Source organism: Neolamprologus brichardi, chromosome 7 (assembly GCF_056152115.1).
Source record: "Neolamprologus brichardi isolate AB-2024 chromosome 7, ASM5615211v1, whole genome shotgun sequence".
Classification (NCBI taxonomy): Eukaryota; Metazoa; Chordata; class Actinopteri; order Cichliformes; family Cichlidae; genus Neolamprologus; species Neolamprologus brichardi.
Genome location: NC_142110.1, coordinates 21,866,855 through 21,927,802, shown reverse-complemented (window position 1 = coordinate 21,927,802; position 60,948 = coordinate 21,866,855). Strand labels below are relative to the sequence as shown.

Sequence of the window (60,948 nt, the reverse complement as noted above, 5' to 3'; positions counted from 1 at the left end):
AACCAATGATTAAATGTATAGTGGTGTATAAACACATAGAGAGTGAAAAAGGTAAGTGAAGAAGAAACACTCTATTGCAGCTTAACTAAGAGAGAGTTAGGGATCACGTGATTCAGCTCTAACTTTAAGCTTTATCATCACAAAATAAATTTTTATACCTAATGTTAAAGCCCCAACAGACACACTTTCTATGTCTCAAAAGAGTAGAAACTTTAATCTGTTCTGTACACATACAACATAAAGTCTATTTTTTACATGAGAACACTGTCACTGACTTCATTTGTACAGTGATTTAACATAATCACTTTTGAAAATAAATAATGACATAGACACAGGATTTTTCTACAGGTGCCCAAATTTAGTCAGAATGGAGGTCTTGTTGTAGCTTATGTTGCACTGAAGTTGTGAAAATATCTAAACAAACTTAAAGGTCAACACATTACCAAAACAAAGTGACACGTCAGCTTTTAATCATTTAATGGAAACTAATGATTTATCATCATTGTCCAGCAGTCACATCTACTGTTGCTGTAACGGGGACAGCGTTTGACTTCCAGAATGAAAATTGCCCAATTTTAATTATATTTGCAAAGTCACACTTCAACACACTAACTCCCAGGAGTTATGGCTTTTTCCACAACAGATATGTGGCATAAAGACAAAAAAAGCAGAACTGCACATCAGCATGGCGATGAGTCTGTTTGACCTTTCCTCTGACATCTGAGCCAAGGCTCTACCTATATTATGTCTGTGAATAATAGCTCAAGTTATTATTTACATTTTTCTTTACTATGCAACTTATGTGTGTACTCTGCAAGTGAATTTGTACACTGAGAAAGTCAAATCTTTCTTTTTCATACCACATCCAATAGTTTTCAAAGCAACTTTTAGGGTTAGGGTTAGGGTTAGGGTTAGGGACTGAGTTATACATACACACTTCCATGTCAGGTGGTACAACCAATGAAAAATGTAGGACACCCTTAACTTTTCATAAAATTCGTTACTTCTTTTAAAAGTTGTATGTATTATATAGTTGTCCAAGTAAAAGCATGTTTGAATTGAAAATAGTTTCCAAAGGCCAGAGGTGCAACTGAAAGAAATTCAACTGAATAAAATAAAATCTTTTAATTTAAAGCCGTAGTATTGTACATTAAATTTAGGGACTTTTAATTCTTCACAGGAATGCGGTTTCTTTTATCGTGTACTTCGGGTGGAATTCAAGATGACTGGACATGAGGTTGAAGGTACAATATAATTAGGCAGGATTTAGTTTCTCACCTAATCAATGTGGGTTCTTTGAACTAATTAAAATATTGTCACATCTTTGTGTTAATTGCAGGAAATGCACTGACTAAACAAAATTATTTTTTGTAAGTAAAATGCACTATTAAATGCGCAGATATGTGTGAGGACAACAGCTCCCTTCTTGTGCTTTCATTTTTCTGAACTAACAAAAATGCTCATCGCAGTCTAACTGTGTTCTTCCATGTTGTCTCTCACATTAGTTTGAATCTCCTGGATAGCTGGGATTGAGTTTGCATGTTCCCTGTGTGCCTGTGTGGCTTTCCTCTACGTACTCTGGCCTGCTCTCAGAGTCCACAGTCATGCACATTAGGTTAATTGATACTAAACTGGCTTTGGACCTGGCATACAGTAGGTTCTGTACCTCGGGAAGTGCTGTACCAATGAGTGCTTACAAGTGGCTTGTAGTGTAGAGTGCTTTGAGTCAGAATGGGGCCCTTTCAAGACTGTAATGAAAAGTTTGGTGGCCTGAATAAATCTGCCACATGACTGAACTATGATTTCAAAAACCAGTGGATACTCTCAGATGCCCCTTTTTGCAGTGGATCAATGACCTCACCACACCCTGGGGTAATGGACTGTGAGCGCACAAGATCTTTGACCCATATTTTGCAACTTCCGAGTGTAGTCATTACTCTAAAACTACACCCTATGGACAAAAGTACTGAGCAACCTCCACAATACACCTACAGGTGTTTCTCGGCCATGGGAGCCCTAAACCACCCATGAAGCACTTGGCTCACACGCTTTGTTCTGATGTTAATGCCATCAACACAAATAGTGAGTAGTGATAGCACTGGAGCTCTGCAGTTATTGGGTCAGCAAAGCTATTGCTGACCTTTACACACTATGTGAATCAGCACTTGTCAAACCCACTCTGTGACTTTCCTTGCCCTGGTGCTCTGTGGATGAGTTGCTGTGGTTCCTCAACACACAGTTCCTCAACACTTTCAGTATGCCAGATGACCAGTCCAGCTATGGTCGTGCCATAAGTTAACCCTTCGCGTGCCAACTGTGGCACGCGTGCCTAGGGTTGCCGACCCCTGGGTTAGGGTCTTCGCCGGGTCGATTCTGTCCCCAGGCCTTGCGTTTAACACCCTTGCTTTAACTAGTTCGGGGGCACGGGAGACTGAAGCCTTTCCCAAACCTGTCATAGAGAAAGAGGCAGGGTACATCCTGGACAGGTCGCTGTGTTGACATTAAAAAGCCATGATTTGCCCATTCCTGATTGGAGACGATGAGGTCTTATTTGCCTCCTTCTGATTGGATAATCGAGGCAGAGTGACTGTGTAAATGAACCAATGGGAGGCTGCCACACTGTGGTTATGAGAGTTTTCGCAGCCTGTGTGAAGGGCTACACCGCCTCCATTCCTTTCTCTTTCTCTATCGACCAGTCTGCACTTGGCCCTGTCTGAGGAGCTCGCATCCTTGGCTTTCATCTTGCAGCACAGCTGAAGAGGGGCGCTTCTACGGACCCCATCTGCATCCTAAACCCGTTCTGTGTAACTAAAGGACTCAGTAAGCGCCGTGTGCGATGTTGAGACTCATCTTTTTGGCCGCTCTCGCCGGGTTCTCTCGAGCCAGTGATGTGCTTGAGTACACGGATGACGATTTCGAAAGCAGGATCGGAGACCATGAGCTCATTCTCGTGGAGTTCTTTGCCCCTTGGTGAGTCTTGTCACATGTTTTCTCCGAAGTATCAGAGAAATTTGCATAAGTGAAAAACGCGAATCCTAGCTTACTCGCTTTGCGGTTAACAGTTGAGTGGTACCCACTTGCAGAACTCGCAGTATCGTGGATGTCAGTGGGGGTTTTCGTTTTGTCCGAAACGTGCAATTAATTGTGCAAATTGCATCGCTGTTTGTTGCTAACTTTAATTGAGGCAGAACTGTCAAATTCGCTCGCTTCTTGGCGTAGGACCAGGCATTAGCATGTTAGCTATTAGTCGAAAGGCACAGGCTAATTCGCTATGTGTTTGGCGTTTTATGTTAACTCGTATTTTAAGAGGTGCTGCAGTTTAGTGGCACACTGAAAATGCTACCTTAAACAGTGACTAACTAGTCGTGTTTTAACTCCGCTTAGTTTCCGTTTTTGTTTTTTTTTTTTAAAAAGAAAGAAAAAGATTATGTGCGAATGAGGCTATGAGGAAGTTGGGGGTGTGTCCATTCATTGTTGTAACCTTCTGATTGGCCAGGAAAGTTTTGGTGTCCACCTGGGATTGGCCCAGAGGAAATGTGACGTGTACCCTTGTGCTAAACTTGAATAAAATAAAAATGTACAGTATTCCTTATAATAAAGCACTAACGAGTACATTTTGTGCTGTCTGGTACCTAAACTCTGTAATGGTTTGAAAAAGGCAAATATTCACAAATTTTTATGAAGATTTAATATTTAGTCTTGGTTTCATTTTCTTAATATAATCTAAACCTTCGGGTTTTCGACCTACAGAAAACGCAAGCAATATTATAATAATGGTCTGTCTTATATTAAGGACAACTTTTATATAGGTATCTGAGAAAACATGAAGCACAGCTATAACAATATGTGGCTAATTAAATCTTCAGTACATTTTTCATGTTTTTGCTTGTACTTACACCTGTTTCCATTTATTCAAACATAGTTAGGTTGTATCGTCAGATTCCACTAGGTCTACCTTGGGGTCTTCATCTGGCTAGGCCCTAAAGTTTTGTTTTTGTTTTTTTGCTTGTTTGACTAATCCATATTATTTGACTTTAGGTGTGGCCATTGTAAACGTTTGGCACCTGAGTATGAGGCAGCAGCCACACGTTTGAAAGGCATCGTCTCACTGGCCAAGGTACTGCACAACACAGATCACTTAACTTTGTCCACTTCAGTGTGGCTTCTCTGCACTCTGAACTGCAGTGCTCTGTGTGTCTCATCGAAAAGTGAGAATAATTTGCTTTTCTACCTAGGTTGACTGCACTGCCAACAGCAACATATGCAGCAAATATGGCGTCAGTGGCTACCCAACCCTCAAGATCTTCAGGGATGGCGATGAATCTGGTCCCTATGATGGTCCCAGAACTGCAGGTATTGCCCTCATGTCTTTTAGCACTGGAAGATCTGAGAGTTAGGTGTTTAACTTGGCGTTCAATCTGCCTCTTAGAGGAATTCTTTATATGTGAAAATGATATACTTAGTGGGATGAGGGCTATGTGGAGAGGTAACTAAAGGATACAGAGTTATCTACAACACCAGCCTTAAAGGTAAAGGAACAAGAGATGGCTAACAGTGACTGAATTTTCAACATAAAATTCATACAAATGGAACCTCGTATACAAAAGAGCATAACGTTTGTACTCTGTTAAGCTGAACTTTCAAGATAAAACCAGCAAGTTTGCTACCACAAGAGATCTGAATTGATCTCTTTGCCACATCACCCACTCATTCAGTTTGTTTGCATCTTAAATCAGTGTACAAATGGCAGAAATGAGCAGGCGAATGGTCCTGTGGCTCTTTGCTGTCTTTTTGCATCCTTCTCACCTCACTACTTCTCTTTGCAGATGGGATTGTCGGCTTCCTGAAGAAGCAGGCTGGTCCAGCTTCTGTGGTGCTCAAGGATAACGCAGACCTAGAAAAGTTTCTTGCAGATCAAGATGCAAGTGTTGTCGGTAAGCATCTAGTTAAAGAAACCTGTCTAAAGGTCTTTTTAAAGCTCTTCACTAGTAACATTCTTCATAATTTAAAGTTTAGGGTATTTTATGTTACTCACTTTTTGTTCAGACACTATTGCCGCTTTTTGCTGCTGATATTGAATCCTGGTCTGACTGACCATTCCTTCCCAGGATTCTTTGCTGATGACAAGAGCCAAGAACAGGCTGAGTTCCTGAGGGCAGCGAGTGCCTTGAGGGACAACTACCGCTTCGCCCACACAAACTCTGAGGCTCTCCTCAAAACCCATGACATTGAGGGAGAGTGAGTAGATCTCTTTAGAAGTCTCTCACCAAACCATTTAAAAATAACACTATTGCACATTTGGTCTCACCTTTGTATCTGCTGTTAGTGAAATATTTCTTTCTCGGCTTACAGGGGAGTCGTTTTGTTCCGTCCACCCCAACTCAACAACAAGTTTGAAGACAGCTCGGTCAAATTCAGTGAGGATAAATACACCAGCAACAAAATCAAGAGGTTCATCCAGGACAACATGTGAGTCCTGCTGTTTAGAAGAGACACTTTGTAGAGGCATCAAAATAATCAGTCTATAAATAGTTGATCTGTTTAGTTTTCATTCAAAGGTACATATTTACAAGTTTAGTGCCAACAGGATCTTATTTGGTAGGCAGTTGTCCTCTTGGGACACAGTTCAGTTCTGGCAGTAGCAAAGAGTTTGGCACTGACTAAATATTACTTCATAGTAAATTGGCCTCAAAGTGTAATAACACCAGTAGATAATTGAATCTTCAGTTAAAGGAAATAATGATTTTGTGACCGGTTGTTTAATCAGTCTTGAAGGAGATCAGCTAAGATGGAAACTCTTCTGTTTGAGATCTTGTTTATATTCAGAGTGAGTTTGACCTCAACCCACTTTATAAAGTACATGCAGTTGATCCAGGCAGATTTGTTTTGTTGCCCCCCCCCCCCCCCCCCCCACATGGTTTTAATTGTATAATTCTGAAGCTCATTAACATGAAGCTTACTTTGTTTTGTTTTTTAATATGTTTGAATATTTAAAGGGAAATTATGCTCATTCTAGTTTTATATATATATATACTATTGTCTTTTGGTACTAGAGTAGCTTTGCATGATTCACATTTCAAAATGGGCCTTAATTATCCTATCTGGGGATCTAGAGCTCCAAGCAGATTCAGTTGGTCTCCCTTTTGAGCAAGCTTTTTTGTGATTGGCTCTCCTTGCAGAGAGTTTGAACTGCAGGTGGGTGTAGCTGCAGAAACTTGAGAAAGATTTAAGGGTATCCACTTCAACTGACATTCAGAGAGAAGAAAAGAGAATGCACCTGAAAGTGGTTTAGCGCAAGCTGGTGTTCAGATATGCACCTCCACCACTGCAACTGCGTAACAGATAATAGGGACTTGATATGGGTTTTATTTTGGGTAATAACTCTGACATTTGACGCACCTACAGAGAGCAGTTGTTTGCTTATCTCCTCCGCGTGGTTTACAAGTGCTCCTGCTACAACCAGTCTACACATGTAGTGCTTTTGTTTGTTTTTTAACCCAAGCCCATGTGCACACAATGCAGGATACTCCTATTTATTTGCTATTTCATTTTGCTTTAGCATCACAGATTTGGAGGCTAAACTCAAAGCTCTACTTTGATGTTTATTTATTTTGTGTGTGTTCTTTGTTTTTCTCAGCTTTGGATTCTGTCCCCACATGAATGACAACAACAAGGACCAGCTGAAAGGGAAGGACCTTCTGGTGGCTTATTATGATGTTGACTATGAGAAAAACCCTAAAGGCTCCAACTATTGGAGGAATAGGTAGGTGTTTGGGGGAAAAAAAGCTCATTTAATGTTTGTGGCGTTTTTCTGTTTTTGAAGCTGCAGTTTCCCTGCTGACTTTAAATCTGCACTGTGCAGAGATGGCTGATTTTCAGATCGATCTTGAATATCTTAAGTTTTGTTTTCTGTTTAGTACAAGACCATGCACCTCCCCTTTGGCAGTTAGCCACATGCTAAGAAACAAAAATGAGACCAGATCTTTTTTTTTTTTTTTTTTTTTAATACCTTAATCCTCCACAGTGTTATCTTTGTTTTTGGCTGCATGATTAAAACCATCTTGGCATCTTTCAGGGTGATGAAGGTGGCAAAGGGCTTCCTGGATCAGGGTAAGAAGCTGAACTTTGCTGTAGCTAACAAGAACATGTTCAGCCACGAGTTGTCTGAGTTTGGCCTGAATCCTAGTGGCGAACTGCCTGTGGTGGCCATCCGCACCGCCAAAGGAGACAAATACACCATGACTGAGGAGTTCTCGTAAGTCCAGGACAACTTTTCACCACAATTCCCCACCAGTGCACACACACATCACGTCACAAGTTGCTAGTTGGATTTAATAGAACCTTTGCTACACTGAGTATAACTCTAAACAGTGTAGTTTTGTGATGGTGTGGCAACACTGTATAAAAACTGGACGCCAAATATTGATATGTTATGAAATAAATGGAGTAATCTGGGAATATAATGAACAAGACTGGATGTAATTGCCAATTTGACCCCCATTCAGTTACAGATGGTAGCATTTGGGGACTGCGTTTAAGCTCTGTCTCATTTGCAGCATATCTGAAGTAAGAAATTGACCTTATTGGATAAAACTGATATTGACAAAGTTTAAACTTTTAATTTATATTTAAGAAAAGGCAATATCACAGTATTTATTGCACAACTCGCCTTATCACAAAATGTATAAATGTGGTGATCTTGTAACGTGTAGTGTCTGATTCCCACCTCGGTTGCCTAAGTAACTAATTGGTAGATGAGGCGCTTGCTAAAAGAACGGTGCCTAGTTAATGACTTCCAGCTCAAGGAGAATTGTGACTTTACTGACTCATTGAATGTCTTTCAACAGTCGTGATGGAAAAGCTCTGGAGCGTTTCTTGCAGGACTACTTTGATGGCAAGCTGAAGCGCTATCTCAAATCAGAACCCATCCCAGAGAACAACGATGGACCTGTTAAGGTGAGATCAATTTTTTCTGACACTTGTAAGATTTGTACTAAACATTTTCTTTGTGTATCATGGACATGCTTTTAAATGTACAGCTGCCTCGGCTGGAGTAGCTTTGACTCATTTAAGAAATAATTGTCATGCTGAGGTTTAGTGCAGTTGCCTAGTTTGTCCAGTCTCTGAAGTGAACTGCCTTTAAGTTAACTTTCTTTTTTAGTAGCTGCATCTTATTTGAAAGATTTCAACCGTGGATGGGTGGAGCTCTGTGCTGTGAATAAATGCAGCGTGAGGATGTGCAATTATCCTGGATACTCTGCTTAATTCAGTGACAACGCATAATCACAACTCATATAATCAGTCTACAACACCCCCCACCCCCTTCCTTTCGCACTCTCGCCTCATGTTTTGACAGCTTTAACGGAGATGAAGTTTTACTGTTGCCTAGGACTAGAGATAAACCCTAAGGCCGTTTGTCCACTGCAGGAGCTATCGGTCAGATTATTCCTAACAGTGGAACCCAGCACTCTCGATTGGGAACAGCAGAACAAATTGGCAAGATGGCTTAAAAAACAACAACAATTAAATGGATCAGTGAGACTCAATTCTGTTGAGGTACAAAAGTAGTGAATCAGAGGTAAAAATGTTTTCAAAAACCAGAAAGATCATTCAGCTCATTTGAAAGCAATGATTTCATCATCTTACCTCATCTGGATTACTGAGCATGCATCAGCACATTAGTAGAAACAGACAATAGCCTTTGAGTGGAGGAAGTTCTGGGTACTTCAGGTGGAAAAATAGCTGCAGTACAGAACCATCTCTAAGACCTGCAATGTCTCTCCAGGTTGTGGTGGCTGAAAACTTCGACTCCATCGTTAACGATGACAGCAAAGACGTGCTGATTGAATTCTACGCTCCGTGGTGCGGGCACTGCAAAAACCTGGAGCCCAAATACACAGAGCTGGGAGAGAAGGTGAGGGAGCGATCCTGAACTGCTGCTAGTTCAGATCTTTCGCATTAAAACAATAACATGTTCTTAAGTAACTTATCCAGAACTTTAAGTCATGTGACCTCCTGGATTAGCTGGCTTTTTTCTGGCCTGCATCCCCCAGCCTGTAGACTAGTCTAACGTGTGGATGTTAAGGTATAGTGAACTGTCTTGCAAAGACTTAACAATTTGCCCTGTTTGTTTCTAAAGCTGGCCGATGATCCCAATGTCGTCATTGCCAAGATGGACGCCACAGCCAATGATGTGCCATCTCCATATGAAGTCAGCGGGTGAGTGCTGAGTCATTTAATGTGACGATAAGGCTTGGACTGTTTTTAATTTAATTAATATAAAGGTTTAAGGTCCCCCCCCCCCCCCCCCCAACTTCGTGCTGTGGACAGTTCAAGATAAGCAGCATCAGTGAAAGTGAGCAGCTGAGTGTGGTGAATTGTTAAACTCTTTAGTAGCAGTCAAAGCAGCTAGATTACATGTTTTTGAAAAATTAAAAGGGATGAGGAACGTGGGACAGAATTTTGCAATATTGCAGATTTTCTTTAAGCAGAACAGTCAGGACATTCTCGTACCATGTGAAGGTGTACAATCAGCCATAAGCTTCACGCTGAGTCCTGTATGTGACATTAGAGTGAATTTAAAGACCATATCTGTCTGCCATGGTAACAGAGCATACAGTATGTTCCCTTCAACATAACCTGGAGACGGTTCCTGTATTCCCTCGAGTAATGAGTGTTAAGCAGAGTCTGCCGTGGGCTACGTATCTTCATCACTGATAAAAGGGGGGGATGGGAAGCAGAACATTGCACATTAAACTGCAGACATCCTGAAGCTTAATTACAGACTGATTAGGATTAGCTGTGAGCTATGTGAGAAGCTTGACTTTGGGAAAGGTGAAGGAACTCAGGTTAACATGCATGTGTGATTACCTTTGCAGTTTGATACATGAAATCATAATCTTTGTCCTCAACCTGTTCTAGATTCCCTACAATCTACTTTTCTCCAGCTGGACACAAGTTGAGTCCAAAGAAATATGAGGTGAGTGTCTGCTAAAGTGCTATTCACAGCAGCAAAGTGATGTCTGTGCTTTGCTGATGAACCCTCTGCTTTCGCTGCAGGGAGGTCGCGAGGTGAGTGACTTCATCTCCTACCTGAAGAGGGAGGCCTCAAACCCGCTGGTGATGCAGGAGGAGTCTAAGAAAAAGAAGAAGAAGAAGTCAGAGCTATAAAAGCTCCAAACAGGAACTCAGCAGCACCCCTCCCTACCTCCACCACCACAACAGGAGGATTGGGGAAGAAAAAGAACTAAATTATATTCCTCTCTCTTAGTGAACTACCGAATGGTCTGAAGTCAAAGACGTGGCCCTTCCTTTAGGTCCTCATTGCACTGGGAATGCTGTGGAAGGTGGAGAGGTTTTGGCCAGGGTCTGCCCAATATTTCAAAACAAACCAATTTTTAGGGAAGATGGGATGACTTTTTTTTTAAAAACATGAGATTTCTATTTCCCCTGGTCTGTCTACTACACCTCAGGCTGATGCACTTTGGTTTGATACAGTCTGTCATCTGTCGCTTTAGTTTCTTGTTGTTGTCATCAAAGGGGATCACGGTAATGGTGAAATTTTCTTTTCTTTTTCTTTTTTTTTTTTCTTTTTTTTTTTTTTGTAACATGCCTTTGATTTTGTACATTTGGAAGGATTGTGAAATAAAAAGGCCCACAAAACCAAAATGAACTCTGAAGTCTTTTCTATATCAAGTCAAATGCTTGTTTGACACACACTTAGACATAGTTGGTCATTTTAATTGGAAATGAATATTTGGTGGCTGAATGTGAACAACTGATGTGTCTGTAGTGAAACTGAGACTTAAGCAAGATTCTTTTTTGTTTTTATTGCTGTTTTGTTTTTGAAGATGTAAACCTAATTTGGTTATATTTACCTTAAATATCACTAAACCAGCCTGCCTTGGGCTGGAGAAAGTTATCTCGATCACAAAACACTATAAATATAAGCCAAATAATCATTTTTCTGATATTTACTGATCTGTAGGGGTACAGTTCACATGTTGGAAATCTAGATGTTAACCTTGATTAGATGGAAGCTGAAATTGAGATGGATGACAAACTCATCACAAAGGAAAAAATGCCACCACATTTTGTAAAGGGGGACATTTATAGTTGTACAATTAATGTGGGATTCACATGAGATTTAGTACCTCTCCACTGAGTGCAAAGAAAGGGAGGTGTTTTGTTAATGGGACATTTCCAAACCCTTAAGCTATATTACAGGTAGCTAATGCTAAAATCTGTATTCTTTTTTTCATGTGTTTTTGGCAGCGGTCCGAATTACTTTCACTTTATCATCTCCCGTAGGAGATCGGAGTACAGTACACCTTTCCCAAAGTCATACAGTCCCATAAAAAACTGATTGCTGATGTTGCTGCAAATAGCAAAAACCCAGAGTCTCTGGAGGAAATGAAGACGCTGATGGATTCTCAAACTTTTCTTGTGTATTTATTTTCATATTTGTCACGCTTACATGTTTTACATCATCAAACAAAGTTTAATATTAGACAAAGCATGGGTACGCACCCAACCAATAGGCGGCGACTCCGCATGTGAGTTTGTCTGAGAAAACTAAAGAAGAAGAGATTGAGCCAATGGGATTAGAGAGTAGAGGAGATTTGTCCGGGCATGTTCAGACCCTACACGTGCTGTTTCAGAAGGTAACGTAAGATATTTTTACTCTTTTTCTCAATTCATTTCTCTTCTCGTGTTTGTCAGCGTTCAGAAATACGTCGTTTGTGCTTGTAATCTATCTTGTGTCTTATTTTTAACGCAACTTTCTGCGGCTCGCTGGGTTTGTTTTTTTTTATAATCAAACCGAGAGACAAACTGTGTTTAAATACGTGGAATTTCCAGCTGAATTTAGTCACATGCAAACTCATCGTACATGAGCTTCAGTTTTTTTCTGAAATGTTATCGGCTAGTGTTTGATTTCATAAGTGCCAAGCGCGTTTTTTGTAAACAACTGTAAGCTTTTACAATCTATCAAGGCCTCGCCATATCCGGATCTTCCAGGCGGATGATGTTTGGATGATGGGTGATGATGATGGCTGTATGATACAATACAGCCTGAATTGTATGCTGGATTTATTATTTATCAACATGAAGACTGGCGGGGAAAAAGTTTTTAAACTTTAACTTGACACCGCCATCATATTTATGCCACTAAGAAGAGTCAAACTCTGCACTTATGGGGTGTTTGTAATGTGTTAGTGTCAGGTATATGGCCCTTATAGGCACCCGTATGTATGCCCACGTGTCCAGATTATTGTGGCTGGAGAATTACGATGTTCAGGTGGTATCAAATACGTTAGTCTCAAACTTTTTTGCCTTATTGTCTTCATAGCGCATGGAGTAAAAACCGGGGCTATACCAAAGTGATTTACTTTCGCATTAGCTAAAATTCACTTTCAGGTGTACCAAAAATGCGACTTCAAATCCTAAAAACATGAAGAATTCCTCATGTTTGCAGAACATCGATACAGCCTATGGGTCTGAAAAGTGAAGCAAGTACGCAAATTGCCTTACATTTGCATTTATTAATTCATTCATCCCTTATTTGATCTGGTCCATTTAGGGATTACCACATCTCCCTTCATTTCACACAATTCCTAGGATCCTCTTTTATCACCTCAGACCTTTCTCTGCATGTCCTCTTTCACTACATAATTAATCTACTCTGTGGTCTTTCTCTTTTCCTCCTGCCTTGCAGCTTCATCTTCTCCAAGATATCCACTCTCCTACTCATGCTCAAACCACCATGTTCAAAGTCTGTAGTTTCAGGTCATTCCAGATGAAATTTGAAGTTCTGGTTATTGTATTAGTATTAGGAATTACACTGGGTGTGGTCCTGCCTTAGCCAATCATTTCCTCCTAAGATGGTGCTTGGTATTCCACCAGACCTGCTTCATATTGCTGGTTCTATTGATGCTGTGTAAAAAGCAGATAAAGAGGGAAGCTGTGCAAAGGATGGAACTAAACTGCATGTGAAACATAGTGTTAATTTGTGCCTGGTGTATTCCTTGGGTTATCCAGGATATGCTAACCGGCTAATGACTTGTCAGTCCCCATGCACTGTGTATTGTACAGGAATAGTTCATTAACAATTTTTAAAATCCTTTTCACGTCATTTCAGTAATCTGCAGTTCATGATGAGCCACATTTTTAAATAATGGTGATCACTATCCTGACTTTTGTGTTATTTCCTCAGACATGACTGTGAAAACTGTTCCACGAATCAATGATGGCAGAGTCATCAAACAGGAGAAAAGCCTCCTCACGGGGTCTTCTCAGCAATTATCGGTATCTGTGTAAAAAAGCCATGGTGCTCTGGGCCATGGAGAATGCAAGAGCCAGGAAGAGGCATCAGGAAAAGAGGATAATCGCCAACATGAAGATGAAAAGAACGGACGCCCGCCATGAATCGCTTGATACAAACGTATTGATTAAAAGGTCTAAAATGAGCGCTCCAGAACAGGAAAATCAAAGCACTTTGAACTCTGAAAGCACTGATCTATCCAAACATACATCAGTGTCTGGAACAGCTAACCACCACTCTGTGATCGCGGCCCTTGGAGATCGCTGGGAGATGGACAGTGGCTTCTCCTCTGAAGCCAGTCCTCCAGCCAGTGGTCGAAGTTCGCCATGTTTCAGCTCCTGCCCGACTACAGTGGTGGCATTGGACTGTGAGATGGTGGGGACAGGGTCTGGAGGACGTTGCAGCGAGCTGGCCCGCTGCAGCATCCTGGACTATCATGGGAACGTGCTTTATGATAAATACGTGAAACCCTGTCAGCCTGTCACAGACTTCAGGACTCGCTGGAGCGGCATCCGAAGGCATCATCTCCTCAACGCCACACCCTTCGTTCAAGCCAGAGAAGAGGTACGTCTGAGTGTTTGTAGACAACAGTGATGAAAGATTTAACCTGGGCTCTGAAATAGAGACTCTGTTCTCCTGGGATAATCTGGTGGATTGAGGAGAAAAACTTCAGTTTAATCATTTTAGGACACTCTGTCATCATGGGGGGGGGGGGGGCGACTGTATATCAGACTTTTGTTCTATCATGTGCCCAACTTGAATTTTTATTTGAAGAAAGTGGAATCCTTACTTTAAATTTTTATCCTTCAGCCGATAACTTTGGTGTTATCGATAGGGTGATGCTCAAATGAACACAATAGGTGCATTAACTAAAAATCTTGGCCAAGTTTAAATCTCGATGAATCATCCCTTTTTTTTCCTTTTCTTTTTTTTTTCTTTTTTCTTCCTTTTTTTGTGTAGTAGCAGGCTGAAAGTGTAAGCATGCTTGGTCTTGCTCTTTATTTATCTATTTTAACATGTTGAAAAAGAAATGTGGAAATGCAATGCACTACTGGAAGCTAATCGGGGCAGTACCGCTTATGTCGTCTGCCAAGACTAAGCTCAATACTAACGAAGAAGAACGTAGTGCGAACTGCAAAACAGGAGGACGGAAACAGATTTTAAAAAATATAAAAGCATTTCACAGAAAACAAAGTTAAATGGAGACTGTGTGTAGTCGAGCTTTCCTTCCACAACAGCACTGCTGCAGCGCACGAGCACTTAAAACATTGTCACTTGACTTTATGATGATGAGTTTAGAGCCCTTAGTCTGTCACAGGACATCAGTATGAAGACTTCAAGCTAGAGCTGAGAGAGACTGAATCTGCAAATCAGATTACAAATGAAATGCATGACAGCAGAAATCTAACCCCTGAATTCTGGAATTACTTCAGTAAACTTATTTGAATCTGTTACAGTCTAAAAAAATTAATAATTAAATGTTAAGTAAATTGTGTCTTCCTTCTTGTTCCCTTGCATGGATTCTCACTCTCTCCCTTAGATCCTCAGTATACTTGAAGGCAAAGTGGTCGTGGGCCACTCCATCTATAATGACTTTGAGGCACTGGACATCCTTCATCCCTGTCACATGGTCAGGGACACGAGTACAACGCGTCTCCTCAGTCGGTTGGCCGGTTTCCCCAGTAAATGCTGTCCCTCCCTCAGAACGCTGGCAAATAAGCTGCTGAACAGGAGCATACAGGTGAGAGCTTGAGATGAGAGGACGCTCTAAAACAAGTGATGAGTGGCTGTTTTGGAAAATTGTTCCTTTCAGGTCACAGCATTTTTCACTGAAGTTATTTTCTGGTATCTGAGACTAGATTTAGTAAAATGCTCGTGTAACTGTTGTTGTAACCCTGTGGATCCTATCACTCTCTCAGGTTGGGAAGCGAGGTCATTGTTCAGTGGAGGATGCTCAGGCTGCGCTTGACCTCTACAAGCTGGTGGAGGGGGAGTGGGAGCAGGAGGTGCAGAACAAGCTGAGGGATGACGACGCTCCACTCGAGCCAAGTTTCTCCTCATCAAAGCACTACATGCAAGACGAGTACTGGCCGGATGACATCATTGCTGATGGCCAATAGGAGAAAAGTAATGGTGGGACAGTGGGAAATACCTCAGCAGGCTCTTTTTGTGTGATGATGTTCGTAGTCATCAGAGCAGCTTCAGAGAGTTAATGGAAGTCCGATCTGAATGAATGTTAGAAATGTTAAATTGAAGGTGTCCTGAATCAGTTTGGAGAGAAATAACTTTAAAATGTGGAACAAAAACACTTTCTAACTTATTGCGTTTAACATGTTAAACATGTTCAGAGCTTCTAACAAAAGATTTTTGGTTGTCTATAGAAATGGTTGATCAAATGAGTCGTTCCAGACTTGATTGTATTTATAAAGTAAGAGTTGGTGCCCTTGCGTTTGAGGTTTGCAGTTCTCTAACAAGTGTCTGCTCTTATTTGAAAAATTCATCTATTAATTGGAAAAGATGACATAAATGTAGCTGTTCATGAAAACACAAGATGAATGACTGCTTTTGAAATGTTAGTTACTGCCTTGATAGAAACACTTGGAAATCACAAATATTACTATGAGCTGATATTGGTCATGTGGACTGATTTTAGCAGGGTTCGGTTAGTATTTTGATCATCTCACATTGTAAGCTGCTCTGAAATGTTCTAATAAAACTGCATCATGTTTAAAAACAAAAAGTCCCATTGTTTGATATTAGTGCTTGTGAGGATAATTTTAGAAGTTCACAATGCAGACACCTCCAGCCTCACTAAAGTCATTCCCTGATGATGAAAGACCTACATTCTTCTTTCAGGTTGGTTTCCTAAGCACACTGTGTCATATCAGTTCAGGTTGTGGGTTTCTGTTAGCACCAGTAGCATTACATAATGAAATCTCGCTTTAAGTGTTGGGAAATAATTTGGGGATCATTCAGACCGACTATTAAGTGTCACAAATACAGGCTCAGCATGTGAAATGATGTAATGGCACCCTGGCCAAATAGGTTACAAAACCCCTTCCATAACCTGGCCCAGTATCCTCATTTAACTTGTCAAAAGCTGTTTTTAGAGGATAAGCCAAACAAAAGGAAACATACTTGTTTCCAGACAGCGATTTAACTAATGTGCACAACTTACTTTATGTAGGCGAGTGCAGTAAGCTGCAGGTGAAGCTGTACATATGTTTTTACATCTCATGCTTTAATTCTCAAGCATCTTTACACACACACACACACACCTAAAGGCTGGACTTGGCCCTAAAGCTCAGGCAACAAGGGAAGAACAGAGCACAGCATTGTTTGCACAATCCATCTAATTTTGCTCCACAAATCGCTTTATTTAGCAGATCAGGCCTGAATTAGCAGATTACTGGTTAGTTGGCTGCCTGCACCTTCGTCATAGCATCATCAGTGACGTTAACACGGTCGGGGTCATTCTGTTTAGCTAAAACACAAGATTATTCATGTTTGAACAGAGAAATGAAATCAAATATTTTTGGTGCCAATAATTTTTTTTTTGATCATGCTTCACTGTGCTGCATAAAGATAACTTTTGATATTGGTCTAGCAAAATGAAGAAAGTGACTGTTTCATGCAAAGTTGTGTGCGTGAGAACTAATCAGATCACAGAGCAGTGTGGAAAGTTTAAGATCTTCTGTGGCTGCACATATGTCTACAGGCAGATCTGTGGGCTTGTGTGTGCAGATATGCATGAAAATGGTGTATATTTTGAACCTTATTATCTTAGCTGCTTCCTTTATTCCATACGTGTGACATACCCAATAGAGAAAACATGTCTTGACAGTTTTTGCTTTTATTTTTTGCTCTTGGTCGTCTTTCAATTATAGCAATAAGATTTCCTGAGTATTTTACGTGTAAAGTAAAAGCAACATTCAGAGGATGATCAACCATATGAACCTTTTTGAAATGTTACCTACAGATGAAGGCGATACACTAAACATCGCAAGAAAATACAATCACAGAGTTATGCAAAATTGGCCAGCAATTTCTGCATTAACTTCCTCAGATTAGTAACCACTCTTCTATATAAAATTCACTTCCTTGGATAATGTTTCGAGTGCACTTGAGTTCATTATCCTGTTCCAAGACAGCTTCAGAGTGTGCACAGATGGCCTCCCATGACCTTTAAACACTATTTCGAGTCGCTGAGCCATTGAAACAACTAGAGACACATTTCCACTCATGCATTACTATTTTTACAGCACATTATTTTCCAAAATGTGTATTCTTTGCACGTACTGTATGTTTAGTGGAAAAGTGTGTTTTGGTACAAGAAAGGTTTTTTCTTGTCACACCTATAATGCACCTCAAACTTTGCAGTCTCTGATCATGAACACATGTACTTTGAGACCAAAAGTTGTAATAGTTACCCGCAGGTACCCCGAGTTAATTTTGGGGTTCATGGAGACTGTTTTCCATCAGACGATCTGCACTTAGGGATAAAATTACTGGGATAGGAAATCCAACTGCCTGCAGTTTGAAAGATAAACCTCTTGTAGATGATCTTTCTTATAGTAGTTAAAAAACATTTTACTAATTCATGGACAATAAAATGTTTTGTCTGAAGGCCTTTAAGAGTTCTTTAGGGTTTGGTATGATGATAGCACAGAGTTCAATTGAAAGCAACCCCTTGATTTTTAAATAAAGACAAGTTAAATGTCATTAGCACCATGGAACCCCATATTCTAAGGTGTCATGGGTTTACGGAGGTTTTGGGATTTCCAAAGAAATCACATGAAGTTCATTCTGTTCATTTGGATGTAGAGTTTTCAGTGGGAGAAATGTTTTGTCACCCATCCAAGTGACTTCTTCAGTCTCAGCTGACTGCAGGTTTATCCAACCTTATAAACATAATATTTGCATGACAACTGAAACTAGCTCCCTGGCAAACAACGGGCTGTGAGGTCAGTTTCTTGATCATTAATATGCAAATTTTCATTACCATTGATCCAGAAAAACAAAATGAAAATTCTGGAGTGGCCTAGTCAAAGTCCTCACCAGAATCTGATTGAGATGCTGTGTCATGACCTTAAAAAGGCAGCTCAGGCTCAGAAACCAGTGTAGCTGAATTACAACAATTCTCCCAAGATGAGTGGGCCAAAACTCCTCGACAGCGCTGTAAAAGATTCATTTCCAGTTATTGCAAATGCTTGTTATTAGGTTTAAGGGGCATGTCTTGTGATTTGTCAGATAGTTTATTTTAACATTTCTTCAAGAAGCCACCAACAGCACAAACACAGAGATGTTCAGTTCAGCGACTGGCCAACAGAGAAATTGTAATTTAGTTGCACTGTTGCGGTGGCTTAATTTTTCAGCTCTCTGGGTTTCTGCTCGACCCCAACAACTTGCATGAAATGTGATAAATTATGCAATTTAAGTTTGCCATGTAAGGAACAAATGTCCTAATAAAGCTGTAAAAGCTTAATTGATAAACTGATTAATCCCTTCAGCATTCCCTTTAAGATAATATTGCTGGTTCTTTAGTTAGCAATATGACAGAACCAGACTAACCACGTCTTCTTAATTATACCTCCAAACATGTGAAACAGAGCATTTGAACACAGTGTGTTCATCCTGGGGACTCAGCACTCACAATGGTCACTGTTCACTCCGTTCAAGTCTCCTCGGAATGCAATCAAATCCCTCTTCTCCTTAAATCACTTCTGAACTGAAGGGTACACTTAACTTTACATCATCCTGGCCCTGCCTTTCATCACCGGAGCCCGTCCACCATTGGTTAAAAAAGCAACCCCATCACGGCTACCCCCCCCCCCCCCTTTTTTTTTTTTCCACATTCACTGCCTCTTTTATACTGATTGAAAAGAAAAAGGAGCCTGTTGGGTGTAATCTGCTGTGACGCGACTAATCCCAACACTACAAATCATAGGTCCCATCGACACTTCTCAGCACAGACCCCTGTGACTCCCCACCAGCTACTTCACGTCTGCCTCAGGTAGGAATCGGCCTTCTTTGCTCAGGTGATGCCTCCAGTTGTATTCAGTTCCTTAACTCCTTGTTACCAGGCAGTGGATTTGGCTCAGCTTTACAGACTTCATCTTATGTAGTAGGATGAAATTATGGATGTTTTGCTGCCTTGTTTCTCTTTTATCTCGAGGTATCTAAAAGCAGATCATTCCAGCTCAAATCTTGTGCAGTGGGTGCATCATGGGGCTGACAGTGGTTAGGTTTGAGGCGTTTCCACTGAGACCGAGAGTCATAAAAACGCAAGCACTCGTGATACCACAGCTTTGGGCTGTGTAGCATGGTATTATAAAGACATATGGTTGTTGCTGGTCTTTATGAATCTATTTTATAAATGCTTAATAGACTATTAGACTGCACTTTAATTTTCTTTCAAGTAATTAACCGACCGCAACTAGGTTAGCTATTCAACTTTTGTTCAAATCTCTTTCATCAAGTGGTTGCATGCTGTATTATACTGTATGTATGCCTATATGTATGCACCATTGTACCAATTAAAGATTTTCTTGCTCTATATCTCACATTTTGCCCATCGACACCCACTGTGAGCCTAATGATTATGAAACTAAAAGGCTGTCAAGCTTAACTCTCCTGATAAGTCACCCAGGATTGGCAAAAGCTAAATATAGCCAAAAAGGTACCGTGTGAGAGCAGAGAGGATGGGATAAAAGGGATTTAGATGGACTACAGTGTGCCAGTTTTTAAGATTTAAGTGGGATTGATAAGAATCACAAGTTACCTCTTCTTTTCTTCCAGACAGGACAAGGACATTTTCAAAGAGAAGACATGGCTGTAGTCGTGAGTATCTCCACTTTTACACTCTTAAACAGACAAACAGGACAGCATTCATAAGGACAAACATCTATTCTCCATCTCAGATGGATTCAGCTGCAGCTCAAAACTTCCCAAAGGCCCATTGTTACAGACACCAGCGATAGCCACAGTTTCTTTAGCTGCTAATCTCTGATCCCTGCTTCAGGTCGAATAGTGGTCCTCACCACGTATTTACAAGCTTTGCAGGACTCATGTGAGGGAGATTAACCAAAACACTGAAGTCTATTGATTGCGGACCTGCAACACTGGTGGACAGGCATCCTGTCTCACGTGGATTAGACGTGTTTTAAAGCTCACACAGCAAAACCCAGTCTTGTGAGAGAGTTAAATTGACATGACGAGGTACTTGGCTTTTATCCAAAGTGCTGCGCAACTTAAAAGTTTTCCTGCAGACACGTGAAACATAAACATCTTTGTGCTCACAGGGAAACTGTTTTCCATCAGCCATTATAACAAACTGCAACATCTTTAGTTAGTCTCCCCCATTACAGCAATTTTGACAGGTGACACTGCTGCCATTAAAAATGAATGTGCTTCATTCACCTGTGCCACTAAGCCAGTGAACATCCATAATGTCAAGATCCTGGAAATGGCACACCTAAGTGGAATGCATCCATTTTTAATGATGGTAATCATACCTGTGCCTTCTTACTATGATAAAATGTTTGCTCTGAACAGGGCCTACTTGAGTTTGTGTTCAAAAGCACAACTTTGTCTGTTGGTTTAAAGCATTTAATCTTTACTAAAGTGGATATAGCATGCTCAGTTCCATATTCATTTCTTGACCATAACTAGAGTAGCTTTGAATTGAGATCAGTTCCACTTATCCTTATTTTGCAGTGGGGTGGGGTGGTGGTGTTGGGGGTGTAGAGTGGTGGAGCCTATCGCAGCAATCATAGGATGAGAGGCAGGGTACACCCTGGACACATCGCCAGTCTGTCACAGGGCTAACACCGAGAAACAGCCACTCATTCACACTCAGACCCATGACCAATTTAGAATCATCAATTACCCTAAAGTCCCACCATATGTCTTTGGACTGTGGGAGGAGGCCCGAGACAACCCACCCAAACACATGGAGAGCATGCAAACTCTACACAGAAAGACTTCGGCAAGATGGTGGAGTCAAACTCAGGACCTTACTGCTGTGAGGCAACAGCATTAACCACTGCGCCACCCGCTGCCCTTCAGTTCAGTTCAATTAGTTCCAAATCACAACAGCATTTACCTCAATATTGTAAGGCAAGGACCCTACAATAATACAGAGAAAACAACCAGGCCACCCTATTGAGCAAGCAATTGGCAAAAATGTGAAGGAAAAACTCCCTTTAACAGGAAGAAACCTCCAGCAGAACCATGCTCAGTGAGGGTGGTGGGTGAGGGCAGGAAAACAGGACAAAAGACACACTGTGGAAGAGAGCCAGAGATTAATAATAGCTAATGATTAGTCAAGTCAAGGCCATTGGAGAAAGCCCTGTCACCTTTAGATTTGAACTGGGAGCGTGGAACTAATAAAAGCATCTGACTGGAGGAGCACGGAGTTTGAGTTGTGTATAAACATGAACACATAGTGAGTTTAAAGAAGTGAATAAAAAAGAAACACTTTGTGCATCATGTGCACATATTGCTGCATAACTAAGAAACTAAGGGAGGATTCAGGGTCACTTGATCCAGTCCCAGCTATATATAAAGTTGGACTTTGGGAGGTCGTTTGATTGTAAATTTACTAGTCCATTTGTTTCCCTGATTAAATGTCTTTAAATGTTTTTGAGGAATTTGAGATTACAGGACCAATAGATTTTCTCACTATAAATAAACATTTATAAGCAACCATGACAAGCTGTAATAATATCTTCTGTCCTCAGAGTGGAACTTACCGTATGGTGTCAGAGGAAGAGCAGGCGCTCAGGGCCAAGCTGGAGCGTCTGACCGTCAAGGACCACGGACCAGTTTTTGGACCCTGCACCAACGTGCCAGACTACACAATGCAGAAGGTGATCAAAGAAACCTTTGGAATAAGATCAAGATTCATCAGAGTCACATCAGGACAAAAAACTCTTTAACAAGCAAAGAAATTGCAATGAAATGCCAGTACAACCCCAGTAAAACCTCCAGGTTTCCTTTTGTTAAAAGGGAGTTTTTCCTTCCCACTGTTGCCTAATGCTAGCTCATAGGGAGTCATCTGATTGTTGGCATTATCCCTTTATTATTGTAGCGTCTTTACCCCATTTTACGCTAGATAAATGACTCTAAATTGAAGTTTGTTTTCATAAATAAAATTAAAGTTTGAGAATATACAACTTTCAATGGTTTACTTATTAACAATGTCCAGTTTTTTGAAGGTACATCTATTGTATTGGTGTTCCAAATTGGGAAAAAACATTAAGGCTTCATTAGGATGTGCAATACCCTTTCACAACAATAGGTGGCACCAGAAATGTAAAACTTGGGATTGTAGCCTTCCAATTGTTTGTCTTAAGTTACAAATTGGAAGCAGTGACTTTAACCTCCTAGGACCTGGCATCCACATATGTGGACATCACATTTTGGGTTATTTAGACCAAAATACTAAATGTTGCTCTACAAGGGCCTGATGTCCACTTACAAGGACATTATACTGCCTCTGTTTTATCAAAATTTAAAACGAATATCCTCATATGTGGCTCTCATCTTTCTTGGAAAAAAAATCAAGTAAAAAAAAAAAAATCTGGTGATTCTTTGTTTTTACGTTCATCGGGTTCCAATCAGCCCAAATATCAAAGATTAAAAATGCATGCCATGGAAGAGTTTGGGTCTTAGGAGGTTAAAGCTGGCTTGTCATTCTTAATTGTGGTTAGACCACTACCCTATCCTATCTAAATTATCACCCTGTATCTGGTAGAACACAATGGTTTGATCAGTACGACCAACTTTAAGGGCATAAGTGAAATGAAACATCGACCATATTTATGAAAATAAACCCTTATACAACCAGGACCACTCAAATATAATCTGCGAACTAACTGCCTGGACTGGCTCCTCTCTGCAGGCCAAGGATGAGCTGAATGAGACCGATGAGAAGCGGGTGTCAGCAGTGAAGGAGTTGCGAGCAATTATTAAGGAGAAGGCAGAAGGTGGTGATGATCTGGCCAAGGGGGTGCAGGACACCTTCGGGGAGAAACCAGACAACATGCTGACCCGCTTCATTCGTGCCAGGAAGTACGACGTGCCCAGGGCTTTCGACCTTATGAAGGGTAAAATGTTCAAAATCAGCGGCTGAAAGTGGCAGATCTAAATACGTGCACATCATTTCTTCCTCTGTGCATCTAAGCGTCATTATGGTATCAATTCTGAAAAGTCATGTAGCCTCACAAACATATGATTTTATCATAAGGATCCAGGTTAAAAAAAATAAATAAAAAAAATAAAAATCTACCACCTGTAGTTAAAAAAAAGCATTTTTCAAAGATAAAATGTAATCTAATAGGCTTCCTGTGCTTCTACTCAGGTTATGTGCGTTTTAGGAAGGATTACCCCGAGCTGTTTGAGAACCTGACCCCTGAGGCCGTGCGCAGCACCATCGAGGCCGGCTACCCCGGCATCCTGCATAGCAGAGACAAATACGGCCGTGTGGTCCTGCTTTTCAACATCGAGAACTGGGACTACGAGGAGATCACCTTTGATGAGGTATGGTGACTCATTTCTTTTACTACACAGGAAGCTTATGTATTTTTGTCCCATCTCTGACAGGAGCTTACTAGAAGATACTATAAATATAAAACATGTTTATCTGTGCATATTCAGATCCTGCGCGCCTACTGTGTGATACTTGAGAAGCTTCTAGAGAACGAGGAAACTCAAATCAATGGATTCTGTATCATTGAAAACTTCAAGGGCTTCACCATGCAGCAGGCATCAGGAATCAAACCCACTGAGCTCAAAAAGATGGTGGACATGTTACAGGTGTGTGTGTGTGTGTGTGGGGGGGAATCCATTATTTTGGTTGAATTACTTTAGAGGAGAAGCTCAAAAACCATTGTATAATAGAGTAGTCAAACAAAGTTTCAACACTTTGACTTGTCATTCATTTATGATGGGATTTTTAGATTCCTTGCCCTTCATCTTGCTCTTTGTGTTCCACCAGGACTCATTCCCTGCCCGTTTCAAAGCTGTGCACTTCATCCACCAGCCCTGGTACTTCACTACCACCTATAATGTGGTCAAACCTCTCATGAAGAGCAAGCTGCTGGAGAGAGTGAGTCAAATAAATCAGATTCAATGACAACATAGATTGGTTTTAGTCCTTGTAGAGAGCATTAATGGCAGACATTAAGGGGGTTTGCAATGCAAACTGTGATCACTGTTGCCCCTTAAGTCTCTGATATATAAACCTATCATCAGCCAAGCTCAAGATATCCTTTATATTTTGGTTTGAGTGCAGGAGAGCTGTACTATGCAACGTGACAGCATCTGACTTGACATGAACCTGCTTGGCAAAAAGTAGCAAAAACAGTTTTGCATTTTTTCTAATAAAACAAGACTTTCATACATACTCGACAGTCAAGTACCACTGTATTAATTCAATAATGTGTTGGTCTGGATCCTTCAGTTTGCTTCTGAAAGGATTTTGATGTGGGTTTCACTCTGATTAACAGAGCTGAATCTAATAACCATAATGCCACTCTAAAAATTGGTTTTATGGTGCGCTTAAGCAATACGTTGGAGTCTGGATATTAGATACAAGGATATTAAATTAATTTATGACTTTAAGCATCTCTAACAGCTGCGGATGTTCGTTTTAGGTGTTCGTGCACGGAGACGAGTTGGAAAATTACTACAAGGAGTTTGATGCCGAAATTCTCCCTGCCGAATTTGACGGAAAAGGTCCCAAGTATGACGGCAAGGCCACAGCAGCCAAGCTGTTTGACTAGACATCCTCAGTCCTTTTGCCAATGAGGTCGAGAGCCTTTACGTATTATAAACCCTATAGACTGTGAAGAATCAACGCCCAATCTAGCTGTGTGGCTGTAGGGACTAAAGTTATGAATGAAAGTCGTGACTGTGTTAGAAGGTAAAATGATATTGTACTGCAGAGGTCCTGGTAAAGCACATTCAAGACAAAAACTAGACAAGCCATCCAGGTGACACCGTATAGTTTGAATTTTCTAGTTGATGACCATCAAAAGTGCCATACATGCTCCAAATAACTACAGAGTGCATACACTTCATGTATTTGCTTGTCTTTCTTTGAAAGTCAGTCCTATGATAAGTAAAACATACTTCTAACTCATTACAGTGAACATTTTAGTGTTTGTATTTATTTACTTTTTGCCAATTCTGTATTTATTTATTTTTTAGCAGAATAAACAGTCCAGTCCAAATTATCTCGCTCAGGCCAGGACTTTTTTTCGTTGGTGCAATTAAGATCAATTTTAGTCCAATTAGCATCAATCTTGTCACAGGGTTCCCTTTTTAACACTAGAACCATAACCAATAAATAAATAAATAAATGCAGATAAGTAAATATACACAGTGGTGGATTAGCTGTGACAATCACTTTTAGTTTTCATTCCAAACCCAAGTACATGGACTGAATGACTGGCTGCCTTGGAGGCAGTTGTCAATCGTAAAAAAAGAAGAAGAAGCATGGTTTGGTACTGGTGTGAAGTGTACAGAAGCTTATGATTAACGGACCAAAAATAAATAAATAAATCAAAGTTATATATGTGATTATCTCATCACATAGACAGTGTTTTTCCATTACGCAAAAACACTGCCAATCCAGACCAGCTCTGAACACCACATGTTATGTCTCCGTTTTGTCAAACTGTGCTTTCTCTGGACTTAAATTCACCCACACAGATGGTTTATTACTGGCAGGCCCCAGCTTTCTCAGGACCCAACCTCTTACCCCTGATCATCTTCTTGCACAAGGCTGGTATTCCAACAAGTGCCTCTCTTTCCTGCTTTTCTTTCTTTCTTTCTTTCTTTCTTTCTTTTTTTAAGACTTCTTCAGTAAGGTATAATAAAGTTTGACCCATTGTGCTACCCGGTGCACCAATAACAATGTCAATACATGTACAATAAACTGTTAATAAATGCAAATGTGCAGATGTGACTTTGTTGATGTAGAAATACACAAAAGGAAACAATATGTGAAAATCACTTGTAAACAGTCAGGCTGCGCACCATGAAAACAACCACATTTTCCTTCATTTTATACATCATAATCATATATTCAAGAATGCAGACAAGCCCCTGTTATGTGAAATGAGACTAAAAAGAAAAATCTTGTCAAGTAACTTGAAAATCTCATTAATCCAGGAACAAGTTAATGAAGAGTAATTTTTTACACTATGCACAATACCCCATCAGAAAATGACTGTGAGAAAAGACAATTGAAACGTCTTAATTTATAATATCACACCAAAAAAAATGTGTTCATTTACTTTTAATTGTCAATGACTCTACATAGTGCATTGAAGACAATAAAGTGCGAGCAAACAGTGAAAAAGTCAGGACATGTTTGTGGTGCTGTTGCATGACATTTGACTTCTGCAGAGCAGATATAAGTTGCATAATTTGGAGGCTACATAGACTGGGTGGAGTCCACTGAGAATGTAACTCACAGGAAACTGACCAACCTCAAAAGTCCTTAACATGATTGATAATAAGAGCTCAGAATATTAAAAACAAGCAAACCAAAACAGCAAAAACATTGCATTTGTGCCCTCACCAGCTTAGCTGGTGTTTGAAACCTTTGAAATCACATAATTCTGGTGGAAATTTACAGTACCATGACAGTACAGGAGTGTTTTTTCTTTCTTTCTCACAATTCAGAAAAAATAAATAAATAAAAATCCACCCCCCTCTCCTTTTTTGTCAGTGACACTAATCATCTTCAATAGAGCGACACTCTTAACTGTTTTTACCTTTTATATTGCAAACACCACCATCCAGTAGGCAGCAATGAACAGCTATGAACAACAACAACATCCTCCCCCAAAAGGTAATCGATGCTAAAGTTTAATATTAAGTCCCTACAGTGTTTAAACTGAAGCCACGCCTGGTATATGGAACATAATCGTGACCAAGAAGAGACACATTCAAAATGTTATCACCTTCGAAGCATACCGTAAACAGCCGTTTATACCACCACACCTGTCACTTCTAGTTAAATTATTTCTACGCTGGGAATTATTAGTTATTTATAAGTTTTGGGTAACCAGAGTTCTACACCAGGAGGCTTTACAGTAAATTGATTGATTCATGGAATGGTTGGATCTACAAGTACATGTTTCAACAAACCAGAAATGTTCAGTTGGGTCTGTTTTTGTCTACCCTAAATGCAGACTGATAGTCCACTGGAGAAAATTGAGTATGAAAACCTACCAAAAAATATCTGTAAAACATGACCTGATTTGAGAGATTAAATCACATTCTTATCAGATGTTTTTCTTTAATAAACAGCAACATCCTCTTAGTGAAAATGCACTATTTCAATTAAAGGACTTCAGAACAGGACAGAACCAAAACATCATTAAAATATTATTTGAAAACTTCAAAAAAAAAAAAGTCCACCTTTTTTTTCTTTCTTATGGCAGAATTCAAATTACACACCCTGCTTTAGAGAATAAAGAAAGAAGTACCTGCCAAAAACCAGCAGAGGGCAAACTATTGTTAACCTGAGAGATAAAAAGAACAAAAGCAGAAGGAACACTTCTGCTTGGGATCACATTACACTCACCTGTGCGATCACCTCTGTAGGTTTTTATTTCTAATCTGGTTTAACCACTTCCACTCAGGCTGCCTTCTCTAATCATCTACAAGTTCCAGAATCATGTAGCTGTAAGGCCAAAAGTGCTGAAGCTGAGCAGGTACAGCAAGCTGTCTTTGTGCGTTTGTCTCTGGACTTGTATGCAAGTGCAACTCGCAGAGTGGTATTGCGTGCTTCCATACAAAAAGTTCATGTCCTACTCGCTGCTACTCCGACAGACCGACTGCTTCTTCTCCCAGCGGCAGATGGCATTGGTGTACTCCACTATGACCTTGTCCATCCAGGTGAGGGGCTGAGGGAACAGAACAGCTCCCTCGAAAAAGCCCATGTGGCCCCCATGTTGAGTCAGGGCAAATACCACATTGGGCATTTTCTCTAAAAGGGGAAGACAGTTAGGAAGAGAGAAGTATAAAGTTTCAGTTCACCAAAAATCTGTTCCCGTCAAAGACCAATTTTTAAGAAGCTAAATGACGCCAAAGCTGTGACGAGTCCAAATATCCAACCATGAAGATGATCATGTTTTTCAAAAGAAACTGACTGCACAGATTATAACTTCAATCTTGATACAGAACCAGTAGAAAAGTAGACAAAAATTTAAAGAAATAGAATTCATGACTACTTGAAGCGTAAAAACTTTACATGACAAAGACTTTTACAAAACAATCTCCCATGTGAAGCAAGACAAGGCAGCAGGTTGAGGCCAGACACACACACAGGTCCCTGTATATAACCCAACAGCTCAGGTGGATCACATGGCCCTGAAAAATTCAACAAGACTGTCTGGGGAGGGTGTGTTGAGCAGATAGCTGCATCAAGACTTTATCAACACTTAAGACTGTGTTTTGAGTGTCCTGTTAACTCACTTCATGTTGCTCTGAGTTAGCACCACTGTGAGGACAGCATTTTCACCAGACTCTACATCACCTCTGTGTTGCATGCCATGAAATAATATCTTTAATATTTGTTATTAAAGGTTTTGTATGGAAGCATATTTTAAACTTAGTGTAAAACAACTTAAAAAAAAAGACTTTCCTTGACTTTCTCAGTTTCTTTCAACAACATGTTTTCTATGTTGAAGACTCAAATGTTCCATGTAAATCCACAGGTTGTAATGTTCATATTCACTACAGTGCATATTTCCTCTTCTCTGTTACAATTTAACTACTGACTGATGACTAGCTAACATCAAGTTAGACACGCCAACAGCCTGCCTCCAGTACAACACAACACAATCACAACGCCCCTCCCAAAAAACAAACAAACCTGGCTTCTTCAAGCATTGTGCAGGAAGAAATCTGAATAGCCAGCTAGCCACATATGCTAGGTAGCTAAGAAAACATTACATAGTTAACAACAGTGATAAAAAAATTAGCTTGAGGAACTCTACAAAATTAAAACAAAGGTTGCTCTGTGAATGCCCTATCCAGTTTTACTTTAACATGCCAACTGGCCAAGACTTCACCACGTTCACTAGATAAAACCATACATGCCAAATATCAAACATACCCAGTTACAGGTGTTATTAGGAGAAATCCTTGTTAGCTTGTTAGAATAGAATAGAATCAAGTGACTATTCAATTCTTCTATTCTAATAAACTGCTAGCTATCTATAATTAAAAACATACCACGAGCTATCTTTCTTGTTTGCCTGCTAACGTGGGCAAATTGGTAGCTACTTATCATGGCAGCCAGCTTTAAGCTAGCCTGTTACAAAGACAACCTTTAACTACCACTGACTCACACTGCAGAAGGAGTTTAGACAAAAACCACAAACCTGCAAGAGTGCGTGCAACAGCCAGTAGTGATGGATGAACCAGTGGGTCATCCAAGGAGTTTAGCAGGAGGAGTGGGACAGTGATCTGTAAAAAAGAGTAGTCCAGTTTATTTATTAATTTTTTAGAATACCTACTTATACATTATTAGTGCAGACAGTACAAAAGATAGAAGTAACCATCACTGGCACTTCTGTGCTGATGTCACTTTTCAAACCTGGAAGCTGCGCCCACATTTTATATTGTCTACCATTACACTTTTATAACAGAATAATATAACAGTGATAAGAGAAGTAGTATTCAACCACACCTGGACTTAATTATGTATGATTGCTATCCAAGTATGCTAGATCAGGTGAACAATAAATATAGCACCAACAGTATTTAACAGTAGTCCAAACATGAAGTCATTGCAGAAGTAGTAATAGAGGGACAGATGTGTTGAGCTCTGTTACATACACGGATAGGTACTTGTCACTCACTTTGTGGATGTAGTGCACACAGCTCTCCTTCTCATAGTACTCTCTCAGTGAGTCATAACCGTGGAATTTTCTGAAGTGAAAGATGATGCGATAACATAGTTAAAGAGATGGCCCACCAAATTTAGAGCAACCCATCATATTCAAAGCCCAGAATATTTCACCTCATAATGCTGTCATCAATTTGCATCAAAGATGTGGCTGCATACAGTCTGTTCAGCTCTCCATCGCCAATGTTGCTGCACTGCATGGCCAGCAAACTGTCCCTGTTTAATAATATGGCATTTAGACAAAACCAACGCGGGTGACTGTGTCTTTGTTTGGCTGAGAAGTGCTTTTCATCTGATTCTCCACAAATGACTCACAGATCTACATTTTAGATAACAGATTTAGGAATTTCAGAATTACGCTAACATTTAAGAATTTGTACACTCTATCAGACAGAGATAATCGAGAAAATTTTGTGTCTGCCAACAATTAGCAAAGAAAAGATTCAAGCTTGTGTCTGAGCTACAGAACAGAATAAAGCTGCAGTACTTTATGACTAAATGACATTCTGATCAAATTTAAGAGTATTACGTATCTGTAACCATTAATCAATAACTGTTGTGTTGCTCCACCTGTGCGACAGAATGATCTTCTTCATATTCTCCGCCAACATAAAGTTGTAGAGCCTCCGGCACTGGTCCCACTGAAGGAAAGTTTCCTGAGCCCTAAACACACACAAGCAAATGAACATGAATACAAACATACTGTGGAACGACATTACAAACTAAAGTCACTACAGCAGTAGTCTGATCCATCATATCACTATTATATTTTAACTATTGTAAATATCAACACTGCAAATTATTTAATCCCAATACTATTATGGTGCTGCTTAACACAAAACTTTAAGTTAAGTTATACAACGTAATATTGCACTCAGTACCTCCAAGCAATCCAAAACAAATGTAATGGGTCCGCTTAATACGATCATATACAAGCGCAGTAATGACGCTTATGCCTCAGTTCAATAAGAAAGATCTGTAATCACTCATCTGCCTGCTTTCATGGATGTTTGGCTGTTAGTCTATTTCTTTCATCACTTCCACGCTTTCAAATTCACTGCTGACATCATTACTCTAATCCAATCATCTTCTTTCCTCTGATGCCTTTTGACTCTGATTGGTGGAACCCACCTCCCCCTGGTCACTCAGAGCTCCATCCAATCCTCCATCTTCAATCCCATCAGGGCCTCATAATGCCTATCAGCGCTGACAGCCTGCTATGACGACTCATTGGTCTAATCGCCAAAAAAGCTTAAGTGAATTCAATGCTGCCAAATGATTACTACTCACTGAATGTTGTTTACCACAGAAATAATCCCTCTGAATAATGTATACTTTATTACTTTATTCATCCCCGTGGGGAAATTCCTCTCTGCGTTTAACTCATTCACTCAGTGAAGCAGGGTGAATGGCAACATGACAACGTGTAATACTTTCTTGAAGCAAATCTCACAAGAACCCTTGGGAAACAACTTTAGGAACTTATTTGGGCACTTGATTTAAAGAACAGCTAAATTAACTCTCATTTTTTTGGTCCCTGTGACACAAAATGTGCATGTAGAAGATCACTAGTCAAAGCTGATAAAAACTGCTTAAGAAATTTACTGACATTCCCCTTACAGAGGCATTATTAACATTTTTACCCCCTTGGAAATGAACTCTATCACCATCTTTGTACTTTGTACTTCTATCACCATCTTTGCCGCTGCAGAATTCCCTAAGATTCAATTTAGGTTTCACTGAGTGCTGTCTTCTTCTCTAACAAAGTCTCTGACTGGAACCGTACCTAGGATGCTTTTTTCTTTTTCTTTTCAAAGCTCTGATAATCCTGATATAACAGAGTATTCTCAGTCTCCTTTCTTTCCTGTGTTTCAGCGTAAATAAACCCAGTTTCAGTATTTATCAGAGTTCAACATGATCACCTCAGTTTCACTCGTGACGGCAGAGCAACGCCGACAACAACATGACCCATTAGTCTTAATTGTGTTAATCCTTCAGTCAGTTTACCAACCTGAGGGCGCTGTAACCCTGGCAGACGCTGACACAGCATAGCACTCTGTCCTGGTTTGACTGGTTTTCCCCCAGGAACTTACAGACAATGTTTCCTCCCAGACTGAACCCCACGACCACCAGCAGAGTCTGGGGAAAAGTGCGTTTTATGTAGTCCACCATAGCTCCAAACTCCCAGGTACAACCTGAAAGTAAAAGAGTTGCTTTTACAAATGTATAGCAGTAATATATACTTGATATGACAGATTAATATATATTTATAACATTATGCTTCTTGGGAATCTGGTTTTATTTGTCAAAAGTTTGATTTTGGCAGGATTGCACATTATAAGGTTCTTTTTTTTTTTTATCCAAGTGATGTTAAAAAATATCATAAAAACAGACAATGTGGCAATAACTTTTTACCGTATGTAAACATGCGTGGCGAGGTGAGCTCAACATTAGGCAGGGCTCCCAGGTGGTTGAGGACGGCACAGCGGTAACCCTGCCGCTGGGAATAATCCACAAAGGTCCGGATGTAGTTCTTCTCACTGTGGTTACCAATCCCAGGACAGATTACCATGGTAATGTCATCTGGTCCCCACACAAAGACACAAAAGAGTCTGGATGTGCAACTACATTTAAATTGGAGTCATGAGCTTGTGTAAAAGTCGATGTCATGTGCACTGTAGTGTGTGTGTGGATTTAACCCCGCTGAACTACATTGCTGGCATCGTTCCTCGAGGGAGTTCATTAAAGTTGTCGCTGCTCGCTCAAAGTGTAGCAGGGGCTGCTTGTTACATGAGACTGATGTTCTCTCGGTCCAAACAAGCACATAAAACTCAGGAGGAATGAAATGAAAAGAAAAGCACCTCAACTAAACAACAATCAGGGAGCTCTTTAAGTACCAGCACATCAGCCGTTGTGTAATTAAATACCCCGAAAACCAACTGATTTGGTGGTTTAACAGGAACAAAGTAGTTTTTGCCTCTGACCTCCAGTGGTGTGGGCTCCAATAGCTTCAAAGAGGTCAAAGGTAGCTGTAGCACCATCCTGCATTGGGAGGAACATGCGAACCCCACAGGGCGTTGGAGTTTTGACACGTCCCATCTTCCCGTAGAGCACCGTCTGGATGTGACCGCTCTTCCCCCACAGCAAGGGAGGAATGTATCTGAAAAGAAGTACAAGGCCCATATTATGTAACTGGAAGATGCTTCAGAAGATCATCAGTCTGACTGAACTCTGAGAGTGCTCTTTTTTTTTTTAGGTGTTCAAATTACATGACTCCAGAGTGCTTAAATATGAAGAGTGCCAAAAATATGAAGCCAAATAACATTTAGAAGAAATTAAGTTCACATCAGGTATGCGGTTGGCCAACATACCGCTCCTTCCTGTCCAAAAACAAACAGCTGAGAATTTTCCTTATCTTTATCTACTTCATAGCATGTACTAAAAAACAGCACACCCACTGTGCAAACAGAATCTTTACAGAAAAACAAAAACAACCTAAAAAAAACTGAAAGTAAACTTAAGGTTTGGAGGAAATCGCCAAACCTCACTGGGATGGTAAGTTAATCAGGGCTACATTAGCTTAGCCCATCCACGGACACTCCTTCTAATGAATGACATGTTTCTTTGAATAGTTGTGCAACATTATTGGAAGGGGTGTGAGGTATGTTTTGTCATCTTTGGTGAGTGAGTCAGAACTGTTACCCAACCGCTAGCTAGATTTTTATCATGGCCAGTGCACACTCTAGGTGAAACACTTACATAACAGGACAGGATGTTCAACACACCACTGTTTTTGTTTAAATAAATGTTTTGCTAAGTTCTTTCAGTGTTGAACGCAGCCCTGAAAGTAATGTAGATCCCAGGTTTTTACAACGCAGATGAAGCTGTGGACTATCTCTGATATAATCTGAATACTATGAATCAACCACTTAGCAGCACTTGATGGCTGCTATTGAGGCATTTATTTTGAGGCCCCTATCTAAATAAATGAGGATATCCATCCATCCATCCATCCATCCACTGTTGCCTGTCTCTCTATCAATAGATAGATATTGACTCAAATGTATTGAAAATGCTTAGAAAGGTTGGTAAATTTTCTCCAAAAAAGATTTCTAAAGTTTTTTTTCCCCTCTGGAAGCTTTTTTTCCTACCATGTATATGGAAAATTACAGTTTCACTAATGGATCAGCTCAGCGTAAATTGTAATTCCTGGCTCATTCCACCACAGAACAAATGGCACGTTTATTCACATTATGGTCAGAGTAAGAGAAATGAAAGGACATTTGTGAATGGATGTTATGTCTCCAAACAGCTGAAATCCCCCTAAACTTCTATAATGCAACAACACTGCATGGTTTTCTTATGTTTCCTAGTTCAGCCACTGCCTGCCTCTGTGGGTGCTGGGCTGAGAGAATGGATCTCTCCCTTACAACGTATCTGAAAAGACTGCTGCTCCTCCAGGCTCTGTTTACAGTGTTTAGGAAATCTAGTCCTTCTTGGGAGACTCTGGCCAATAACAGCTTTTTTCTGACCCCCCCCCCTACAATGAGTCACATAAAGCAGGATAAAGACCTCAGAAGTCCACACAAGCAGTGGTTCAGTCAGTTCAACATAGGACTCGAGGACCTGTGAGAGTGGGATTCAAATCTATGTAAGCCAAAATCTGGAATTGACCAACTTTAATGCAAACCACGTCTTAGAACAGAGTTGGAACAGTTTCAGGATGACTGTTTTCTGATTCTTTTGCTTTTGTTGTTAAATTTTCTAGATTTTTGTATGTTGTGTATATAATACACTGTGCTCACACTATAAATACACTGATCAGGCATAACATTATGACCACTGACAGGTGAAGTGAATAACACTGATTATCATGGCACCTGTTAGTGAGCAGGATATCTTCGGGAGTAAGTGAACATTTTGTCCTCAAAGTTGATGCGCTAGAAGCAGGAAAAATGTGCCAAGGTAAGGATTTGGGCAAGTTTGATTATTGTGATGGCTAGATGACTGGGTAAGAGCTTCTCCAAAACCGCAGCTCTCGTGGGGTTTTCCTGGAATGCTGTGGTCAGTATCTATCAAAAGTGTTCCGAGAAAGTAACGGTGGTGAATAAGCGACAGAGTCATGGGCAGCCATGGCTCAGTGATGCAGGTGGGGAGTGAAGGCTGGCCCGTATGGTCAGACCCCTGTCCACTGCCAAAAGCACCAACTCTGGGCACGTGAGCAGCAGAACTGGACCGTGGAGCAATGGAAGAAGGTGGTCTGGTCTGATGAATCCCATTTTCTTTTACATCACGTGGATGGCCAGCTGTGTGTGAGTTGCTTACCTGTACACCCTTTTGTGGAAACAGTATTCCCTGGCAGCTGTGGCCTCTTTCAGCAGGATAATGCCACAAATCAAACAAATCAGATCCATGGAGGCCCCACCTCAAAACTTACGGGACTGAAAGGATCTGTTGCTGGTGCAGATACCACAGCACACTTTCAGAGTTCTGGTGGACTCCATGCCTCAATGGGTCAGGGCTATTTTGGCAGCAAAAGGGGGACCAACACAAAATTAAGCAGGTGGTCATAATGTTATGCCTGATGAGTCTATGGTGCAACTGTATCTAAGGTAAGAATCGGGAGTTCATGATTAAGTCCACATTCCAGTCATCCCAGTGCCATCGCAAATCTTTTAATACAATATTAAAATTGCTCACTCTTTGGTCAGCATTGGGCAGGTCTTGAGCAGGTAGTGACTGAGCAGGGTGTCCTGGTAAATGATCTCTGGTGGTGCAGTGGGACTCTTGAGGTTCAGACAGCGGACAATGATATAGAGGATGGTAGCTACCGCAGCCAGCTTCACACCATCAAACATGGCAGGCAGCTCTGGGCCAAAGGTGTGTACGTAACCGCCCTCGGTGGTGGTCATTTTATATGTGTGAGTTGATCCGCTGTGTGTGCATAAACATATAATTTACACGAGCAAAAAGCTTACAGCAAATGGATTATTTTTACACAGTACATTTACAAAAGTCAAATTTCATAAATGAAACTGAAATATTGAAAACATAAAATATGTTTGTAAATTTCTGCTAAAACGGCAGCTTCTCACGTACAACAGCATAAAATAACTAACTTATAGGCAGCTGTGCGACATTTGGCATCTGATCTTTCAGTAGAGTCTAGTATCAAATCTCAAAATAATAAATAAATAACTAAAAATCCACTGAAGACATGATCGTTATCCAGCAGTGACACCATCTATTTATGTTGACGGTTTTTACTCACCTTGCTGCCAGAAGAAAGTATTTCATTCAGAGCTGGGAAAACACGCAAGTAACATCTCATTGAATTAAATGGCCAAGGCAAACCAACAAAAGAGTACACAAACACGAGTAATTTGCAATATGTGGTTTGCGGTGCGGTTACGTGACGCATATGAATTACACAAAACGAGAAATAGGGAGGTTAGAAGAAACTGCCTGCTAGCTTAAAAGTGCCTCAGTTTGTTGCCTTTGTCACGTCACTCAGGTAAAACTTTTTCTGTCAGATGTCGACCAAACACAACAGGCACTTTACGTAAAGAACGCAATATGGGTTGAGCATAAAATTAAAAAGTATGGTCTTACCATTACACTTTCTGAAGTTTCACTAGGTTTTTCCCGGACCCACCCGAAGTTTGACGCTCTAACACCGCCTGTTTACGGCGGAGAAACTGACTGACCAGCGGCTCGCTCAGGATGCCTTCATGCCACCTGAAAAAGCTCCGAATTTTTGCAATCCCAAATGCAACGAAATTATAAATTTACAATTGCGAATGAAAATATGTATATTCCATTTTTTTAACATTTTATTTTCACGTTTTTGTCCATCTTATTTTACGTTCTACTTGTTAGACCTGTCATGTATAGTCATAATATAATACATGAAACTCTCCATTTCGGTGTCACAGTCTCCTCCTTCGCTTTGAGAAACTGAAATTTCCGATTATACCAGCAGGCAGTACAGCAAACATAGCCACTTACTTCCTACTTAACTGAAAACCTAGCTTACGTTGACAAATAATAATAATAATAATACAAACAGAAAAACTAAATCCAACAAACGTTATTCCTCTAGTTTAAATGTCATTCATTTTCTAGCGATTTGTCTGATCTTTGCACTGAGTGTGTTAGCCACAAGAGGGCGCCATTGATTAACTGGAAACACTGTCGTGGGTCAAAATCAATGACTGTATATTCTCATAGCGGCTTAACCATGCTTTAAATGTTGTTTCTACTAATATATAATATATCCATGTATAATAAGTGAATATTTGTTTATTTTAACGTGTTGATGACATGGCTTTAACTTTGACATCAAAAAGTATAGTTTTACAGATTGGTAACATACACACTCTCAATACTTTTTGCATACATTTCATCACATCTCCCAAATCTTTAACTCTTTCAAATAAATTCTAAGAAATGTGATTTTCAGCATACTTTATGTGACAATGATGCAACGATGTGAACTTAAACAACTAAAATTAATAGAATTCTTTTGGCAATATATACATTCATCAATTATTGTCACGTGTATATCTTCCACAGTCCAACATACACCAGAAAGCTCCATTTGGCAAAAAATCATTAAGCCTTGTGAGCATACACAGCTGTACAAACTAAGAATGTCAAAATGAAACTCTGTTCATCTCCAATCCTATCAATCATTTTCATTTCTTTATATCTGGTGCTGTTTATGATGAATCCTCAGTCTCATTTCCAAATGGGAGACAGAAGTGAAAGACATCTTGGCCAATTTTTCTTGTTTCTGTGTGGGAGACCGAAGTGAAACATCACTGATACATACCAGCTATACATTCATGAATCCTGTGCCAAATTCGCCAAGTAGCATTTCCCTTTAAGGGTATCACATGTTCTCAAGATTTGAGTTTACAGGATTATGCTACTCTCTGCAATGCGGATTAAGATCAAACAGGGTCCTGTCTCATTAAATTTTCATTTAACTGTCATCTTGTGATGATTAACCCAGCTCATACTAACTGAAGGTCAGTCATGTGAAGAAGCTTTGTCGCATGGAAGAGGAACATCTGAGAAATCTGTCATTGCTGAGACACACACCACAGTGACCACTGATAAATGTCAGTCAGCCTGATGTGTACATGATACAGTGCCATCTGTGTTTTCAGAGAGAAGTGGTAATTTTTTGCAGTTCATATTAAAACTAACCTCATTTACTTACCTCTTAAAGAGAAATGTAATCTCCTTTATCATTATTTTTTCTCTCAGTTCACCCTCTAATCAATTAGAAATGATAGAGACCCTGACAATAATCACATTATGTTTCACTTGCTGCTCTTCAAACTAATGAGTGAGACTACAAGAGAAGCTTAACACCAATCTCTAAAATTTAAAGATAGTATTTTAATGGGAAAATGACCATTTGGGGATTTCCTTTTCTTGCTAATGTTAACTTTGCACCACCACTCAAAGTGTGGTATTAGCAGGGAAAGAAAAATCAATTACAGGCACTGGAGTTCTAAAATAGATGCAGTGTTGCATAAACAAATGTAGTTGCATTAGTCGCCCAGATTTGGAGCTGTACAAAGAGCCACAAATAAGTTACATTTATCCACACAAGATAAATGTGAAAGATTGGGAGCTTGATAGAATCTCCACTCCTGGACATCACTCTTAGTCTCACACCTATTAAAAACAATTATTTGTCTCACGCCCACTCCCTCTGACAGCTCAAAAATCAACTGTGACCCACTGCTGGATCCCAGTTCCAGAAACACCCACAGATGGCTTGATACAATAAAGCTCTGGCCTTAATCTGCATGTCAGAAGAGAATTTTGTGCATGGCACATCATGGAAATTTTCCCAGAACTTTTTGTGAATAGACTTGCAATTCATCTACAGGGCTCCATCAAAGAGTGACATTACGGACTAAAGCTGTACTGATGGTGACGATGATGACGCAAATTAAATGCATGTAAATTCTGTTTTAGAACAAAAATGGGACTCATTTAAATATTACAAATATTTATAAAATATTTCAGTGTGCTTCAAACATTTTTGGATACAAGAAACATTATTCAGAACATTAAGAATCAATGAACTCTCTCACATGCTATAGTAAATCTGACACTTTAGACCATATTCATATATCATATATAGATGATATATACATTACAATTAAAGCAAAAACTTAAAAAAAATATTTTTTTAATGCTGTGGTCTAGGCCTTACATGATTATAGCTCCTTTCCCCATCTGTTATCCATCCTGTTGTAATCATATAAAGCTGTTATTTATGTATAATGAATTCACATACAGCAGATTTCACGTTAGCCATAAAACAACCAAATGATGCTAATGCATGCTGATTGAATTGTTAAAGTTAGTAAAATCTTACCACTAGAGTTCAGCAGATTGTAGATTACAGTAAAATACATTCTGTTTTCTTACACCTCCCAGTTCACCTCACTCACCCCCAACCCATTGTTGCTCCTCCCTCAAACTGGTTTCTGGCAGAGGGGTTTTTTTCCTGTTAAATGGAAGGTTTTCCTTCCCAGTGTCACCAAGTGCTTAATCATAGGAAGTCACCTCGTTTTCTCTGTATTTTGTAGGATCTTTATCTTAAAATACACAGCACCTTTGTGTGACTTTTTGGCACTGTATAAATTGAATTGAATTGAATTGAATAATCGTAGCTACAGTGGCCTCTGTGGCGTAAACAACTCTGGCCACCGCTGTTTAGCTTAGCTGTCAATATGTGTCCATGTTTATTTACTCTGGAGAAGGCTGTAAAACGTTTTGATGAAGTCTAATTTGGGTCAAAGGGTCAGTGAGCTTACTTCTGTCCAACAGCAGTAATAATGAGTTGAGTTCTTGAGTATATCCTGAACTTTTCTGTCAGTACGTGTTGCTCTTTTTGTCCCTGTTAGCTGTAACTCTCATATAGTGTGAAAATGTAATCAAACTGTTTGTCAAGGGAAGAGTGTGATTTTAAGGACGTCCTTTTGGTGGCCAAAGGTGATGCTATCAGAAGTTGGTTCTTGAAGTTCACTACTGCTGTTGGCTTGATATCTGAAGTCAAAATAAAGATGCGTGGTTCCTGGTGCTGTGATGTCCCTCAAACTCAGAGAAAAGCATTTTACTACAAGGACTGGCAGACCTATTCACCTTCGTAATACATAAATGTTACTAAAATGTAAACAGCTTCTTTTGTTTCCATAGAAGATCAATTTACTTTTCTTAGTGACTTTTTTAAAACGGGGGCGGGGGTTACAATTAAATGCCAGGCTGCGATTGGCCGAGAGCCGAGGTACACGTGCTCATTCTCCACGCCTGCTCTCTGGGAGTAAGAGCCGAACAACAAGCTCGAGCCGCCGTAGCAACAACGTCCAGACTGTCGTTGCACTGTAACCGTACAGTTGTCCTTCAAACTAACAAACTACAGCTATTTAACGGCTGACAAAAACAAGAAGTATGAAGGAACAGACGCGGTTTTTCCTTTGGCTGCAACTTTTTACAGCTTGTCTGGTGTTTGGGGTAAACGGTAAGTTGCCTCTCTCTTTCTCTCTCTCCCTCTTTTAACATTTGTTCTATTACTATCAGTCTTTACTGTCAACAGTCCTTACTGCTCAGACCGCAGCCCACAGCGTCCAGTACCGTGACTGTTTCAGTTGAGTTGGTTGCTTGCTTCCCCTCTCGTCACTTCTGATTTTATACAGTATAAATTAGTTGTTGACACCTCAGAGTTTTTTTTTCCCTATCTCCCCCCTTTTTTGTGCGTGTGCGCGCGCGCTAATCACACCCCGGCACAAGTGGTGCCTTCACTTCATCGCCAGAATAATGGAGCTGCGGGCATTTGTAGGTGCAAGTTCAAGCGATCCTTGAATAAGTGGACAGGACGTGTGGGAATGTGGTGAGTGGGACACTGGCTGGTTGTGAAATGGGAGGATTGCAGTTGTAAGGATAATCACATAAAAACAACTAACCGTCTGTAGCTGGTTAGATCTAAATGTGTTCCAGGTTTTGTATGGTTTACAGAGTCAACGCTTGGAGGCATTCATGTGCGCATTGACAACACCCCCCCCCCCCCCCCTTTTTTTTTTTTTAAATTTTTTAAAAAAAGAGAAGCATACACACACTTACGTCGGCTATTATACTTATCCAGTGTTAACCTTATGCCATTGGCGCTTATCTTTGTTTGCTTTTCCACGCATCAAACACATTTAGGCCGATGGACAAAAGCTGAAATGGCCTGACTTCCACTGCCTCCATTTCTGCTCACACACAAATGGAAAAGGAGTCACATGTGTTTTCCTTGGTATGATGGTGTATTTTCCAAATGTGAAAAAAGGAAGAAAAAAAAGGATCATTTTCCACCATTTGCATATTGAAAAAAAGGGAAATTCATAACTTGGATTACTGTTGTGTAATAGTACATTGCTTTCCAGATTAAACATTTTGATTTATAGTCTATTCAGCTGTCAGTGAGCCACTGGCTTATTCCTCCTGAGGGATTGAAACTCAGTATCAGAGGTCAAAGCAGTTTCTTTTTCTTTACAGATGTATTTGAAAATATGTTGGAAAGCATAAAAAGAAACTAATAAAGAACAGAGTTAGATTGATTTGAAAATAGAAGCGTAGAAGTGGCTACTTTTTTTCACAGTATAGCATGACTGTTGTACTTGTCATGGTTTCACTATCTGCCTAATACTTCTGTGTCAAGAGTTTTTCCTGCCTTTTGACACCCACCAGAGATTTCGTTCAGAGCCAGAGGTAAATCACCAGGATTGTACTTTTTAAATTGCAGTTTACTCATGCATAAACCATGCTTTTCTTTGTAAGATAGTTAGAAATATCAGGAAATTACACTTTTGTTTCCTGTCAAAGTAGCAAAGACTCATTGTGGACTGAACTAGCTGTTATGTGTAAGTCTCCCCTCAAATAGCTGTGTTGAGCCAGAAGAAACAGAGTGTGCCTTGGCTGTGTCTATGGTGCTTGTGTTTGGTGACGAGCCAACATGAATCTTATAATAGATACTTTATGCATTATGCTTTGCTTATAATATAACATCCAAACTACACATTGTACTTAGTGCTTCTTAGTGAGTTTTATTTTATTGTTTTGTAGATTTAGTGCTTTCGCTCATCAATTGTGTGGAAACACATGCTGTGGAAAAAGCAAGACATAATTGAAGATATGTTCTGTTTGGTAGTTAAGAGAACCATATTTTTTCAGACTTGAAGGATAGTGAAATTAATGGATAATAAACAACTACTCTTACTTATCCTAGGTGCAGTATTGCACAAATGTTTCATGAACTTTTCTACATCTGTTGCTAAAACTGAAATGAATGAAGTGAAGTGCACATCTCAGTGTTCTCTTAGTCCTCAAGACTGACAGACAGGACAGCTGCGGAGAAAAGGTGTAGTTAACCCAACCACAATGTGAAGTCAATTTTCCAGATCCTAGCGTGCCAGCGAACTTCCACCCACACCAGCGCTTGCTCAAATCTCTGCTACAGACAGCAATGAAGGGGGGGGGGACTTGTTGCTGCTGTGTCATGCAAAATGTTTAGAGGCCATAATAAGAGCTGAGTGGATTTTTCCCACTCTGCATTTGACCTGATTAGGTTCATTTCAGCAGGTTGTGCTTTGGTTGTCTTCTTCATTAGCTGCTGATGGCAGACAAGTGGAAAATTGAGTTCTGTCAGAGCTGAGGCAATCTTTTTCTCATGACAAGACCACTTAGGATAGTTTACGGAACCAGGGCTAAATATAGCCAGGACACTGTGTGCGTATGTGTATAACTTGTGCATGTTGGCAGGTGTGTATGAATAATTTCCTTTTACAAATTTTCTTGTGAGTCTGAGATAATTGCTAATAGATCAGGTAGATATTGGTCTTACTAAATGTGAGATATTTAATCTCAACAAGGAGTTTAATTTCCTGTTAAAGTGATGATGTTCCTTCTTCGAAGTTGCAGAAAAAAATCATGAAGAGACTTTCCTGAATAATTTAGTTAGGATTGTTTTTATATATATATATATATATATATATATATATATATTTATTATTATTATTATTTTTTTAATTTTTCAATATTTTTCTGCTATTAATATTTATTAACATCTTATTTTGTATTAAAGAACATATAGCCCATGGAATATCTTTTATTGTATATTGACCTTCTGGACTTCTTTACACACTTTCTGATTACATCATTACTACTTTTACCCAAGTATCTTTTTCCAGCCCGTTCTCACTTTTTCTGCATTGGTGTGTTGAAATAATAATAGTAATATAAAAGAAACAGCTTTTCATAACAGTGCACATTGGATTTATTACCTTTTCATATATTTTGGTCTGACTCTGCTAAAAAGGTTCTACTTACTTAGTAGTTAGTTGTTGTTATTATTGGCTAACAACTTGTGATTGAAAAGTTGTTCCCCAGTGAGCATACCCTGGATAATCTAACTTTTTGACTTTTAGAATGAGCATAACTAAATTTACTGGATGGATAGACGGACTATTTTCTTTTTGTTTGGTTTTTTTTTTTTTTGCTTTTTAATATAAACTCACCAGGAAAGTGTTTACCATAGACTTCTATAGGACTGGGAATATTTATGAAAATCATCATCAGTTTGTCCCATGGTGGCCATGAAAAAGTACAGATTTAAGACAGTTCAGTTTGGTTCACTTTTCACAAGCTACATCTGTGTTTTATACACATCCTTTGTCTTAGGGGACTGGCATGGCTGTGCATTGGTCCAACACAGAGCTTTGCAGGACAACATCTGTTTTTATATATTCTATATCCTTTTTTTTTTTTTTGCTTTTGGAGTTTATTCATCTCCATGTGTGTGAATGTGTGACGGAAATCTTCATTCATATCAAAACTCCGTCTAACCATCTGCGCGTTCTGGGTCTTCCCCTTGGGCGGCTGTCTGCTTCAGCATGTGACGACTTTATTATTCCTTTTCCCACCAAATCCCTTGGGGACAGGACAGGCTCTTTCTTTCTTTCTTTTTTTTAAAATTCCATATGAATTTTGAATAGCTTCCTTAATCAATGTTTCATAACAATATGGAATATCATCTAATTCGGGACACGTTATTAGTGTCTGTCACCCCACTTTCCAATCTGCCATGCTGAATATTTTACACACTGTCTTTTGTGCATTCAGTACTGGAGCCAAGTAGAAAATTGATGGGATTTGCATCCAAGATCAGGAGTTGTTTACACAAACTTTTTGTATTCATATGGTCGGAGAAAAGAACGCCAAATTATTGACGGTATTGCCACAAAGGTTACATCTCCAATGAGTAATCCAGTTAAGACTGTTGTTACTATGGAGTTATTATCTCTATTTCAGCTGTAGTCAGCTACAGACGAGTGTGTTGTTTTGTTGATGGTGCATGACTCGTGTGTGCCTGTGTGTTTGAGTGTGTATTTTTAGCGGCTGGCCTTCGTTGTTGTTTTCTTGGGAGCAGTAGCAGATGGCTGTGCTCTAGAATAGCAAATGCAGATTACAGAAACCTCACCTGCAGCTGGAGTCCCACTGATTCTTAATATTGAAAAGGCTTGGGTTATCACAGGACCTTCTTTGGGCAGCCATAACACATCCACTTCCTGTGTGTTTAGGTTTTCCCTGCTTGCTCCTTGAGCACTCAGTACTACAGGCATTTTTATTATAGTTCAGCACATCCTTAACTGTTTTAACAAGGGCTGGATGTGTGTGTGTGTGTGTGTGTGTGTGTTTGGACATGATGTAAGCTTTTCTCCTTCTGGTACACTGAGTTCCCACACTCGCCTGCCAGCCTGTATGACCTGGCATGCCAGTGTGTGGACGTCAGAGCAGCGAAAAGCATGTTTGTTGTTTTCAGACCACAGGACCTTTTCAGTCCAGTTGTTAAGACCAACACCATTAGCCATTTCTGAGTCCAAATGGTCCTCCAATTCCCAATAGAAAATGAGCACTGAGATGCCATTGAAAGTTTAAAAAATGGTCTGAATTCTTTTAGCTCCATTAGAACAATCAGCGTAGCTGTTCTCCTAGGTGTTATAGTAAAGTAAAGTAAACCAAGGCTTGCTAGGTTTAGTGGCATGAGACGTTAACGGTAAATGAACCAGTTAGTTAACGTGTAAAGATGATTGTATTTAAATCTGTTTTTTGTAGATTTGGATGATATTTGAAGGTGAGCCTGTTTTTGATGTAAAGGTTAAGTATTTTGTTTTTAAAAAGTACAGCACTTATATAACTTTGCATGTAAACAAAGCCAGAAAACTAAATACTAGTAACATTTGGAGGGTTCTCAATAGAACTACATGTTGAGGGTCCACAGTGGACAAGTGCTTATGGCATATGGCAAGAACACAAAAAACCCCACAGAGAACGTCTGAGATCCACGACATGAGGTCGTTAATATGTTGCTGCATGGTTTGGTATTAGCATGATATCCACAGTGAAACATTGACAGCATCATGTTGAAATGCTGTGAGCCTCACACGGTCCAGGAGATGCCTGGGTCCAGAAATGAGGTTGTTATATCGTCAGTAACACACTGGTATCAGTGCCTTGCTGCATTCTGTCCTGCACTAAAACAACTTCCCATGTCCGCTTCTTTTTTCTGTTCTGTTTTTTTGTTCTCACCATACATATCAACAGTATGGAGACATTGCCTTTGAGATTATTGACTTCCAAACCCCTGACCTCTGACAGATCTCGCTCATTCTTTGCACTTAACATATAGCTTATGAGACTAATCACCCCTCAGACCACAGTCAAGTTACTTCCATCTGGCTGCAGATAGCTCCTGTTTTGAATACATTTAATAAAGTAATTCCTTAATGTCTTTTTAACCTGTCTAAGTGTATTATGTTTTGTGCACCACTGTTTTTTTTTCTCCAAGTCTCCTTTGATAACTCAGGGGTAATTCGGATGAAAGAAACTTTTTGCCCTTGGCTATGTGTATTTCGTGCACACAGCAAATGGCATGCTCTGTGCAGTCCCCACAAATGATTAAGTTTGGAATACAAATGGATGGGACATCAGTGCGGAGGCCAGAGTTTTATGTTACCTCAATTTCTTTTTCTTTAATGTGGACTCATTAAGTGTCCTCAGTTTGTCCACCACATTCCTAATGTCCTCAAATGACTCCTCTGTCTTCTTCCTCATTCAAGGTGCACATTAAACGCAGTAAGTCCAAAAAGTCCCTTGTTGTGGAGCCTGCTCATCCTTGTTAAGTGCTCATTTTCTTTCCTGTCTATCCATCTGAATTGTATTGTGATCAGAGGGTACAGAGGATTGACTGAGATTGCTGGTTAACTGTAAAGGTTTCTCCTTCTGTGATGTGGGAAATATCTGTCGTCCCCCCCCCAATTAAACACAACACTTATCACAGACGCTCATACCAAAGCCAGCTCCCTGTTTGGACCGCAATCTAGGGCTGGGGCATCATGGGACAGGCACAGACAGTGACTCATAAAAAGTGAGAGAAACAATGCCCTGTGGAAATGGGTTTTCCAGCCAAACATAACTCCACATACCTTCCTGACCTGTCACTGTGGTTTAGACCATGTTGGGTACTTGTAGAAGTGGTGTACTTTTTTGTTTTTTCACTGCATTAATAACTGTAGCAAATATTATGCATCTATATCTGTACTCTTGTAGTACAGAAAACTTTAACTTAAACATATTTTTAAGCTTTAAGTATCTTGGAAGAGTATAACAGAGCTTGGGGTTCATGTGGTTGCATTTACACAGCATATAACAATATGTTCTATAACTGGTTGCTTTGTGACTCTTCAATTTCATTATACTTAAAATGAATAGGTGTGAACAACAAAAGTTTCACTCATTTCACTCATCAGTAAAGTGACTTTTACTGACAACGGTGTCATTGTAGGGATTTTTTTCAGGTTGGGTCACTGCCTCTTTGCGGACCACATTAACTTGATGCATCATTAATTTCATTTCCTCAATACACCCAGGCAGAATTTCAGCTGAATAAGTCAAGTCATACCACAAACAGACAGATAAAATGCCGATTGTTGCAAACTTTATTTAATTTTTTGTAAACATATTTTGTTATTCATTTTTATCTGTTAGGTTTCCAGAGGAAGGGAGGATGTGTTCCTTCCCAAAGATAAACAGGCAGCAACTTTGTTTGATAAGGATTTGTTAGTGGTGCCAGGCAGGCCTGTTTCCTAAGAATCCCACGAGATGTGAAAGCACTTGAGGGCCGTGACACTGGATACAGCACAGATAACCCGGGATATTCGTGGGCTGGGCACTTCATGGATAAACAGTCAAACAGGATGTTTGTAAAATGGATCTGATTCCTGCAATTCCCTCAGTGCTGTTTGATGGTAATAACAAATGAGGTCCATATTGTCATAAGTGACCACACAATACTCAGACTACACAATATTCATTTGTACACGTTGAAGAGTAGTGCTTCCGACGTTGGCTAGAGTTTGCACTGAATAAGTTACTCTGTGTTTTGTTTTTTGTTTTTGTTTTTAAGAACAACCAAGGATGTGTGTGATTGCATTAGAAGCATGCGGCCTTGTGCATTAAATTTAGTCTCTCCAAAATACCATTTTTAGCTATGGCCCTGTGGCCTATGATAATTATACCTTCAGCATAGCTAAAATGCAGTTCTTTAACTTTATATTAGAAGGCGGGGAAAAATATTTATTTCCTCCACCAAAACACAGGGTCAGAACTTCTTTCTTAGCCTGTATGGCAGACTCTGTGGTGATTAAACCACTAGTTTGTCCCAAGGGGTCCAACCTCAGTTTCCTTAACAATTATCTAAATGATGATAAAGTGTTTGCTTAAAAAGGCATCTCTGTCTTCTTGGGTGTTATAAGACACTAAATCATTGACTTCCTCTGTATTATTCGAAGTGTCAAAATAGCTATATAGAGGTGTAATTTTTAAAGTTGATTTCCAAAATACTATGTATCAATTTGCAGAAAATTGTCATTACATGTGGTTTGTTATTTAAACCCTATAAAGGGCTGATGGCTGTGTGAGATGCTTTCTCGCTAAGTTTGCTTTAGGAGGAGGAAAAAGCGCTTTGATAGAGCATGCAGGAAGTAAAATACCCATTTGCTCATTGTTAATTCACTGTACTTTTTTCACTGGTGTAATTCTCAAATAGACGTAACACATAGTTTGAATAGGAGGCGTCCCTTTTTTGATGGACTAAAACTCTGCGAGTGAGTCAGACCTGATTCAGTCATGATGCTCTTAAAACACCACAACAAACCCTCTGTTTCTTTTTTTCCCCCTCCGCCGAGCACTAACTGACATGATTTCCCTCATGCCCAGGGAGCAGCCAGATTGTCAGGTCCAGGCTCGGCAGCAGTTACACTCTGGTAGAAGCATCCAGTGTTTGTGTGGTGTTTACAGTGTAGTGATGGCTTACTCAGCTTTTTAAAACCCTCACTTCCAGCCTGCAGCATGGTGTTTACTCTTCAGAAACACAATATGGGAATAGAATGGAAACATGATAACCTGAACAGCATCATTTTAGTTCTTTAATTGTTGTTACACTCTTACTGAATGGCTTCAGACTATAGTTGTAATGCTAAAAAATGAGCAAAAATTTAATATTAGTAAAAACATGGTGGTTTGGACATATGCCTAACAGTGAAAGATCCCTGTTGTAAGGAAGACGAGACCAAAAAATCCAATTGGGGTTGTGTCAGGAAGGCATCTGTTATTAAAAATATGTTAACATGTGGAGCTACTCCTTTGTGAAAAAGGGATAGCTTCTTCATTGTAAAGACGCATAAAGCCAATGCTAAACCTGCCTACTGTATGTGAGCATATTTTCTGTCCTGAAATATTCTCCTGGAGATATCAGATGTTTGCTGAGGGGAAAAAGTAAACTGTCAAGCATTTATAAATGTGAAATGAAGCAAATAAACCACCGCTGGCTTCATAAAAAAAAAATCAAATTCAATTTCCCCACTAGAAGAACGTACTTTTTTATCAGTTCTTGTGCAGAGTAGTTTATTTTAAATGTAGTACTCAACTTGCCACCGTTCCACTCTGTATGCAGGTGATTTCTGTGAGGTGAACGTGTGCACTAATGGTGGGACCTGTGTGACCGGGGCAGGGTCTCCATTCATCTGCATCTGTCCTGATGGCTTCTCTGGAGAAACCTGCAATGAGACTGAGTCTGGTATGTTATGCCTCTGTAGGTTGACTGATTCACAGTTTACTGCTTAGTTTTTTCCTTAAACATTTTCTGGCATACCCCACTTCAGAAGCCCAAGTTTAATTTTGTTAAATCAAGGTTAAACCCCTTTCATAAAAAATTACATAGAACACTGCTTAAACTCTGTTAAACTTGGCTCTTTTTTCAATACCCAAAGGACCTTGCAACCCCAATCCATGTAAGAATGATGCCATCTGTGAGGTGACGGGCCACTCCCGCCGAGGTGATGTCTTCAGCGAGTATGTCTGCAAATGCCAGCCAGGCTTTGATGGAGTTCACTGCCAGAATAGTAAGTTTGTGCTCCCTCTTGACTGGTTGTAGGTTGCAAATATAAAATACTGGTATGTACACTGTAGTGTAATAACTCTACTTAATGAAGGCCAACTATGAATGAAAATTGAAAAACAATGGGTGTTGGAAAAGGTTTTTTGACTTCTACTGATGCTTACTTGTGGAGAAAATTGTAATAAGCAGACCTAAGTCTCAGTGTTGCCACTGTGCTACTATTGTGTGTTTGTTTGTTTGTTTTTTACCAGCAGTACATACTTCGCCATGCCATTAACTGGCACGTGTAATGACGTCCACATTGATCAGTGTAATGTGATACACTAACATGGAGACAGCCGCTGTGAGTGCTGGCCACCAGACCGACAGTTGTCATCCTTTTTCAGACGTCACTCAGACCAGGTTGCTTTAAACAGGGTCAGCCTGAAAGAGTCGAAACAAGGATGGGAACGTGCTGCGCTCCTGCAGCTGCCTCCACCCCTGCACACAGAGACAGATGGTTACTGTTTGCAGGAGAAGGCAGCAGAGTGACAGTTACCACACGTGCTCAAAGAGCTCATTTGCAAGTCAGACCTTCAAAGTGTATTTTTGTGTGAACCTGTGTGCTTTTCTGTCCTAGGTGGCCAAGGTGCAGATTTAAATTCAAAGAAAGGTAACAGTGAAAACAGGAGTGTTTGCTGCACTTTTATCTCTTTTCTTTCTTGGATCCAACTGCTCTCTGTTCACTCTGGCTGCATGTGGAGGCTGAGGAATTTGGCTACATTCACAGATACACTTATAGACAAGGAACCGCTGAGTTCAGCATTATCTCTAACTCAGCACAAATAGTCCTTTATGAATCAAGGCCAACCACAAAAACAGCAGTGATATCATTTTAGCATTAGATCCACCAACTTTTAATCAGTTCAGCCACCCTGATGGGATGGGTCTTGTTATACTAAAACATTTGCTCAGATATCATTGAAGCTGTCCATCATTCCCGCTGAGACTATTCTTAGTTAGCGTATTGTCTGTCTTGTTAATGTTTGTTTATAATGGAGCACTGTAACAAAAAAAAAAAATTTCCCCCAGGGATCAATAAAGTATTCTGATTCTGATTCAATTAGGTTGCTTCCAAGTTCTCATCTATTTTAATTTACAGTCCCCAGAGTGTATTTAGGTTCAAGACATTCTTTTTTTCATTTAAGAAACTATACCCAAGGAATCTGTTTCTGTTTTCTTTTCCCCTCAAAAACCACAAATCACAGCTCATCAAAATCTATACATTCACAAGTCATTTGGCAGTTAATGTTAGCTACGCTGCCAGAGTATGAGCCCTCCACGGGGCAGGCATTTACACTAATTAGATGATGCCTCAGGGATAATGAGGAGTGGAATTTATTTGACCATGTCTGTTTGAGAGCCCCCCTGAGGACTGCTGGGTCATAAAGGTCCCCCTCATTTTACAGCTTCCGATGACTTCTTTGACAGTTTAAGTGCTCTAAAATATGTCTGTGTGTGTGGGCAATGAGTAACTATCATGGCAGCCAGCTCCTATGGTTTGTGTGAAGCAGAAGGAGTCTCGAAGAAGAAAACCGGTGACTGTGGTGAACCCAGGGATGTAGTGTAGTTAAACATTTAGCCAACATTCTCACATTCACTTTACACTTGCACATTCAGACAGAAATATGAGGCCAGAACTTCAGAAAAATAAAATATTCAGAAATGTGAGGCTGTATAGGATTGGTAATGCATGGGAGTCTGTGATTGGAGTGATGGTGCTAATCAGAAAGCAGTCAAGCTCAAAGCCTGACAAGCAGGTGTCAGCAAACTGAAAGCCAGATGTAGGAGATGATGTTCTCACACAAACTACTGCATGGAAAAAAATACTATAAATAGAAACAGAAAAGAAGGGGAAGATTGGCTGATCGGGGAATGGGGGGTACAAAATGGCACCATTCAACTCCACTTCAAGATTCGCAGCCTAAAATTCTTTTGAGAAACACATCAAAGGAACAAGAAATCTACTGGAAAACAGCTTAATCACGTGTGGGCTGCACATCCCACATGAACAGCCGCACGCAGCTTATAATCTCATGTACAGACTGTTTAGCATACACTTACACACACACACATGGTTTATCCCTCGTGCCAGTCTAGCCAACAGAAAGTGGCGGTCCATGCTGAGTGCTAGCAACGTCAGCGCTGCTTCTGTTGCCGGGTGAAAAAGCGAACATGGAGGCGGAACAGTGAATTAAGTCTGCCCTCCTTACAATGTCACACTCACTACTCAGGTTTGACTGCAGCAGTTCTGATTGTCCTGTCAAATTGGCCTAAAAGCCTTTATGGGTTGTACAGAATTTGTGTGTGTGTGTGTGTGTGTGTGTGTGTGTGTGTGTGTGTGTGTGTGTGTGTGTGTGTGTGTGTGTGTGTGTGTGTGTGTGTGTGTGTGTGTGTGGTGGGGGGGGAGGTGGGGGAGGTGGAATATAGAGATGCAGAGAGAGAGAGAGAGAGAGAGAGAAGGATGTTGAATGCTTTTCACTTCAGACCGAAGCAGATTAATGCAAACAGTACGGGAAAGAGTCTTTTTCTTCTTACATTCTTTAAATCCCACATTTCCGAACAGTTATTCCGACTTCTTGGAAATCAGTGCGGAGGCCAGAAAAGGGTGTGTCTATGAGTGTTCTGATCTCTCATTTGTTTTGGGAGAGTTTTCAACTCCTCCCAGGATGTGGTGGTGCGGACAGTCTGGGACACATGCCCCCTGTGGAATACAGGGTGTGTGTTTCATGTGTGTTTGTGCCGTCGTGAACTCTGTTGTGCCTGGCATATATTTATTGGTTCTCTACAGTCTGCATTTAAGAAGCCCTGTTGACCTAATAGGAACTCAAAGCAGCTTATGTGGAATCACTACATGATCTTAAGAATCACGACACAGCTGTCAGGTGTTTTGATAAGAGGCTGAAGCCTCACAGGTAAAAACAAACAGACTAGTAAGGGTGGGTAGTCACAATTAACCATAGAGGTTGCTTCCATGAAAATAAAGACATTACAGCTTGGATGGATGACGTGAAGTAAAATTATGTATTTTTTTTTATATTAGTTCTTGACATTAAGTTATTTTTAAACTAAAAGGAATTTCTTTGTCAAAAGTAAAACATTCTCTGTCCACTAAATAAGTATACATATTTGAGTAACACTTAAAATTTTATTAAGCGAGTAGGCTTTAAAAAAAACTAGACTTATGGCATTCACCCATGAAGTTATGATAGATTAGAGGAGCCTGCTGTGTTTTTATTTGAAATTGTAGTGAGTCGAGTGGCTTTGCCCGAGATCCCCAAGAAAGTACACCAACCACATTTGTGTAAATATGTAAATATAATGTGGTGTTTAACTTTAGATTACTTCTAACTTTAGAAGGGTTTTGCAGGGAACCTTGAAATCTGTCAAACTTCCCCTTCTCTTTTCTTTTTTCTTTTAAGCCACAAGAACATGAAGTCATGAATAATGAATACATCATACAAGGGTGGAGATGCAGTAATATAGATAGTAAAATGTTGCACTATAGAAGCTTTGGTGTTATCGTGGGTCAGATCTATTATAGGCTGTGCTATAACAGTCTGTCCAGTTCACAGCACACAGAAAATAACACATTTCAGCCTTTTTTTAATTTAATAATGCTGCTGGGGTTAAGAGCAGCTCTTGGTTACTGTACCATGGCAACAGTATGAAAAGTGATTAAAATATGTAATCTTGTCACTTCATGTTGGCTTTAGTTTGAATAAATGACTTTGGTCCTAGTTGTGCTAAATTTCATAAAAATCATAAGGTCGAAAGTTGCTAGCATTTATACTGAGTTTAGCAGTTTCATATAAATAAGTTTCAGAAGGTTCTTAAGTAACGTCCTTGGTGTGTTGCTACTCTTTGTCTTTGTGGAGAATGTTTCTGTTTTGTTGTAAAATCACATCAATCATTTAGTTTCAGAGCTCACTTTGAGAACCTTGTAAGGTCTAGTCTCACACTGTGAGGTATGGAGAACATCACGCTTTTAAAAGAGCAACTCCAAAGCAGGTTTGGACTGTCAGACGCAAGCTAGCACCTCATCCCACCCTGCTGCAGCACAGATCCAGGATGCAGACAGCTTTGCTGATCACCACATGCGCTGCCAGTGGACCTTGGCTGTGCTTCGATCAGGGTCAGATTTCAAACAAGCCACGTGAGATCTCTATTGGTTTTCGCTTCATGCTGAGACAGATATTGACACTCTAAATATTGTGGTAGTGTGCCGTTTCCCTTAAACGTGATAGGGTTTGTTGGATTCCAGCCATGGAGAGCTGGCCTGTTTAGCTACCACGCACTCATCCCACTAAAATCTATATGCTCAAACAGTGAGCTGATACTGGGATGCTACTACACACAGAACAGTCAGTATTGTTTTTCTTTTAGTCGTGCAGGTCATACATTTTGCAACATTTCCCTTGCCTGTTTTTTCCCTCTCTTCTTTCCTCCCCCTTTTATCAGATAGATGGATAAATGGATTAGCGCCTGGATCTGACAAGGCTGTGTGGTCCTCCTGGTCCTCAATCCTCTTACAGGAGGAGGGCCACCAGCTGACGCTCCTCAGAACTTGACAAGAGTTTGTCTTACTACTGTTGTCTGGTTTGTTTTCTTTGAAACCTCACAGATCATCTCACTTATTTGTGACAAGAACTCAGTTTGTCCCCACAAAGCCTCTCGCCCCAGAAAACAGCTGTCTGATTTTAAATAAGTTTTAAAGTAAATAAAAATGGAAGATTGACCTTTAACTTTTGACTGTTTCTACCCATGAATTAGCAAAGTGCAAGTATTCATACACCATGTGCTACATTCATCCTACACATTTTATTTTATATTCCTTTTTTCTGTTTCTGTAGTTTCGAATGTTGTAAAAAAATAAATAAAACAACAACAATAATAAAAACAATTATGCTGTAATAAATTGTTCTAGTAAAATGTAAAAGTGCTCTGATACAGGAAATACAAGCATGCCTGGATATAGACAGAGGTAGCTGCTAACATTTTTTTTTTCACAACAACAAAGAGATCAAAGAGCCTATTTGCAACATGCAGAGCCTGATGTTTAAAATATTCAGCTGCTAAAATAGTAGGTTTTATGTGATGTAGCATGAGCTCCCCGAGCTAGAAGTGTCACAGCTGTGGACCTCATTATCCAGAGTTTGCGGATGCACATTTCAAAATGACTATATTCCTCCTGTGACGTTTGAAAATGAATGTTTGGACACAGAGCTATTTATAGAGAGAGCATGTGGGCAGGAAGATGCTGCTGTGTGTGCGTGTTTGTTGGTTAGAAACATTACATCAATGTGCTGAGTTGTTTGCGTGCATTTCCCTGCGTAATAACAAGCACTCAGGATTAAAGCTTTAGAGATTTGGTCTGAAATTCTGCTTTTTGTGTGCAGTCATCTGTACAACCAGCATCATTCGTGCCTTGGTCCTGAATGTGGTCAATATAGAGTGCCTTCAGTGCCAGTTTAGTCACACTGACAGTTGTGGTGGGTGAGATGAAAAGGAGTTTAGTCCCATTTTCATTCTGCTGATTTGTCCCCCTCTCTGACTCATGTGCTACAGTTTTTAAGTGGGACACATAATGTTTGTAAGGGTGCCATCAAGAGGTGATGCAAAGAATCACAGCAAAATGAACACATTCAAGGCACTGAAATGATTCTCCAGAAGATCATCTATTCTACTTTGAGCATCCAGAAATGGAGTCAGAGATTTCCTATAAAGACACATTTACTTCTGGGAGATTTGTTTTATAATCTACACCTTAAACACACGATCTCATGTGCAGTAGTCTCTTTGATGTCAAATATATCTATCAAGTTTGCATTTTCTGACTAAGGACTAAGCTCGTCTCACTAACCTCTCTACAGCTCCAGTTCTGCTGGCACAGCATGAGGTGACCTTACTGTAAATTAGATGATTGAATATTGAACTCTGTTTCTCAAGCATGATATGCAACTCACTCACACTTCTAACCGTAATCTGCTTTTAAACTTACCTATAGTTGACCTGTCCTGTAACAACACTGACTGTGATTTATCTTCCTGTAGATGTAAATGACTGCGCTGGACAGCCATGTGAGAATGGCGGTACCTGCAGAGACCTGGATGGAGATTTCAAATGCCACTGCCCTTCCCCTTATGTAGGAAAACGCTGCCAACTTCGTAAGTGTCAGACAAGCACTTGGTATGACAAAATGCTTTGAGGCAATAAAAAAAACCTCCATATCTTCTTAGTTTTATTAATGCTAATGTAACAGAAGCACCGTGATTAAAGGAAGTGCACGACACTAAAGAGGATAGGGGATGGTGGCCAAGCTGCTGGGGTTTTATGATGATCAATGCTCAACATAAAGATGGTCTATTCAAAATGTGAAATCAATACTTTGTTCAATTAGGCTGATTCAGTGCTCTGCATCCCTAATGATTTTATGGTTCAGGTTAGTAAAAGTTATGCATACACATCACGTGTGTGAGACCAGATACTGACTTTTTCCATGCCTTTCCATTGGTGACCGTCAGATGCAGAATTTTGGGGGGAGTTCTTTATCCCTTGAGCCAATTCTTCTGAATATGATACTTGAGAAATGCGTTGTTGGTACTGATTTGATACAGACATTCACTTGGACTTAATAAATAAATAATAAACTAATTTCAGTTTTGTTGTCAAAGAAAACACAATTTTGGTTATAAGTGAAGAATTAAAAAGCAACAGCAGAAAATCTTCTATAGAGTTTGGCCTCTAGCTGCCAATTACATTACCAACACAGACATGTCACCTATGTAAATTAGGTTGATTACTAGTACAGGTGGATGCTGGGGTTGTGAAGGATTTGAATCAGCAGGTAGCCACGCAGGGCAGCAGTAGCACTGCTGACATATCAGACCCCAAGACTGGTATGATACTGGGGAGTGAGGTGTAGTAAAAGTGAAACAATCTCATAGGCTTCACACCACGTGAAGAACGGGAATGACTGCATTGTGACATAATGTTTATTCAGCTCCATATCTCAGAAACAGAAATGAAATGGAAATAAACTTTAACCTAACCCCAGGCTCTTTCTTCAGGCTGTATTTCTCTTCTCGGCATGGAGGGAGGGGGCATTGCCGAGTCACAGATCTCAGCCTCATCAGTCCGCTACAGCCTACTGGGCCTGCAGCGCTGGGGCTCTGAGCTTGCCCGCCTCCACAACAAAGGACTGGTTAATGCCTGGAGTGCTGCTGCACATGACAAGAATCCATGGATACAAGTGAGAATAGTTATACAGTAGATTATGGGTGTAACGCAGGCAGTTAGAAAACTGACCATGTGGACTGACAATAATAAATAAAGGCTGGTGAGAAATTAGGGTCTGGAATCATCGAGATTTAGAACAAATGCATTTCAATCATAAACTTTTAACATATTCTCACAGTATGCAGAGCTTTTTGTTTGGACTGCTTCATTTTACCTCTTATGTTTTTGAGATTTTGAAAACTATTTGCTTTAAATAGTTTCTACATTTCTACATTTCCAGATCAACATGCAAAGAAGGATGCGCTTCACAGGAATTGTGACACAGGGCGCCAGTCGCATGGGCACAGCTGAGTTTATCAAGGCCTTCAAGGTGGCCTCCAGCCTGGACGGCAGGACATACACCATGTACAGAACAGATGGACAGAGAAAAGACTATGTAAGGCAACAGAAGAATAAAACACACAGTATTGTAGTTGAAAAGTCTGTTTTCCATTGCTTTATGTTAGAATTGCAGTAACTGTTCCAAACAAGACAGATTCCACAGTGGTAAAAGACTTTCCTTTACAAATAAATAATATATCACACATCACACAGATAAATCTGGTAATACTCTACGGTTACTATAATGCCACACTTTTGACTGCATCAGCTTGAAAGCAGAAATATATTCAAGATCGGTCACAAAGCTGCTAACAATGGTTGCTAACACTCACCTGATGGTGCAGTTGACACAGTTTGCTTGCTCCCACCTCTCTCCTAGGTTTTTGTGGGGAACATGGACAATGATGGCACCAAGACTAACATTTTTGACCCCCCGATCATTGCCCAGTACATCCGCATCATTCCCGTTGTGTGTCGTAAGGCTTGCACTCTGCGCATGGAGTTGGTGGGCTGTGAACTCAACGGTAAATTCACAAAGAAAACATCCGCTGTACACATGCCGCGCACACATGTTAGGTTCTCAGTTTATTGAGGTTTGTTAGTGACTGAAAGAAGCTTTTTAACATGCAGGCTTAATGTGGGAGGAAGTTTTCAGGAAGGGAAATCCAACAGCCTTTTTTCTGCTGGCATTTATCTCCTATGTTTTGTCACTAATTATTTCAGTTTTGCATTGAGCGGTTAATCATGATCAAACGATGTCATGCGCAGGGTAATACTGTTTGCCAGCTCTGAACGCAGCTGTGTGCTGTCTGAGTCTAAGATGTTCCCTAAAGAATTTATTAAAACCATATGATTGTATATACCACAACATATTGGATGCTAATTGGTAAAAGACTCATCATATTCATCGTCCCAATGTTGTCACCCCAGGAGGCTGATGTAATATGTGGTTCTTTGAAGTCTTCTGTATTTCAGTAGAAGCATATTCATCTTTCTTTCCTTTTATCATAAGCCAGTGTAGTTCCTTCAGTCTTGCTGGCCTTGTCGCACTGTCAGACATCTGTTTCTCTTTGTTGTCTCTTATCAGTGTGTGTTCTTCTTCCACTGAACTTCAGTTTCTGCATGATTCCACAGTTGTGTAACACGAGATCTCGACCAGCGTGTGTTTTTGGTTTAATCACTTTACAACATACTAATACTTTCACATTCACTTTAATGCAAAATGCTCATTACCTAATCTAGCACTGTTTGTTTTACATTCACTGACTTGCTTTAACGCTGTTGAGTGAATCAGCTCAACTGTAAAGATGCTGTTTTAATATTCAGCTGCTTGTGCTAAATATTTTTCATGCAGCTTTGACCCCTGTTCATTTAACATGCATGCTCAGCTGTTCCACTAACCCATCACTCATTATAAGTCTGTTACAGCCTTTAAATATTACACTGAGCTCCACGCATTTTTCTTTTTTTAAGCTCTTTATTCTGCACATGTAAAATTACATAAAGTAAGAATACTGTGGACCTCCAATCACTGTAAAACCTAATGTTCTCCTCATCCAGTGGGTGTTTGTCAGCCTCAGGTGTGATTGGGTAAGAGCAGAGACGTTATAGAACAAAGAAAAGTAGAAATCTTTGGGCCAAGCAAAACCAAAAAACTAATAAGCCATTCATCTTGTTGCATGCTCAGAGTTGAAGCTTATGTAATTTTAAACTGCGGGTTGGTGGGCATAACTAATAGTATTCATAATGAAGATGAAGGCAAGTGTGTGTAGTGTTTTTTTAGCTTGCTTTATCCTTGGTGTGAACAAACATGGCAGTGCTCTGGTGAGCTGAGCCAGGCACTCCAAGTATATGATTTTATGTCCCCATGAAATTAAAACATTCATTTAGACAAAAGCCCAATGTTGTTAGCTTAAAATGGCAGCTAAATAGCAAGACTGTCTTGTAGAAGAAATGTAGTTGGTCTAAGGGTTAGGACAGTACATTATGAAATATAAATGATTCCCGCCAGCCGCAACAAACGGTTGAGAAACACCCACATTTTGTCCTTGCTCATTTGTCTGTCGCTTCGCATCACTGGCTGGCCTTGGGCTGCTTCCTGTCCGTCCTCTGTCTATCATGCTTTCTTTCTTTCTTTCTTTCTTTCTTTCTTTCTTTCTTTCTTTCTTTCTTTCCATTCCTCTTTTCTCTCTTTCCTTTGTCTCTTCTTCTCTGCTTGGTCTCACCTCCACAGTGTATTCAAACGCTTCAGGTTGTTCAGAGCCAATGGGCATGAAGTCCAGATTGGTGTCTGATCGCCAGATTACAGCCTCCAGCACCTTCCGCACCTGGGGCATTGAGGCCTTCACCTGGCACCCTCACTACGCCCGGCTGGACAAACAGGGCAAGACCAACGCCTGGACTGCTGCTACCAACAACCGATCTGAGTGGATACAGGTGGGAGAAGACTGGCCAGAGTTGCACACTGGCTTTTATTTAATGCATTCTACTCATGTAAAGGTTCTTTTTTTTTTTGTCTATGACCTCAGGTTGACCTTCAGTCTACCAAGAGGATCACAGGAATCATCACACAGGGAGCCAAAGACTTTGGCTCTGTCCAGTTTGTCACAGCCTTCAAAGTCGCCCACAGTGATGATGGACAGTTGTGGACCATAGTTAAGGACGAGACCACAAAGACAGACAAGGTCGGTCCAACAGCACAGGGGAACAAAATGAATTTAAATGTTCTTCTAATTACTGAGTAAAACTTAACACACCTAGACTGGCCACAACATTAAAACCATCTGCCTAATCTTGTGTACCTTCCAGTCATGGTACCCAAACAGCTCTTACTTTAACCATGTGTTTGTTGTAATTAGTAAATAATTAAATAAAGCAAAAAACTGAATAACAACGAAATCTGTATTTGATGTACTTGTCTGCATCTGGAGCCAGTTATGCTGTCACTGGGACTGATTAGTCTTCTGTGTGTATTCATTTTTCATTACAGACGAAAAATCAATTGATCTGCAGATGCAGGCAGTATACGGCCAGATTAGGTCACACTGAGGCGTGGCTCTGATTTAATCAATAAAACATTTATGACTTTATGATCTCATTTTGAATTTTGTATTTTATGTTGACAATGGTTTTAGATTCCATGTTCCTTTTTACTTTTGCAACTAAAATATCTTAATGGATCTTAATATCTTTACACAGTAAATTAAGGGCGTTTTAATTAGAATTAACATTTACTGTTGCAACAACATGTGAAACTGTTGTGTTAATTAATCACTGTCTTCTCTTCAGATTTTCCCAGGCAACAGCGACAACAACGTTCACAAAAAGAACATCTTTGAGCCGCCGTTCTACACCCGATACGTCCGCATCCTGCCGTGGGAGTGGCATGACCACATCACCCTGCGAATGGAGCTTCTGGGCTGTGACGAGTAGCGTTGCCCCCCCCCCACCTCCTCTTTTCTACCTCCTTCCCCTCTCTTTGCTTTCCTCCCTTCCCTCTTAATTCCCTCCTTT

General features: G+C 40.1%; 5 protein-coding genes across 11 annotated transcripts in view; 4 read left to right on the top strand and 1 right to left on the bottom strand.

Moving 5' to 3' along the window:
* Positions 1–2,652: 2,652 nt before the first annotated feature.
* pdia3 (protein disulfide isomerase family A, member 3) lies at positions 2,653–10,661 on the top strand. Its single transcript, XM_035914540.2, has 13 exons — positions 2,653–2,970; positions 4,039–4,117; positions 4,236–4,353; positions 4,827–4,934; positions 5,109–5,238; positions 5,353–5,469; positions 6,638–6,763; positions 7,076–7,255; positions 7,848–7,956; positions 8,786–8,914; positions 9,140–9,219; positions 9,922–9,979; positions 10,060–10,661. The coding sequence occupies exons 1-13, from the start codon at positions 2,837–2,839 to the stop codon at positions 10,168–10,170; spliced, it is 1,479 nt and encodes a 492-aa protein (XP_035770433.1). The 5' UTR covers positions 2,653–2,836; the 3' UTR covers positions 10,171–10,661.
* A 932-nt stretch (positions 10,662–11,593) lies between these two features.
* Positions 11,594–16,061, top strand: isg20 (interferon stimulated exonuclease gene). Of its 3 annotated transcripts, none has more exons than XM_006782412.2 (4): positions 11,594–11,663; positions 13,214–13,885; positions 14,862–15,062; positions 15,241–16,061. In XM_006782412.2, exons 2-4 carry the CDS (start codon positions 13,244–13,246, stop codon positions 15,439–15,441), a joined length of 1,044 nt encoding a protein of 347 aa, XP_006782475.2. In that variant the 5' UTR covers positions 11,594–11,663; positions 13,214–13,243; the 3' UTR covers positions 15,442–16,061. The 3 variants fall into 3 exon arrangements, with proteins under 3 accessions (XP_006782475.2, XP_087699436.1, XP_087699435.1); XM_087843310.1 differs by lacking the exon at positions 11,594–11,663 and adding an exon at positions 11,787–12,513; XM_087843309.1 differs by lacking the exon at positions 11,594–11,663 and having other exon boundaries at positions 12,535–13,885.
* Positions 16,062–19,278: 3,217 nt separating this feature from the next.
* rlbp1b (retinaldehyde binding protein 1b) lies at positions 19,279–26,274 on the top strand. Its single transcript, XM_006782415.3, has 8 exons — positions 19,279–19,334; positions 20,120–20,161; positions 22,063–22,191; positions 23,226–23,430; positions 23,685–23,863; positions 23,981–24,139; positions 24,321–24,431; positions 24,979–26,274. The coding sequence occupies exons 2-8, from the start codon at positions 20,150–20,152 to the stop codon at positions 25,105–25,107; spliced, it is 924 nt and encodes a 307-aa protein (XP_006782478.1). The 5' UTR covers positions 19,279–19,334; positions 20,120–20,149; the 3' UTR covers positions 25,108–26,274.
* A 333-nt stretch (positions 26,275–26,607) lies between these two features.
* Positions 26,608–36,971, bottom strand: abhd2b (abhydrolase domain containing 2, acylglycerol lipase b). The gene is made up of 11 exons (XM_006782416.3): positions 36,867–36,971; positions 36,526–36,557; positions 35,955–36,188; positions 33,239–33,414; positions 32,670–32,837; positions 32,266–32,449; positions 30,825–30,917; positions 30,369–30,470; positions 30,208–30,277; positions 29,728–29,812; positions 26,608–28,328 (listed from the first exon to the last, which is right to left on the bottom strand). The coding sequence occupies exons 2-11, from the start codon at positions 36,549–36,551 to the stop codon at positions 28,150–28,152; spliced, it is 1,317 nt and encodes a 438-aa protein (XP_006782479.1). The 5' UTR covers positions 36,552–36,557; positions 36,867–36,971; the 3' UTR covers positions 26,608–28,149.
* A 3,630-nt stretch (positions 36,972–40,601) lies between these two features.
* The window catches only part of mfge8b (milk fat globule EGF and factor V/VIII domain containing b), a 22,871-nt gene continuing 2,524 nt past the window's right edge, over positions 40,602–60,948 (top strand). Inside the window, exons 1-11 of one of the 5 annotated variants that reach the window (XM_035915596.2) lie at positions 40,603–40,803; positions 49,333–49,455; positions 49,649–49,780; positions 50,396–50,428; positions 55,869–55,982; positions 56,886–57,067; positions 57,335–57,490; positions 57,815–57,959; positions 59,687–59,871; positions 59,964–60,119; positions 60,724–60,948. The exon at positions 60,724–60,948 is cut by the window's right edge and continues 2,524 nt beyond it. In XM_035915596.2, the coding sequence (XP_035771489.1) occupies positions 40,734–40,803; positions 49,333–49,455; positions 49,649–49,780; positions 50,396–50,428; positions 55,869–55,982; positions 56,886–57,067; positions 57,335–57,490; positions 57,815–57,959; positions 59,687–59,871; positions 59,964–60,119; positions 60,724–60,867 (1,440 nt within the window). In that variant the 5' untranslated portion in view covers positions 40,603–40,733 and the 3' untranslated portion in view covers positions 60,868–60,948. The other 4 variants (XM_035915591.2, XM_035915602.2, XM_035915603.2 and 1 more) reach the window with 4 other exon arrangements.

Coding starts and splice junctions, on each gene's coding strand:
- rlbp1b (XM_006782415.3), top strand. Junction 22,192..23,225: donor CAGACTACACAATGCAGAAG/GTGATCAAAGAA, acceptor TCCTCTCTGCAG/GCCAAGGATGAGCTGAATGA. Junction 23,864..23,980: donor AGGAGATCACCTTTGATGAG/GTATGGTGACTC, acceptor GTGCATATTCAG/ATCCTGCGCGCCTACTGTGT.
- isg20 (XM_006782412.2), top strand. CDS start 13,244: ATGATGGCAGAGTCATCAAACAGGAGAAAAGCCTCCTCACGGGGTCTT. Junction 13,886..14,861: donor TCGTTCAAGCCAGAGAAGAG/GTACGTCTGAGT, acceptor TCTCTCCCTTAG/ATCCTCAGTATACTTGAAGG. Junction 15,063..15,240: donor TGCTGAACAGGAGCATACAG/GTGAGAGCTTGA, acceptor TCACTCTCTCAG/GTTGGGAAGCGAGGTCATTG.
- abhd2b (XM_006782416.3), bottom strand. CDS start 36,551: ATGAAATACTTTCTTCTGGCAGCAAG. Junction 33,415..35,954: donor TGCCCAATGCTGACCAAAGA/GTGAGCAATTTT, acceptor ACTTCTTTTCAG/ATACATTCCTCCCTTGCTGT. Junction 32,838..33,238: donor TGGAGCCCACACCACTGGAG/GTCAGAGGCAAA, acceptor TGTGGGGACCAG/ATGACATTACCATGGTAATC.
- pdia3 (XM_035914540.2), top strand. CDS start 2,837: ATGTTGAGACTCATCTTTTTGGCCGCTCTCGCCGGGTTCTCTCGAGCC. Junction 4,118..4,235: donor GCATCGTCTCACTGGCCAAG/GTACTGCACAAC, acceptor TTTTCTACCTAG/GTTGACTGCACTGCCAACAG. Junction 7,957..8,785: donor ACAACGATGGACCTGTTAAG/GTGAGATCAATT, acceptor ATGTCTCTCCAG/GTTGTGGTGGCTGAAAACTT.